General features: G+C 37.0%; 5 protein-coding genes and 1 long non-coding RNA gene across 6 annotated transcripts; 3 read left to right on the top strand and 3 right to left on the bottom strand.

Annotated features, from left to right (window-relative positions):
* Nucleotides 1-8,087: 8,087 nt before the first annotated feature.
* On the bottom strand, nucleotides 8,088-13,597 carry LOC116139644 (protein NEN1-like). Its single transcript, XM_031425321.1, has 7 exons — nucleotides 13,188-13,597; nucleotides 12,945-13,102; nucleotides 12,014-12,060; nucleotides 11,869-11,932; nucleotides 11,208-11,225; nucleotides 9,656-10,224; nucleotides 8,088-8,413 (listed from the first exon to the last, which is right to left on the bottom strand). Exons 1-7 carry the CDS (start codon nucleotides 13,465-13,467, stop codon nucleotides 8,179-8,181), a joined length of 1,371 nt encoding a protein of 456 aa, XP_031281181.1. The 5' UTR covers nucleotides 13,468-13,597; the 3' UTR covers nucleotides 8,088-8,178.
* Nucleotides 13,598-21,932: 8,335 nt separating this feature from the next.
* Nucleotides 21,933-23,696, bottom strand: LOC116139627 (pentatricopeptide repeat-containing protein At5g66520-like). The gene has a single exon (XM_031425304.1). The coding sequence runs from the start codon at nucleotides 23,601-23,603 to the stop codon at nucleotides 21,933-21,935; it is 1,671 nt and encodes a 556-aa protein (XP_031281164.1). The 5' UTR covers nucleotides 23,604-23,696.
* A 77-nt stretch (nucleotides 23,697-23,773) lies between these two features.
* LOC116139640 (pentatricopeptide repeat-containing protein At5g61400) lies at nucleotides 23,774-26,403 on the top strand. The gene has a single exon (XM_031425317.1). The coding sequence runs from the start codon at nucleotides 24,044-24,046 to the stop codon at nucleotides 26,000-26,002; it is 1,959 nt and encodes a 652-aa protein (XP_031281177.1). The 5' UTR covers nucleotides 23,774-24,043; the 3' UTR covers nucleotides 26,003-26,403.
* Nucleotides 26,404-26,807: 404 nt separating this feature from the next.
* On the top strand, nucleotides 26,808-29,575 carry LOC116139633 (NEP1-interacting protein-like 2). The gene is made up of 5 exons (XM_031425311.1): nucleotides 26,808-27,312; nucleotides 27,668-27,846; nucleotides 28,163-28,246; nucleotides 28,955-29,110; nucleotides 29,246-29,575. Exons 1-5 carry the CDS (start codon nucleotides 27,213-27,215, stop codon nucleotides 29,366-29,368), a joined length of 642 nt encoding a protein of 213 aa, XP_031281171.1. The 5' UTR covers nucleotides 26,808-27,212; the 3' UTR covers nucleotides 29,369-29,575.
* Nucleotides 29,576-38,580: 9,005 nt separating this feature from the next.
* On the top strand, nucleotides 38,581-39,212 carry LOC116139624. The gene is made up of 3 exons (XR_004129493.1): nucleotides 38,581-38,759; nucleotides 38,906-39,028; nucleotides 39,124-39,212. It is a non-coding gene; the product is annotated as an uncharacterized LOC116139624 (long non-coding RNA).
* A 9,543-nt stretch (nucleotides 39,213-48,755) lies between these two features.
* Nucleotides 48,756-54,646, bottom strand: LOC116139636 (ribulose-phosphate 3-epimerase, chloroplastic). Its single transcript, XM_031425314.1, has 10 exons — nucleotides 54,257-54,646; nucleotides 52,273-52,387; nucleotides 51,809-51,949; nucleotides 51,601-51,714; nucleotides 51,023-51,101; nucleotides 50,243-50,352; nucleotides 50,061-50,117; nucleotides 49,491-49,560; nucleotides 49,296-49,406; nucleotides 48,756-48,996 (listed from the first exon to the last, which is right to left on the bottom strand). Exons 1-9 carry the CDS (start codon nucleotides 54,364-54,366, stop codon nucleotides 49,357-49,359), a joined length of 846 nt encoding a protein of 281 aa, XP_031281174.1. The 5' UTR covers nucleotides 54,367-54,646; the 3' UTR covers nucleotides 48,756-48,996; nucleotides 49,296-49,356.
* Between the last annotated feature and the right edge of the window lie 6,302 nt (nucleotides 54,647-60,948).

The following is a 60,948-nucleotide window of genomic DNA, read 5'->3' as shown; positions in this document are numbered from 1 at the left end:
GAGACGTATATTATTTTGGATAACTCTGTCATAAAAGACAACTTCCACAATCAATTATACCTGTTACACTACCCTGCATGCACACATACATATGACAACTAGACATGAAATCTAGCGATATCGATAACCTCTAAAATAACTTCAAGTAACATTGACACACTAGAAACGTACACCCCAGTCAAAATTATGGTCAGTACTCTTTGCACTTCAAAGATAAATTTCCTTAATGAGCTATTATTTAGATGACAAAGAATTACAAAGACTCATGTAGAGAAATGTGGATCAGTGCCCTGCTCCATGCTAATATTGAACACAGCAAGTTCTTAGACTCCTGATAAATGACAAAGTTATTCACTAGACAATCAGCTAATTGTAGATTGCATGCTTAATGTAATTTCTTACTCATCATCCACAAGTAATATTAACAAAATTTAACAAATATAATAAAGAAAAGGACAATGGGTGCCATACAGGAGCAAGTTCATCTTCGTCCTCCCATGAATCTTTTACATCATTCTTTTCTACATTTCAATGGCCTCTGTAGCATCAACCCCGAGCCCTTCAAACAGATTAATACGTCTTATTTTTGTAGAAGGGCACCCAACTTTGGTCTTTCCTTCTGATGGGGCGCCTGTAGGTTCTTCAGTTAGTCTCGAAATGGTAGCTACAGTAGATTCACATGGTCAGACAGAAACTATTCTGGATAATCTCTATGCGCAAGGATTCTCCCCACACAGTGACCGTGGAAGGTTTACAGGAGGAGGGATATTCCTCAGTGTGTTACTCCATTTAAACTGAGGAAAATCACTCCAGGAGAATCTTCGAGCATTTTGTCATACTTTCTCTTCTGCCGGAGTCAAGATCTTTCTGAAATTGAGTAGTACTTTACTTTTTGAAGTCACTCGTAGACAGAGTTCGATCCATCAAGACTACTCTGACACACCCACTGACCAGGATTGTCTGATAACAACCTTGTTGGAATATAGCCCTCAGCTGGCCGATTGTCTCACGAATCATGACAGCCAAATCCAATATCAGAATAGATGGGCCTCTGTTGTAGATCAGATTATAGAGGTTAGGAGTGAAAGGACCTTATGGCCTAAAGTTATGCGCTGACTCACAGTATTGTGGTTTTTTTGTGGGACAGTAGCATCTGCACTGTTCATACCATATAGTATGCTCGGAAGGACGGACGACCTTTTACACAGTGAGTCACCAATTGATAAATTCCCGCTGCATTTGGGTGGGTTTGCTGACTTGCGTTTTAACTTCTATTGTGGTCTTGGAGCCGACGTTGCTGCAGGAATAATGCAGTCTATGGACTCTTGGTGATCATGAGTCGGGGATCGACCGTGGTTGGATTATGTGAACTGTTTGAATATGTATATTATGTTATGTGTAATCATGAGTTATTAATACATATGCAACAACATACTTTGTTTGAATTTGTATCACTTTTTTTTAATTGGGTTTGGATGTTCTTTCTCTTAGATTTAAACCATTATGTTATGTTATTACTCATGGGTTCAAGTCTCTGGTGAGAGTTATGGCTTTTTAATATAAAAGAATCTGGAGGAACATATACGAGAGTTATGTAGTAATAAAAAACATATACTGTCATTACAAAACAAATAGATCAAATTATAAGAAGAGGGGGATATAATATATATAAAGTTAGTAAATGAGATAACTACAAAACTACACAACACATCCCAAGCAATATTCCAACTATATAATCACAATTTTGACATGTCATTATCGTTAATATATTGCTTCTCATATCAGGTCATCATTTACAAATCACTTAAGAAAAGATTTGAGATACTACTTAGAAAGACATATCCCAAGTTATATCTCAGATTCCTAATCCCAAGTGATGTGTCCAACCAATATCACTAACCACATCAGCTCATCATTTACACATTACCTACCACATAAAACAACGCATCACTTGATTTAAAACAGGAAAAATGAGATAGTACTCAAAACCTATAGCATTATCCGAAATTCAGTATACCACTTCAGCCGTGTAACATTATTCAATAATTAAAGTACATATGATTGAACTGAACTCTTAAAAATGAACAAATAAATAAATTAAGACTATGTGAGATTACCTTAAGCAGATTTTGAATGTAGTGCTTCTCAGAAGATGAAAGTTTATCCCCACGCCCAGATTCCAAATGCACACACACGCCTAATAATCAAAATCACCATTGCACAAAATTCAAACTTATCTATAAGACCCAAGCACATAAAAGGGAAAAATCACGAAAATACCATTCCTTTGGAAATGGCGGGAAAGAATCGAGATGATCGTTTTGAGCATAAGCAGCTTTGATAAGTTGATCGATTGCCTTCTTCTTTTCCAGAATCTAAACACATTAAAATTAAATTACATCAGACAGTTTATAAAATATCAAATCAATCCCTCAAATTTTATCAAAACAGTCACTAATAGCTTTTACCTCTCGTCGTNTATAAAATGTATTAATATAATTAATTGATTTAACAAATAAAGAAATCCGAGGATTTTCTGGTAGGAGGAAGAGTATTTCATTCCCTTCCCGATGCCATCTGTCCCATCTCTGCTTCGAAAATCTGGGTTTAAGCCAGGGGAAGGATAAAGCAATATGCGAGCGGCGAGCCCGATCATTAAAAAAAAAATATTAAGGGAAAAATGTGAGAAATTTTTTATAAGAGAACAGTGTAAGAGCAGGGGAAATATACATCAGATTTTTTCACAATGACTCCTTCTCTAAAGGTTTCCCTCAACCTAAAGGTCTCATAATATTTTTTGATATGTTTAATTTTCACTAATCCTTTTACTGATGTTAAAAGATGTGTGAGTATAAGTATCTGTGGGATAAGAGGAGGGTTTTGACCATTATTCAAACTCGTACTACTAACAAAAATGTCATCACTCTCATGTTTCCTTATCAGATTCTATTTTAGAAATAACAGAAAATTTTAATGTCGTTAGTATATTATAACCTACACAATGAAAATTGATGTAGAACTCAATTTGACAATTTTTGTCTCAAAACCCTATCGTACAGTTCGTAATTATTAGCTCATAATTAGATAGACAAGACTCATAATAAGCAAATAAGACCTATTTACAAACTAATTAATTACAAACTGTTTTATTGAGATTATGAGAGAAAATTGTGTGATTGGATTGTCGATGTCTTTACCTCACTATTTATGTTGTTGGCCAATACACTCGGCATTCAACATTAAAGTTGACATTGTCAAACCTATTCACAATGTCTCATTCGACTATAATGCATAATGTTAATAGCATTATAACCCTTCTGTTGTAAAATATTTTTACGTACAAACCAGATAACATTCCTGCGACAGAAATTTAATATTTTGCAGTATTTCCTAAGCTGAAGCAATCATTCATTTCCTTGTCACTACAAAAAAATGAAGAAACCTATGAAGGGAAGACTTACCGTAATCTTGCGGTGGGATGGTTATATTTTTTGGTCACAACAGGCTGCCACTCAAGAATTCTACCAGAATCCATGCTCAATTTCCGTGCGCACTATCATGCATCAAGAACCTCACATAAAATTGGAGATACATCAACCACAAAACTCACCTGCCGACCACATGCCCAAACCCACTATATCCAAATCGTATTCTCAAACGAACAATAAGATGCAAATGACATCTCTGTGCAATATTTTAATTCTCTGACTTGACTACCATGAAACCCTAGGCCGAAACAGGCACTGATGTTAGAGTTGAAACTTATCAGCTCTATAAATGCATTATGACCACTTGAACCCTCAGAGACGGCAGCTGCTGAATTCATCTCGGGGACATCAATTCCGCTTTCTTTCCGTGGTGACATCTGGCTGAGTGGATTCATTTCCTCTGATTGCTAAGTTGGTCCTAACAAAGAACCTGTTCCCTCTGATTAGCTACAGCTGAATCAGAGACCTCCTCCCCTCTTCTGTGAGTCAGCAAAGATCTGTTGACAGTGAATATGTCTGGGAGGCTTGACTCCTGCAAATATGGCAAAGTTAGGTCAATTGATAGCTTGTTCAAAGTCATTATATGGTAAAAAAAAATAAGCCTAGATACACAATAAAAGGAAAAAAAAAAGCATTTGTGTGATCATATAAAAAATAGAATTGACACAACACTTCAACAAATGCTATATTTATAATCTACTGACTTTGATACTAAGGAATCAGTAAACGGTAGATTTGCAAGCTAATATGACATAAAATAGTTATGGTCAGAACAAAAGAAGACGTGCATGGTGACATTGTCCTTTTTTGCAGCATGAGGCTTAGCTTAAAGTAAAATTTGAGAACATTAAAGTTAGCATTGAAGTTCGTGGAGGATTTTCATCTTTCACCAAAGTTCTGAAAGCTATCTATCCATTGTCTGTATGCAATATTGCTCTGATCATCGTGACACAGTTGAACAAGATGAACTAGCAATAAAGCATGTCATACTCATCGGATGGCAAATAGAGCTGATCATACGATTAAAATTGAAGATACCATAACTGGCAATGGCTTATCAGCCAAGAAAAAGCAAGTCTACTGCTTTAGAAACTAAATAATTACCAAGAACAAGACTGTTGCGCAATGCTTGAGAACTTCAAGATTCATCCGAACATCATCTAAGCTCCTGAGAGAAAATAGCAAAAGTTATTATCTCAAGGAGAAGGGGAGAACTAATAAGATACTCCTGTAGGCAGTAAAAATACCTAGTGTCTGCTGCCCAAGCCAAAGTACTCGGCTAGAGTGGCCATCTGCAGGATATTAACATATCAACATCCAAAACTCAACAGTATAAAAAACCTAAAATATAATACCATTGAGTAACCCTGTAAACGAGTGCAAGTTAGCTTTCCATAAATTCATGCTTAGACATAATATATGAATATTAGGAACCTGATTGCAAGATATCAATAGGGCTAAATCAATAGCAATATCCAGAAGTTTCTCCAAAAACAAGGGCACTTTCTGGGTTCACAATTCGTGGATTACTTAGAAGAAATTTAATATGATTTAGAGAAAAAAAAATTTAATAAGAAGGATTGGAATTCAGAAGGCATAAATACTAAAAATAGTGATATGATAAAAGACAACAGACAAGAAAGTACATTAAGACTTAGTTGCAAATGAGCAAATAAAGGGGAACTGAGAAGTCAAAAGAGCAAAGAGGAGAAACCATTTCACCTATACACAACATTGTGAGAATTTAACCCTTCTTATATATAAGGGTACACATTTTTAAACATCTCCAAGGGAAACCAAACAATAAAAGTTATAACCTTCTTCCATCTCACTTTGTATCCCCCAAGCACGACCCCCTTCACTTCGCCTCTCTTTTCCTTCAATACACAACGTGTCTAATGAAAATAGTCCAATGACAACAAAAAAGAACCTATTCAGAAGATATAGAATAATATAAAAACAATGGAACGAAAAAAAAAAAAAAAGAGAGAGAAAGCTTGGTCTTAATGAAATTAAATCACAAATACCATGAAATGGTCCCAAAACACGCATTAATTCAGATATATGGTGAATTTATAATTTGAATAACACGAAAGGGAGGCCAGTAAATATTCCTCATTCATGTCACCAGCTCTGCTTCAAACCTCTGCGTCACACATGCCCAGGTGTCAATCGTCTCCTTGGCTCAGGATGGGCCCGACCAACCTCCACAAATGCCTCTCTTATTATCTCACAATCAAACTTCACTATGTTATACCTGCCCTTTCCCCTCACACACAAAACACATCAATTTCACATCAAAATCACAACTTTAAATAATTCAACAAAAAAGGCAAGAACTTAAATGGACCGTGGAGGATGTCAAAAACTGGATCGGCGATTTCTGCAAAGGTAGGGGCAGAGTCTGGCATCGGCGTGATGCCGTCTTGTGGCGAGAATGAGGAATGAGCGAGGGTCGTGGGTCGGATAGAGTGGAGTAGTGATCGAGCTCCTTGAGTTTTTTAGGACATACGAGGATGGCTCCAAATTCAAGAATGTGTGGGGCTGGTCGGGGTTGAGAAGGTGGTTTTGAGGTCAAAGAGGCATTTCGGATCTGTCTGCAGGTACCCATGGCTGCAATGGATGGCGCAATTGTGCGATGAGGTTAACGGCACAATTTGATTCGTATTTAAGATTGACTACTTTCGATTTTTTGTTAACTTAAAAAAATGAGGTTTTGCTTGCTGGATAAGTTTCATAAGCACACAAAGAAAACATCAAAAGTTAAAAAACAAAAGCAATTAAGAAAAAGAAAAGCTTGATCTTTATAGATACGTACAGATAACATGAAAGGGTCCCAAAAACGATATTCACATAAATGGTGAATTTATAATTACAGAAAACCTAAGCAAAAGAGAGGTCGTAAATATCACCTTCATGTCACTAGTTCTCCTCCCAACCCTGCGTCAACAATGCAAGTAGTCAATCGTCCCCTTTGGCTCGGGGAGCGCCCGACCCACCTCCGCAAATGCCTCTCTATTCTCGAACATAAATCTCACTAGTATGACCCCCATATTCTCCCTACGCATGCAACACAATCAAATTCACACCAAATCACAACTTTAAATACCTAAAAGATAGAAAATTTGAACAGACCGTGAAGGATATCAAAGACAGTATCAGCGATATCGGCCAAGGAAGGGCGCAGACGACGGCGTCGAGAGTAATGCCGTTGCAGCGGACTGGAGAGGAGAATAAGCGAGGGGTCGACGGGTCTGACAGGATAGCTATAGACCCTGAGTTTTTTAGGACATTAGGATGGCTCCAATTCCAAATGTGTAGTGCCGCCGGGTCGGTTGGGTCGGTGTTTTCGACATCGAAGAAGGCGATTGTATACCCATGACTGCAATGGATGGCTGAATATGAGCGAAGAGGTTAATGGAGGCGCCACTTTGACAGGGTTGGATACCCAAAAAAGCCCGTTACTATTCTGACGGGAATGCTCGAAAAGTTCCTTTTGGGGGCCTTTCTTCCTCGACGGAACCGGGGACGGGGTGGGAAAAGGTGGAAAACCTGCAAAACTCGACCTCGTCCCTGTCCCGCTAAAATGTTTAGATTTGTTATGTAATTGTGTAACCTAAAAAGTATCATTGTAAGTTCAGGGTTAATTTTCAGAATTTTGGACATTTGAGTGAAAGATTTAAGAAATTATTTTCAATTTGTTATAGATGAGAAGGGTAAAATAGACTCTTGAATTTAAAATTGGATGGAAACCTAACATATCATTAACATAGAGGTAACAAATCATTAACAACGTGAGTATGGAGAGCCCAACCATCCATATATACAACATAACAACCCACTAACTTGAAGATATACCCCCCAACCAACTGTCAACTAGCACCTCATTTGTTTGTCGTTAGACGACCCTTCACCTTCCCCCATCGTTGGCTGTCCTCTCCATCTCCTACGATGTCATGACGCTTCGCCTCCCTTAATGTTGACGATGATTCAACTTCCAACGATGTTTCCTCCATTTTTCAATGTCGCTTGCCCTTCCCCAGTGTAGATCGACCACCATAGCTTCATCTCCTCCTTCACCCAAGCTCTCCCACGTTGATTTGTTGAAGATTGGCCGTGACTATTCGCATTCCATCGATGACTGTTCAACTTCTTTGCCGAATTTTGCTCACTTTTTAGTGATGTTTGGGCTCTTTAGCTACTTATTTGGACTCCCCAACACCTGATCTACCTTCCCTCATTTTTTATCATCATTTTGCCACCAACAATGGTGGCTAACAGTCAACAGTGGTGGTCGACGATCGACTATGGTATTAATTTGAGGATGTAATATAATGAAAATACAAGGGTAATAATGTCTTAAAAAACTTGTGTATAAGGTTAAAATAGTCAATAAATATTGTTGTAAATTGTTTTTAGAAGAAAAGGGTATTAGTGTCCAAATTTCTTATTAATTATAAATAAAATTGTAACAAAATTAAGATTATTAAGTAATCTTAGAATATTTAAAAAAAATATGGTATTTAGATTATCATTTATATAACCTACAGTAATTACTATTGGTAATAAAGGATTATTAAAATCTTTTATTATTGGACAACCGAAAATGGTAATGTCAATAATATAAGATGACATTATTAGTAATGGGAGATTTACATACGTATCAATCTTCGAGACCTATTTTCTTCCATCACTCGAAAAGGATAATCAACTTCTTTGCCACTAATCGGATGCCTGCAGTCTGCTGATAATCATATTGATCAAAGGAGAGGAATGTATCCACAAAGGTACCTGGTTTGAACAAGCTATCGAGCTCTGCAGCATCAAATTTGACGAACGCAAACTTTTGTACAGTCCCAGATGGTTCTTTCTGGCATATCTCAGTGTCAGATTGGGTAACATCGCCACTTACAGTAGTAGGTATGCTGTTAAAAACATGGGGAAGACATATCTAATTAGGTGCATCCTCAGTACATGGAGAAGAAAGACTAATTTAACACTGAAGCAAAGCATCAATGTTTCATTAGCTATATTTTGTATGTCATAGTCATGCTATGTACAATGGCTATGATACTGCAATTCACATATTCATCTTCAAAAATATTACAAACTTTTGAACCACTTAGTTGTTGCATTAACCCAAATAAATCATGAAAATCATTGAAATGAATAACTACTTAAAGAAAACTAAACGTTAATGATTAATAAAAAATAAATTATGAATCAATGCACATGGAAAAATGAGTTTCTTGAAGATCTTGAGCCTGCGTTTTGTTTTCCTTTTCATTTGTAATTTTTGCACCTAAGACACTACTTAAGGAAAATTAACATATAGGGAACTATATCAGGTACTCTAAATTCCAGAAGCATGCAGTTCCATGAGGAAAAATTATAGGCGCCGTTTGGTTCACATATTGGAAAAACTAGAATAGTTTTCCCAAAAAAGTTTAACATTATTTCACCCACGTTCAAAAGTGTTTTCTAAATTATTCAATTTCCTTTAATCCCCCTAAATTTGTTAATTTAACTAAACAACCCCCAAAAAATATTTTAAAAATTGACAAAAACACCCCAATAACCAAATTTACCAGATTCCGATCACCACTGCCAAAAGCTTGCTGGAATCTAGTGTAATGGGCACTACCGACTGAATCTGGTCGGTAGTACGCCGATCTAGCCCTTTCTGGCCGATCTTTGATCGTCATTGATGACCAAATGCGGCCAGATCTGGCCATTGACGGCCAGATCCACGGTGGATCTGGCCGGAAAAGGCCACATCGACGCATGACCAGCAAGATCAAGCTGGTTATACGCCGATAAGGAAACTCCGGCCACCCTCTGGCGGTGGTGGCCGACTGTTCGTATTTTTGAATGCATTGGGAGTGTTTTCGTTAACTTTGAATATTTTATTATAGGGGTGTTTAGTAAATACATAAACATAGGGGTATTGATGTTAATTTTCAAAATTCTACACCGTAATACTTACCCAATTTAACTTTTTTCAAAAGATTATTTTAAAAATTACCCAATAATGAACCAAACGGAACCATATACATTCCTGGCGACAGAAATTTAATATTTTGCAATATTTCCTAAGCTGAAGCAATCATTCATTTCCTTGTCACATAAAAAAACAAATGAATGAAACCTATGAAGGGAAGACTTACCGTAATCTTGCGGTGGGATGGTTATATTTTCTGGTCACAACAGGCTGCCACTCAGAATTACTACCAGAATCCATGCTCAATTTCCGTGCAGCACTATCACATGCATCAAGAACCTCACATAAAATTGGAGATACATCAACCACAAAACTCAACCGTGGCCGACCAGCATGGCCAACAAACCTCCTACTTATTCCAAATCGTATTCTCAAACGAGCACAATAAAGATGCAAAATGACATCTCTGTGCAATATTTTAATTCTCTGACTTTGACTACCATGAAACCCTAGGCCGAAACAGGCACTGACGTTAGGAGTTGAAACTTTATCAGGCTCTATAAATGCATTATGACCACTTGAACCCTCAGAGATGGCAGCTGCTGAATTCATCTCGGGAGACATCAATTCCGTCTTTTCTTCCGTGGTGACATCTGGCTGAGTGGATTCAATTTCCATCTGATTGCTAAGTTGGTCCATAACAAAAGAACCTGTTCCCTCTTGATTAGCTACAGCTGAATCAGAGACCTCCTCCCCTCTTCTGTGAGTCAGCAAAGATCTGTTGACAGTGAATATGTCNGTTTTGTTTTCCTTTTCATTTGTAATTTTTGCACCTAAGACACTACTTAAGGAAAAAAACAGAGAGGGAAATATATCAGTTATTCTAAATTCCAGAACATGCTGTTCCATGTGTAAAAATATAATCCACTCTGGCCGACAGCAATTCAATATTTCATTGTATTTCCTAAGCTGAAGCAATCATTCATTTCCTCATCCCAATGAAAAAAATGAATGAAACCAATGAGGGGAAAGACTTACTGTAATCTTGCTGTAGGATAGCTGTAGAAGCCCTTTTTTCTGGTCACAACAGTTCTCCACTCAGAGCCACTACCAGAATCCATGCTTAATTTATGTGCAGCACTATCGCATGCTTCAAGAACCTCACATAAACGTGGAGACAAGTCAACCACAAAATTCAACCGTGGCCGACCAGCATGATCAACAAACTTTGTATTTATTCCAAATCGTATACTCAAACGAGCACAATGAAGCTGCAAAATGACATCTCTGTGCAATATTTTAATTCTCTGAACTTGACTACCATGAAACAGTGAGACAAGACAGGCACTGATGTTAGAAGTTGAAACTTTATCAGGCTCAATAAATGCATCATGGCCACTTGAACCCTCAGAGACAGCAGCTGCTGAATTCGTCTTGGGAGACATCAATTCCGTCTTTTCTTCCATGGGGACATCTGGCTGAAGGGATTCAGTTTCCATCTGATTGCTAAGTTGGCCCATATCAAAAGAATCTGTTCGCTCTGGATTAGCTACAGCTGAATCAGAGACCTCCTCCCCTCTTCTGTGAGTCACCAAAGATAATATAGGATGGTCTTCCCCTGTTCCTTGAACAGGGGAAGACAAATTTGGAGCATCTTCAGACTTAGGTCTTGAAGAGGAAGTACTAAGGTTTAGGCTTGTCTCCACTGGTGATGGTTTACCATTACTACGACTTCTTGTAGTAGCATTTGGGGAAACCCAGCTGTTGACAGTGAATATGTCTGGGAGGCTTGACTCCTGCAAATATGGCAAAGTTAGCTTAATTGTTACAAAAGCAATCTTATGAACCATGCAAGTCCATCAGCCACCCCATTGACAACTTGTTCAAAGTCATTATATGGTAAATTTAAAATAAGACTAGATACACAATAAAAGAAAAAAAAAAAAAAAAAAACACTTGTGCTATCATATAAAAAAAGAGAATCAAAACATGCCATAGTTAATAATCTTACCGACTTTGATACTAAAAAAAGGAAATTCGGATACCAGTAGATTTTGCAAGCTAATATGACATAAAATAGTTATGGTCAGAACAAAAGAAAATAGATGTGCATGGTGACATTGTCCTGTTTTGCAGAATGAGGCTTGGCTTAAAGTAAAATTTGAAGACATTAAAGATTAATGCATTGAAGTTCGTGGAGGATTTTCATCTTGCACCAAAGTCTGAAAGCTATCTATCCATTTGTCTGCATGCCATATTGCTCTGATCATTGTGAAAACACAGTTGAACAAGATGAACCAGCAATAGAGCATGTCATACTCATTGGATGGCAAGTAGAGCCGAGGCATAACTGATTCAAATTTGAGGATACCATAAACTGGCAATGGCTTATCAGCCAAGAAAAAGCAAGTCTCAATGCTTTAGAAACTAAATAATTACCAAGAACAAGACTGTTGCGCAATGCTTGAGAACTTCAAGATTCATCCGAACATCATCTAAGCTCCTGAGAGAAAATAGCAAAAGTTATTATCTCAAGGAGAAGGGGAGAAAAAATAAGATAACTCCTTGGAGGCAGTAAAAATACCTATGTGTCTGCTGCCCAAGCCCAAAGTAAGTGGCTAGAGTGGCCATCTGCACAGATTTTAACATATCAACATCCAAAAGTCAACAGTAATTAAAAACCTAAAATATAATACCATTGAGTAACCCTGTAAACAGAGTGCAAAATAGCTTTCCATCAATTCATGTTTAGACATAATATATGAGATATTAGGAACCTGATTGCAAGATATCAAATAAGGGCTAAAACATAATAGCAATATTCAGAAGTTTCTCAAAAACAAGGGCACTTTCTGGGTTCACAATTCTGTGGATTACATTAAGAAGGATTTAATATGATTTTGGAAAAAAATTTAATAAGAAGGATTTTGGAATTCAGAAGGCATAAAATAGTGATATGATAAAAGACAACAGACAAAAAAGTACATTAAGACTTAGTTGCACAAGAGCAAATAAAGGAGGGAACAGAGAGGTGAACAAGAGGAAAGAGGAGAAACCATTTCTCCTATACACAACATGTGAGAATTTAACCCTTCTTATATATAAGGGCGTAATGATGAAATCAACACATGTTTAACATCTCCGAGGGAAACCAGACAATTAAAAGTTATAACCTTCTTCCATCTCACTTTCTATCCCCCAAGCATGAACCCCTTCCCTTCGCCTCTCTTTTCCTTCATACCAAACACGTGTCTCATGAAAAGTATAGTCCAATGACAACAAAAACATGAACCTTAATTCAGAACAATATAGAATAATATAAAAACACACAGTGGAAACATTAAATGTTTTTTTTTTATTAAAAAAAAAAAAAGGAGAAAAGCTTAGTCTTTAATGGACACTAAATCACACAGATAAACATGAAATGGTCCCAAAACACGCATTAATTCAGATATAAATGGTGAATTTATAATAATATAAAGAACTTAAACGAAAGAGAGGTCAGTAAATATTACCTTCATGTCACCAGCTCTCCTACCAAACCTCTGCGTCAACAATGCCAAGGAGTCAATCGTTCCCTTTGGCTCGGGAGGGGCCCGGCCGACCTCCGCAAACGCCTCTCTTATTCTCGCACAATCAAACCTCACTATGTTATGACCCGCCCATATTCTCCCTACACAAGAAAACACAATCAATTTCACATCAAAATCACAACTTTAAATAACTTCAAAAAACAAAGGCAAGAACTTTAAACGGACCGTGAAGGATGTCGAAGACGGTATCGGCGATTTCTGCGAAGGTAGGGGCGGAGACGACGGCGTCGGGAGTGATGCCGTTACAGCGGACGGAGAGAGAAGAAATGAGCGAGGGGTCGGCGGGTCGGACGAGAGTGGAGTAGCTATGGAGCTCGTCGAGTTTCTTGGGACATACGAGGATGGCTCCGAATTCGAGAATGGAGAAGCCCTGGCCAGGTCGGGTGGGGACGGTGGTTTCGACGTCGAAGAAGGCGATTTCGGATCTGTCTCCAGGTAGAGCCATGTTGAAAAAGGATGGGTAGAAATTGAGTGAAGTTGTTAACGGAGGCGCCAATTTGATTGGTATTTAAGATTAAGTATTTTCGATTTTTTTATTAATTTAAAAAAAAAAAAAAATGAGGTTGCTTGCTGGGTGGGTTTCATGAATCCTTACACGTATGTAAAGTTTCGCGTGAAAAAGTAACACGGTGTTAAATTATTTTTTGAATTACAGTTCATTAAAAGAGAGGCTGTTTGTTTGTGGAAATGGGGTAGCTGAATTAGAAGAAAGAAAAAGGGAAAGGCAACAAGTAAAATAGAAGGGGTGGGGTGGGGTGGGGGATTAAACTAGGAATAATTCGTTGCGTTGATGTACAGTACAAGTAATGTAGTAACCATTAGGGTTTTGTTTTCTCTTAATTCCCAGACCCTATCTCTGCACGTCTCCTTCTCCCTAATCTAAACTTATCTTACTAATTGGTTTTCATCACAATGCCATGCCTTCCTTTTATCAAGTAATAGAATACATTAACAATAAACATAATTTGTCCATCTAGTTTATGCGTACCTTAACTAATCTCTCGGGATCCTAGCATTACCAACTAGATAAGAGCTATAGTAGCTATCCTTAGTAGCAACAGAGAGAGGACTCGACCTCAGAACCTTTTGAGCAATACACCCAAGAGTCTCTATCAAACCATTCGACTATGTGAAATCAGAAGAATTTTCTTAATATTGATTGTGAACAAAATACAACAATATATACACATTCAACAGTCCATATAAGGAAATGAAATAATCTAAACTAGGAAAGAGAATGATCTAATTTCCTATTTTAAAGATCCTATTCCTGAAACATTTGATCCTATTCCTAAAGCATTTGATTTGTACAACTCAACTGATTTGTACAACTCAACACTCACCCTCAAGCTGGGGTATATAAATCATATGCACCAAGCTTGTTACAAATAAAGTCAATACGAGGACCCCTAAGTGATTTAGTGAGGATATCTGCTAGCTGATCATTTGAGCTGACATGACCAGTGGTAATACAACCAGATAAGATTTTCTTTTTGATAAAATAACAGTCAATTTCTATATGCTTAGTCCTCTTGTGAAACACCGGGTTGGAGGCAATATGGAGAGCGGCTTGATTATCACAAAGCAACTTCATCTTCACTACTTCTGTAAACATCAATTCTTGGATTAGTTGCTTCAACCAAATGAGCTTAGAAGTTGCTAGAGCCATTGCATGGTATTCTGCCTTTGCACTCGATTTGGCAACGACATCTTGCTTCTTACTTTTCCAAGACACAAGGTTTCCTCTCACAAGAATACAAAAACTTGAAGTGGAATGTCTATCAGATGGAGAACCTACCCAGTCAACATCAGAATATCCGACAATATGTGTATGTCCCTTGTTTTCATATAATAAACCTTTGCCTGGTGTACCTTTGATATATTTTAAAATCCGAATAATTGCATCCCAATGACTGTCACAAGGAGACTGTAGAAACTGACTAACAACACTGACCGAGAAGGAAATATCAGGTCGTGTAATGGTGAGATAGTTAAGTTTACCAACCAGTCTTTGGTATTTCCAAGCATCTGCAAGAGGCTTCCCCTGTCCAGGTGAGAGCTTTGAATTAGGATCCATAGGAGAGTCTATCGGTCTACAGTCTAACATCCTTGTTTCTTCCAAAATATCTAGTGCATATTTCCTTTGAGAAATAACAATACATGAGCTAGATTGAGCCACTTCAATACCAAGGAAGTATATAAGTAATCCTAAATCTTTGGTCTGAAAGTGGTGGAATAAGTGTGTCTTCAACTGTTTAATGCCATCCTGATCACTTCCTATAATAACAATATCATCGACATAGACATAGACAACCAAATATATGCATTGCCCTGATGAGTTATGTTTATAGAAAATAGAATGATCAGACTCACGCCGAATCATCTCAAACTCTTGAATGACATTACTGAATCGTCCAAACCAGGCACAGGGGGACTGTTTTAAACCATACAGAGAGCAACAAAGTTTACATACCAAGGCAGATTCCTCATGAGCAACAAAGCCAGGCGGTTGCTCCATATAAATTTCTTCTTGAAGCTCACCATGAAGAAATGTATTCTTAATGTCTAATTGGTACAGAGGCCAGTGGCGGAGAGCAGTCATGGATAAAAACAAGCGGACAGAAGACATCTTAGGCATAAGAGAAAATGTCTCATAATAATCCAACCCATAAGTCTGAGTATACCCTTTTGCAACCAACCATGCCTTCAGTTGATCAACCTGACCATCTGGGCCAACCTTGACAGTATAAGTCCAACGACAACCAACAGACGATTGGCCGGGAGGCAAAGGAACTAATTCCCAAGTATTATTATGATGTAAAGCAGTCATCTCTTCAACAATAGCTTGACGCCAGCCGGGATCAGTCAATGCCTCACGAACATTAGAAGGAACAGAGACAGAAGAAATGGTTGACACAAAATCATAATATGATGGAGATAAACAGTGATAACTAAGAAAATTATAGATCGGATGAGGGTTGCTAGTGGACCGCATACCTTTACGAATTGTAATGGGAAATTGGTCTTCAAGAGGTAGGGCTGCAACAGGAGAGGAATCTGACGTAGGAGGATTAAGAACAAGAGCCTTAGGAACATCATCAAAAACAGTGTCAGTAGTCGTACTCGGAACAATAACATCACCTAGAGGAGGAGACTCGCCTATAGGGGTAGGACTTGGAGGAATAGTAACAGACTCCACAGGATGATCATAAGTAGACTCAATGTAGGGTATAGGAACGACAGCGGTGATAGAATCACTGTCTGATGTAGAAAAGAAAGAAGAAGACTCAAAAAAGGTAACGTCAACGGATAGAAAGTATTGATGAGTGGATGGAGAATAACATTTATAACCCTTTTGAATTCTTGAGTATCCTAGGAAAATACACTTGATAGATTTGGCAGCCAGTTTGTTGGTACCTAAGGAAAGGATATGGACAAAACATGTGCAACCAAAGATACGTGGAGGAAGAGAGTGTAACGGTTGATCAGGGAACAAAATAGAATGAGGGACCTGGTTTTGTAGGACAGAAGAAGGCATCATATTAATCAAGAAATAGGCAATTAACACAATGTCTGCCCAGAACCAAAAAGGAACTTGATTGTGTAAAAGCAGGGTTCGAGAAGTTTCAATCAAATGTCTATTCTTACACTCAATAACTCCATTTTGTTGTGGAGTATATACACAAGAGGATTGATGGAGAATTCCCTGAGATGACATGAATTTGGTAAAGGGAGCAGAAAAATATTCACGAGCATTATCACTCTGAAACACATGAATAACAGTATTAAATTGTGTCTTAATTTCAGCACAAAAGGATTCAAAGATAGAAAATAATTCGGAACGACTTTTCATTAAAAATAACAAAGTGCAATGAGAATAATCGTCAATAAACATAACAAAATACTGAAACCCTAAAATGGATGAGACTCGACAAGGACCCTAGACATCAGAATGAACTAACTCAAAAGGGGACATAGCCCATTTATTGACACGCTTTGGAAACATACTACGAGTATGTTTTCCAAGTTAATAGGACTCACAATTTAAAGACGATAAAGCAGATGGAACCTATCTTCTAAAACTTTGCTAAACTAGGATGACCCAAACAATTATGAAGGAGAAGAGGAGACTCGGAGACAGTGCATGCAATGCGAGCAGAAGGTAACTTGAGATGATAGAGACCCTGTGACTCATGTTCTGCGCCAATCATTTGTCCCATGTTGCGGTCCCATATAACAACAGAATCACTACTAAAAGTGATAGAACAATTTAAAGAGTGGTGAGTTTACTGACAGATAGAAGGTTAAAAGGGCAATGGCAAATATACAGACATAATCTAAAGTCACGGAGGAGAGTGGTTGTGCCCGACCTACTGCTTTAACAACTGCTTTGGTCTCATTGGCTAAGGTAACAGGAGACAAAGAGGTAGTATTAATAAGATGAGAAAGCAAACGGGGGTTACCAGAGATATGATTTGATGCACCAGAATCAAGAACCAAGACCCTAGAGGAGACGACTGAGTGAGGCATGCAACTGATTTACCCGATTGAGCGATGGAAGCAATAGATGAAGAAGACTGCTTATTTGCCTAGAACTTGAGATATTTGTCATAATCAACACCTATAAGAGTCAAGGATGGCAGACTTGATTCTTCAGAAGATTCAGAATGATGATCAAGAGATGCGACATTGGCAACTCGAGGAGGATGCCCATGTAATTTGTAGCATTTCTCTCGGATATGTCCCCACCTATGACAATAACTACACTTGGGTCAACCTCCCTTGCCACTACGATCCCCCTGTTCTCCTTTAACAAAAGTTTGAGATTGAGAGGCCAGGACAAAAGAATCAATTGGGGAAAATCCAACCACAACACCAGGGGAGGAGACTCGAAGTAATTGAGCAAAAACTTCATCAAGAGAAGGCACAATAGCACTTGCTAGAATCTAATCTCGTACTAGAGTGAGAGCAGGACTGATAGCGGTAAGAGTAAGAACCATAAAGAATTTGTCTCATTGTGTCAGATCTTCTACTGCAGACTTGCCAGCGGGTAATAACAAATTAAATTCTGCCTTGAGAGAGGCCATCCTGCCAATAAAGTCAGACATGCCTATATCTTGCTATTTGAGATTAACCAAATTGGACACAACATAATAGAGTCTCTGGATATCATTAGTATAAAGTAATTTGACTTGTCACCATACATCAAAACAGGTTCGATATATTTTATAAGTAGAATGAAGGTGAGGGTCAATAGACTGCCATAATAAACCACATACCAAGGCATCTGTCTTTACCTAGGTAGTTTTATCATCCATGACATCTTTAGCCTTAGTGGTCAAGTGATCCTCCAGACCATGTCCCATACACCATAGTTCATCAGAGGCAATCCATGAAGAATAATTGGAGCTGCCTATTAATTTTTCAGTTGTGATCGGAGGAAAAGATAAAAAAGAAATATAACCTGATTTGGTGTTGGATCCTTCAGGGAGCATGATTGTCTTGTGGGAGAGATTGAACCAATCTAGGCTGACAAACAAAACTGATTTTGGCCAGATCGAAAAAAAGAGAATATTTTGGCGGTTGTGGGCTATTTCCGGCACCAATGATGACAATGCAGGTCGGATGGTGGTGGGTGTGCTCGCCGATGGTGTCTGAGTGCACAAGTGCCGACGGTGAGACCTCACACTCATCGGAGAAGGAGATCGGAGAAGAAGCTGTCGAAAAGAAGACTGACGTGTGGAGACGCGTGCGACTGCGACTGGTGATGAAATTTTCAGGTTTTGCCAGCGAGGAGAAGACGAACAGGCTGGTGTGGTTAGAAGAGTGATTCAACATCAAAAGGAGATAGCCTGAACTTTGCCGGAAAAAGAAAATAAATTTTTTCCTAAGGTTTCTAATTTCTTAGCTCTAATACCATGTGAAATCAGAAGAATTTTCTTAGTATTGATTGTGAACAAAATACAATAATATATACACATTCAACTGTCCATATAAGGAAATGAAATAATCTAAACTAGGAAAGGGAATGATCTAATTTCCTATTCTAAAGATCCTATTCCTAAAACATTTGATCATATTCCTAAAACATTTGATTTGTACAACTCAACAGACTACCCCAGGACAGGACTTGCCTGCTCCTAGACATACATGCTTGTATAATTACAACAGTTGAAAAATGTTACAATTCATAATTTGGTTGACCACAATAATGTTATATTTTCATGGGTCCAACCTGTTCCCCATCTCTTTTTTAAAATAAAATAGAAAATAATATGAATAAGAACCTTCTTCTACAAAATCTATAATTATCCTATTGCTTCCATTAAAATACCAAAATTCTTTTTGTCTTAATTTTCTCACTTTTCCCGAATTGAAGATTCAATTCATAAATCTTCATATAGATTTTCTGGCGTGAGAGAAAACACACATTGAAAATAATAAAGTTTTCTATAAAGGGACGTTTGGATCATATAATGTTTTATTATAGGAGATATTATATTAACGGAAAAAAAATCATTTTGAAGATTACTGAGAGTGTTTAGAAAATATGTTTGGTTAGTTCGAATAAATTGGTGAATAATATGTTTGGTTGGGAGGATAAATAGATGGGTATGTTATATAAATTACTAAATTGCTCTCCTTTTAAAATATTACTATAATAATATTTTTTATTATTATTTTTTGAATAATTTTTGTTAACCCCCTACTTTTTAGATTTAGCAAAAACACCATAGCAACCCAAAATGTTTTAAACTTAACAAAAACACCCTTACCAACTCCAAGCCATTGCAGGTAGCCAACCACCACCGCTGGCGACCACTGACAGTGCCACAAATCTGGCCGTTTCACAGCCAAAGATGTGGCCATGAAACGGCCATAGATCTAACTATGAAATGGTTCATGGCCAGATCTTTGGCTCTAAAACAGCTAGATCTGGTCGTTTCTAGGCCTTATCAGTGCACGGTCAGCCATATTTGGTCGGTCGTACGCCATTATGGTGACTTTTGACAGTCAACGACGGCTGGCGATGGTGGTTGGTTCAGGGTACAACAACATTTCGTGGCATTTTTATAAATAATGACAATAACAAGGGCAATGTTGTCTGGAAAATTTAAAAAGTGAGGACAAAAGGGTCTGTATGAGTTGATTTGGTGTTTTGTAAATCTTAACAAATATAAGGCTAATTTGAATCAAATGCTTAACTGTTTAGGAGCAACATAGGACACAAAATTGGATTACCTCCCCCCACCCCCACAAAGGTATTAATATTCCTAGCAACTTACCCCCCAAATGCCATTGTTTGTTTTATTTGAATCTGGGAATAATTTTTTACAAATCAACCAAACATAGTCATCTGTTCCATTAAAAAATTATTGCCTCAGTTATCTAATATAACCACATCTGAATAATTTTTGACAAATCAATTAAACATAATCATCTGCTTAATTTAAAAAATATTATCTCAGTGATCTAATATTACCCCATCCAAACGGACCTTACGGTATCTATAATTTACGTGTTTCTTCCTAATTATATGGCAGTAGCACGCTTGCCTTAGCGAAAAGTTCTTACGTTTTGATATTGCCACCTCACTTAATTCCTCTACACCTTGTATCTCTTTTAAATTTAACATCCATGTTCCACTTCTCTTTGAATTTGGGCTTCACTTTGAGTTTGAGTTCTCTCCCAAATTACCTTAGCCCCCCAAATATTCAAACAAAATCTAACTCCTACACCAACGAACTAAATTTTTTTAATATAATCGTTTTTATTTTCCCATTGGCTATACTTTTAGTAAAATTATACCAATTTATTGAGAGTTTTTAATGGCTGTTTTAGGCTTAGTTTATGATAAATGTAGCTTTTCCTTGAATCACTTTTGAGTTAACGGCTTATAAATAATCTAGTTTAGATAAAATATATATGGTGTCTATGTTGAAATGTGTTTACAAAACACCTTTGGACTGTTAACCCCAACTAAGCACACCCTGAATATTGGATATGTGCACCCGTTGGACGTTAGTATTCATCTTTTGTGGTTGCAGGAAATAGTGCCGACTCATCTTGAAGAAAAAATCTATGCTCAAACACTATGCGAGAGGGATAAAAGAACATTTTGATAATCAACTGTATCATAAACAGCTTTATTTTTGACCAAATTATGTGTATTTCAATTAATCATCTGGGACTTTAGAATTACCGACCGAATAAGAGCTTCAGTGACCATTCTTATTAGCAACTAAAGAGAGATTTGAACTTAAAACATCTTGAATAATACACCCAAGAGTCTCTATCAAATTGCTCGGCTACTCAGGAGTTGATTTAAGCATTTCTGCCTATTAATTTAAATAAGTTTACATACTTTTGAAGATTTGGCAAAAAATGTTATGCTTGTGTTTGAACTATCTTATAAGAGCTGAATGTAACCACAAAAAACACGCATTATAGATGATTACATGATAAATCTCTGTGATAGCTAAAGAAAAAAGGGGCATCGAAATCTAGCTAGAGATTTTAAAACACTGATCCACAAGTCATTTTCCTTACGAGTAATGCTACCCTTACTCACTCCCTTTACTCATTTCTCTTACTCACTTTTATAAATATACAGCATAGTACGGGTACTATACGTACAATACGGGTACCATATACCATTTTAACAAAAGTGAATAAGAGAAGTGAGTAAAGGGAGTGAGTAAGGATAGCATTTTTCTTTCCCTACAGTGATGGATTCTCCTACTAACATGATGAAAAAACTTAACTAACAATGTCCGACAAAATTTTGAAAAGCTGTTCGGATGCTTTCAGCAGGAATGACCATATTCACAATTTGAGTACCTGCACATAGTTCAGACTTCAGAATGCAGATTTGAAAGAGAAGAAAACCACATTCTTTTGCTACCTGCCCTATTCTTCAACAACTGAAAATAACTCGGATACGTCTAGCTTGTAGCCTTCCCACATAGATTGCCTGGTGATCTCGTCTAGCATCTTATATATTAAGGAAGCATGCTTATGGGTCGAGTCACCTGCAACAAAATCATGAACAACTCCATTTATTTGCACACGACTTCGACCCGGAGGCTTTCTCACACCCATCTCAATCATCTTCTGTCTAACAGCAGCTACATCATGCCACCTTTTAGTAGTAGCATAAACATTAGCCAAGAGTACCAGATAACCTGCGGCGTGGTCAGGATCAAGTTCAATAGCCCATTTCTGTGCCACATCAGAGGCAAGCTCCGCATTGCAATGAATTCTGCAACCACCAAGGAGAGCACCCCACACAGCATCATTTGGTTTCATGGGCATACTATAAATAAGACTACATGCTTCACCCAGCAACCCTGCACGGCTCAAGAGGTCAATCATGCACCCATAATGCTCAATCCTTGGCTCAATCCCCCATCTTCGAGTCATACACTCAAAAATTTGGCGCCCCTTATCAACAGAACCAGCATGGCTACAAGCCCACAGAACCCCAAGCAAGGTTGTCCCGTCAGGTCTCACTTCATTTGCTCCCAAATTTTGCAGCCATTCAAATAAAAAAAGAGCTTCGTTAGCATAACCGTGCTTTGCAAATCCCATTATTATACTTGTCCAGGAAATAATACTTCTCCGCCGCATCTTTCTAAACACTTCATAAGCTTCGTGAATCTCACCACAACTAGCATACATATGTATAAGTGCATTGTTCAAAGAAACTAAAAGTGTCTCTCTTCCAACAAAAAAATTCTCCTCAATATAAACATGTATCCACCTTCCCAACTTCAAGTTCCCGAGTTCAGCACAAGCCGATAAAGCTGCAACCAAAGCCACCTGGTCTAGTCCCACACGGGCTCTCCCCATCTCATTAAACAAAGACAAAGCTTGCTTACACAAACCATTATGAGCACACCACGAAATCATAGTCGTCCATGAAACAACATTCCTCTGAGGCATCTCATCAAAAACTCTCCGCGCACCATCAATATCTCCGCACTTCAGATGCGCCTTAAGCAACGAATTCCAGGTCACAACATTTCTTTCGGACATTTCATCGAACATCTTACGTGCCTCTGCAACGCCGCTATCCCCTCCCTTCATTGCATACAAGTTCACCAAATTCGTCTTAACAAACACGTTTGAGCAATACCCATTTGCCAACACTCTCCCATGAACCTGTTCCCCCTCTCTAAACAAACTTTTCTTCGCACAAGCGCTTAAAAGAAACGAATAGGTGAACTCATCAGGCTCAGCCTCATTTTTTGCTACCATTTGCTTGTACAATTCAACTGATTTTTGAGGCGTTTCACTCCTAGCATGGCCTCTAATAATTTGGTTCCATACCGTTGTACTTGGGTTTTCGATGTTTTCAAAAACTTTGTGGGCAGTCAGGAGATGACTAGATGTTATGTACAAAGATAAGAGCTTTACAAGGATGAAGTTTTTATGGGAAAAGCTACAAATGACAATTTGTGTATGAATTTGGGTGAGGCTTTTAATGTTGTTGCAGCTTTGCAGTAGAGAGAAGAGGTGCTGTTGTAGAGCTCTGGAGCCTGTTGCTGTATTGGGGCGAACGGGTTCTTCAACAAACATTTTAGTGTCGTCAGTGAAAGACAAGTAATTAGCAAGACTTTAAAATGTTAAATTGAGAGATATATGATGACTATTTGTTCTTTTAAAATTTTCAGAAAAGCATTTTCTAAAGAATTAAAAATACTTTTCTATTTTCTTTTGGCCAACCCAACATTTTTTATAGTGTTTTTCTATTATAAAAATAAACTAACCCTTCAACACGCTCTTCTTTTTCCCGTCTTCTTGAAACATTTTCAGAACTATCACCCTTATTTTCTTCCTCATTTGGTGGTTAAAAAGTAGAATGAGATAAATAAAGGATAGTGTAAAGAGAAATTCCTCTTTATATGTGGCCTTCTGTGATTAAACGTTTCCCCTCCCTTTATGCTTATTATTGAAAAGCAGTTGAGGACGGGAATGTGAGGACTAGATGGGTCAAGAAACGCATCTCACTTATAGCAATGTTGAAGATTTTCCCGCCAAAACAAGCACTTGTCTACATCCATCACACTTTAAGATCAATCTCTTCATCATCAATATCGAAACTTTCATCATCACCATTTGAGTCGCCCTCAAATCTAACAAATGCTATACTGAATTCCAGAACTCCTTACCAAGCACTCAACCTTTTCAATTCCTCTTCAAAGAAGCTCAACCCAACCAAGTATCTTGCACCCTATGCGGCGATTATTCATGTCTTAACCAATGCTAAATTGTACTCAGAGGCTAGGTGTTTGATGAAATACCTCACTGAAAATCTCCTTAACTCTCGCAAACCCCACCGTGTCTGTTATGCGCTCTTTAATGCTCTTAACAGTTTACGGAGCCCGAAATGCACTCCCGATGTGTTCGGGACGTTGATTATTTCATTTTCCGAGATCGGTTTCATTGAAGAGTCTTTGTGGGTTTATCGCAAAATCAGAGTTTTGCCTGCTATTCAGGCGTGTAATGCATTGTTAAATGTGTTGGTTAAGAAGGGGAGGTTTGATGCCATGTGGGAACTTTACGAGGACATGCTGTCGCGTGGCTTTGTTGCTGGAGTTGTCACATATGGGGTATTGATTGATGGCTGCTGTGGTGAAGGTGATGTTTTGAAAGCGCGTTGTTTGTTTGATGAGATGGTTGAGAAGGGGATTAAACCCACAGTGGTAATTTACACGATTCTTATTCGTTGTTTGTGCAATGAGAGTAAGATGATGGAGGCTGAAAGTATTTTCAGGTCAATGAGAGAATCTGGCGTGCTTCCTAATTTGTACACTTACAATGCTCTAATGGATGGTTACTGCAAACAGGCCAACATGAAACGAGCACTTGACTTGTATAAAGACATGTTAGGACAAAATTTGCTGCCAAATGTTGTTACATTTGGTAGCCTAATAGATGGGCTGTGCAAAGTGGGTGAACTGAGAGCAGCAAGAAATTTTTTCATTTGGATGGCTAAGTTTGGTGTTGTTCCTAACATATTTGTGTATAATTGCTTGATTGATGGCCATTGTAAGGCAGGGAATATCTATGGAGCAATGGGTTTTTTGTCTGAGATGAAAAAGTTTCAAATCTTGCCAGATGTATTCACTTACAGTATACTTATTAAGGGTCTCTGTGGTGTGGGTCAAGTGGAAGAAGCAGATGGCTTATTTCAAGAAATGAATAAAGAGGGAGTTGTTATGAATGCTGTGACATACAATTCACTTATTGATGGATACTGTAAAGAAGGCAACATGAAGAAGGCTTTGGATGTGTGTTGTCAAATGACTGACAGGGGTGTCGAACCCAACCTCATAACCTTTTCCACTTTGATTGATGGTCATTGTAAGGTGGGAAACATGGAGGCTGCCATGGGTTTGTACTCAGAAATGCTAATTAAAAGCCTTGTGCCCGATGTTGTTGCTTATACAGCTTTGATTGATGGTTTTTGCAAACATGGTAACTTAAAAGGAGCTCTCCAGCTGCATAAGGAGATGTTAGAAGCCAGACTCACTCCCAATGTTTTCACAATTAGTTGCTTGATTGATGGTCTATGTAAAAGCGGAAGGATTTCTGATGCAATCAAGTTGCTTTTGGAGAACACTGATAAAAGAGAAGGCTGCTATAGTTCTCCTAATCGTGTGATGTATACATCACTTATTCAAGCTTTGTGCAAAGATGGGAGAATCTTAAGAGCCAGTAAGTTCTTCTCAGATATGAGAAAAGATGGTTTTAGCCCAGATGCGATTGCTTATACTGTCATGTTACGGGGTCATTTTCAGGCCAAGCATATGCTTGATGTAATGATGCTGCATGCAGATATGATAAAGATGGGTATCCTGCCCAATGCTGTCATTTACCGGATCATAGCTCAGGGTTACCAAGAGAATGGTTATCTGAATTCAGCTCTAAGCTGTTCCAAGGATTCAAAAGAACTAGCAATTTTGGTGTTTTGACCAAGATTCTTTCCTTCGTCATTTGAAGCAACAGTTACTGGTGAATGTGGACAAGATTTGGCATGATTTTGGTGTCTCTTATAGGACCCTTGGCAATTTCAAGTAGACGTGGAGCTGCTTCATTCTCTGCATTGGCCCTTAGAAGTGGGCAAGTTGTATTGCCAGGTTTTAAGTGGGGAAGAATGATTTGGGGAACAGTACACCAACAATCCTCCTCGTAAACAAGTTTTCCTCTTCAGTGTACAGTGCAATTATTCTTCTCATTCCTTGAGGAACAAAATCATGATATCAAGAGCATCCTTTATTCTTGAAGACCTTGTGAGTTGCCTAACAATAACTGTACATAATCTTGATAAGCTTCAATGGCAGCTTGTGAAGAGCAGAAATTATTGTAATAAAAGCAGGCGAAATTTGCTTTTGCAAACCTCATATCTCCCTCTTTTTATGAAGTTCTATACTGTCTGCTCTTGAATATATCCCCAAATTTAGGGTTTGTGCAGGCCTTCTGGATGGTGGTACATAAGCCATTAAAATAAAACTTAAAAGCAAAACAAGTTCTGACAACCTAGAAAAGGCATGAAAGGTATCTCTTCTCTTCTCTTCAGATTTTGACCATCATAGAATGCACATGTTGTTGCATAAATAATAAAAAATTATACACAAAGAAAACGACAAATTGGTTACTAGAAGATGGACATAAACACAAACACAAACAACAACCACCCTTGTGTTGTAAAGAATGATATTGATTCATTTTCTTCAAACGTGGATTGAAATTACGCGATCCAACAACTCACCTTCATCTTAGTTGGCAATTCTCACAAAATCCAACGGATTTTATTAAAATATAACTATAAAATCCTATGTAATCATATCAATCTTCCTTACTTAAGCCCTAACCTAAATTAAATCATCCTCCTTTCTCTTCGGCCACCTGTCGCCTTCTTCTTCCTTCCTTCCTTCCTTCCTTTCTTTCACTCTTTCTATAACAAAAGAAAAGGCAGAACCCCTTTTTCTCTTGACCGTCCTACTTTTTTCCTCATCCCGAAACTGACCCTAATATTCATCTAACGTCTATCCTCCTCTTTCGCTTTGATGCCCGACATGTTTTTTTAATGTCTTTATGGACGTGATCCCTCCCGACTTTGCCTGTCACCACCACTAATACGCGTCTTCCGCTTCTGTGCCGCCGTCTCCACCTCCGCCGCTCATGGAGGATGTCGAATTCCAAGCCTCCGCCCCTTTTCACTCTATTCCCAAATTCATCGCTGGCGCTATTTCTGGCACTCTCACAGGCCTCTTTGCTCTAGGTATCATTGATGAAATTATATCTTTATTTCTTGCAGTTACGTGTTACACTTTGCTTTTCAAATGATTCGTTGCAAATTTATCAGTCGTACAAAATCCGAGATTTTTAGGCTTGCTTTGTTTCTGGGTCGTAAAAGAAATAAAATGATTTTCGGGTTCAATTTTCAAACTTGAGTTAGATGACGGTTTTTATTTTTTGGGTTGGGGGGTGGGTGGGTAATGTTTCAGTTTCAGATACGGGAGTTTTGATGAATTTTGAGGGTTGCTATAGAATGGAACTTTGATGGGTTAGAAAGTTTCGATTCGGTGGGTGTATTTTGACGATATGCTGATATATGTTTGTGTATTTACTCGCAGCTGGAGCTTTTACAGGAGCAATTACGGGTGCTTTTGCTGGTAGGGCTTCTGATTGTGGTGTGCTACGAGGAGCTGGACTCGGTGCCATTGCTGGGGCTGTCCTATCTGTAGAGGTTTTGGAGGCTTCTCGTGCTTACTGGTGTTTGGAACGCTCTGGTTCTCGGGGCGAGTCATCTATGGTAAGTTACTAGATCAATTAATCAAAATTTTTGTGTTTGCATGGGTTAAATGTTGTTTGTGCACCAATCATAATTATATGCCATAAGGCCCATAACTGGACTTGTTTTTGTTTACGGGGAAAGGTAATTAAGCAGATCATGATTTGCCCGTCTGATGTTTTAGTTTCGATCGTGAGTAGAAAACTGCTGCATTTTTGTTGAAAACCACATAATAGACTTCCAAAATCTTTCCATTATTTTATCTTGTATCAGTCTGGGGAAGGAACTGTTGTCTTAATGTTTAGTGATGGACTAATCATATGCACGTTGGGTCTAGGCGGACTTTATAGAGGAGCTTCTTCGTGGGAGGTTTTTCGAGGAACAATTTACCCCAGCAATGTTAGCTGCTTACCACTGGCAGGTACATATTTATTTTATATTTTTTTGTGATGTGCATCTTAAAATTTTTAAGGTATTTTTCACTAATATTTGAATTTTAGTCGACAGTGTTGCTTTATATCTACCTATTGAGATTAGCCTTTAGGTATTTATGACAAATTGAAATAAAATTGATAACCACAGATTCTAGCAAGTTTATTTTCATTTTTAATTTCTTTCAGGAGTATTTATTTATCAATTTACATTATCTGACAAACATAAATCCTCAGTAGTATCAAATTTATGGAAAATCATAAGCATCTAAAATACTGCTGTGAAGAATTTTGTATGAATATGTGGAGGGATGTCCTTTGTCAAATGTTAGGAACAAGAGAAAGTCAACGCTGTTAACAGTGGTACACATTATTTGTATTACAAACCAATGCATACATGTTACTAAAAAATAAAATTAATTGCAAAGATTGATGAGAGAGAAAATTCAGGTTTGGCATAAAACCATTAACTTGTGGTATGGCTAATGTGATATCTATGTGGTATTTCCTAGAAATAATCGTTGATGCCTAAGATGGAACATAAATAAATATATGTTGTATGGCTGTTTTATGTCATTATACTCCTGATTTAAAAATTTTAAATTTTGTGCAGCAATTACCAGTCAAAGAATTTAATTATGAATTGATATTTATTTTGGAGATTTGTTTTATTAATCAATATGCATTGGAATGAGCAGGTAAGTATTGCTAGCATAAACTACGATGTAACTGATGCCTATGGCAAAGCTGTATCCAAAGGTTTGTCAGGAGAGTCATTGAAGAACTTACCTTGTCATGTGATCAAGGATGAAATCAAGGCAACACCGAATCTCTGCTGCTCTATATGCTTGCAGGTATTTTATTTTAACATTATATTCATTAATTTTAGTTGGAAAATCTGGTCCTCACTTAGTCATCAATTATTGTAGTAGTATTCTATTGGTCTCTGCTAGTGGCATGTTAATGATATTGATAACTTTTTGTGGCAGGATATCGTAACTGGGGAAGTTGCAAGAAGCTTGCCCCATTGCCACCACACATTTCACTTGGCATGTGTGGACAAGTGGCTCATCAGACATGGTTCATGCCCTGTATGCAGACGGGATGTGTAGGTTTATGTTAGTTCTTGTTTGTACAGAAAAGATGTTGAGGTTAAATAGCTAGCTCATGTACATGTAATGCGTTTGTGTTGATGAAAAAGATGGCATTTTTAAATTTAATCGTTATGTCCTTGAAGGGGACTTTCATAAGATGAGAGTGTTATTGTCCTAGCCGAGCATAGAGCATTGAAGTTGAAGAAGTCATCCCTTTTATATATATATATATATATATAGTGTATCAAATGTGTATTTACTTAATGGATAATTTCCCTCTTATGATTGAATTGATATTGATGAGTGAAATTTGTTATCTGAAAAAATGTTTCAGAAAACAATCTCTTTTTTTCAGTAGTACTTCTAGCAATCGTTTGCCTGGAACTTCCTGAGCTGAGAGCTGTTTGAATCGGAGATACGCAATGGCTTGATTTTATTTGAATTTAATGGTTTAATGATATTTGGCAATTAGACTTGGGAGGAATTTTGATACAGGAAGAATGATCAGTTATTGTTTGGACTGTAGTTTGTTCGATTATGCTTCTGGGATTGTCTTTTCGCCCCGTATACTATTTGTGTATTTGGTGCCAAGGGAAAGCATCTATAGACATTTAATATTGAACTTCACCTAATCTTTGTTCCAGGTAGGAAAATGGATTGTCGGTAACAATGGTGGAAAGTAAGCTCATGTTACTACTCTGCAGTGTTATTATATTGAATCGATCAACCTAAATGGTTGAACCAACTTTTCTGTGATCTGATTTACACTTATTCAATTAATTATTAATTATTGGTTTGAGCAACCCAAGTCCAGCGGTTCTTGTCTTTTATGCATTTTTCTCCACCTAAAAACTTTGTTTTCTAGTGCCATGGAAGTCCTAATGTACTGTTCTAGTTCGACTAATAACTTATTCTAAAGTCATAAAAAATAATTGGATTAAAAACATTTAATAATCGACTCTAAAGTCATAGTGTTTCTCTTTCTATCTTGCCCAAAGACGTAGTTAGTATATAAAATATGAGTTCAATTGAATCCACTCAAACTAAAAAAAAAAAAAAAAAAAATAATAATAATAACTTTATATTTTATAGTATTGATAATTTTGATCCCACAAAAATTTGTATTAATTAACAATTTTTCACCTTTCTCTTTTCTTCATTTCCTCTAATTTTCTCTCATACTTTCTTTGTCATTTAGTTGGATTACTTAAGAAATGATACTCATTTGGAGGTTACAAGGTAAGATGATGCTCATTTTTTTTCTTAAAAATATTTTCTTTTAATTTTCTTAGTTGATGAAAAATTATGAGTTATGAGTTTTTGTTGAGTTTAATAAATGAGTTTGGAATTGAAATATTAAATTCCTAAATTTTGATGTGAGTTTTGATTTAATGTTGTTTATGTTGAAGTATGGATTAATTAGTTGTTGTTTTAAGTTGAGTTTAATAAATTTTAATTAGTTATTGAGTTAATTTTGAATGAGTTTAAATAGTTGATAAAACCCTAAATTGTAAAGATTTAAGGATATTATTTAATTTTGATATATTGGTTAATTGCTTGATAGTTGGAGTTAGATTTGACAAATTCTCATGGGTTTATAAGTTGAATTTTATTAAGTTGAGTAGAAATTGTTTGAAAAGTTTAAATTATAAGATTTAAGACTTTGGTTTGTAGCTGATGTTTTGACCCAGTTACTACAAATTCTGACTATGTCCCTCATGAGAGTTTTATGATGTTTGATTTAAGTCTTATGTTTGTGGTTGTTATTTAAAGTTTGTAGAGAGAATCAAGCTACCAAGGGAAATGAGAAGTATTAAAGAAGCTATCTCCTCACAAAGTAAGTAAATCCAACCAAGTTGAGATTCAAGAATCTTTGAGTATAGATTTATGTATGTGTAAGTATGTTGTTGAGAAATTGAGATGAGATGAGTTATTTTTATACTTGTGTTGCATATACTTATATACGAAAAGTGTTGAGATTACTTGATGTTGGGTTAGTTTGATTGAATGGAATGAAGTTTTGAGCAATTATAGAAGTGTTTTCCTTTGATAGGGAAATTAGGAGTATAAGGAGCCTTTCTCCCATTGTATGATTAAAGAAAGAGAAAAGTTATAGTTTAATAGAGCTCTATATGCACTTGAGTTGTATGATAAATGTTCAAGAGAAGCATGAGTAAGAGTAAAAGCCTTAATTTTTGCTACATAGCATATTTGCATCTCATAAGTGCTTAATGAGCATGAGTCATCTATATGCATTAATCATGCATTAATTATGCATTAGAAAAAGTGAGTAAGAAATTAGTTTAAACTACTCTAGAGTAGAGAGATGAGAGAAGTAGTACTGAGAATAAAGAGAAAGTAGTGCTAGACAAAGAATGAGTAGGTTGTGCGATGGGGAACCCGTGAGTAATAGGTAGAGTATTCCCGCATGTACGTCGCATTAGAGAGCGGACATGAGTATAAGAGAAGTGGTGTAGCCCGTGAGAGTGCAGCGAAGAGGGCTATACCCGAGTTTACCCAGAGAAAGATTATGTACTCACATGGCCAGGGTTCCGATCCATGCATAACCGAGTCCGATCGGCTAGAATGGTAAAAGTCACGGAGAGTGGGGTGGGTCCCAGCGGTGCCTCCGTTAGATGGGGCCGTGCCTTGCTAGAGAGAGAGGGTTAATAGAAAAGAAGAAAACATAGAGAGAGAAACCGATAGAAAAAAAGAAAGAAAGTAAGAGTAAGAGAATTGTAAGGAGATTAGAGAAAGAGTTACGGGATAGATGGGTAAGGATTTATTTACTGAACATTAGTTGTGCTCACCCCGTTGTCTTCCATGTTTTGCAGGATCTAGGTGGACATGGTCGGATGTACGTCAGCAAGCAAGGGAAATGGCTACACTGTCCACCTGTTTTTTGATGCTTTTGTACATGAAAACTTTTTGTAGAAAGAATGTATATATTTAATAAAGAAAAAATTTGGGCCCAACTTTTTTTATACTATTTTACATGTATTTTACTATGCATATTTTAGAGAAATACAGTAGAAGTAGATAAAGTGCTACTATAATTGAGTTATCTTGTGTATTTCACTCTTCCATTATAGTTGTGTTACATCAATTTTATACAATAGTTTGTATAAAAAAATTGTAACACCCCACTTGAATACGTAGCCACTGTTTACGTATGGCCTAAAGGATTACTGAATTGCCCCTAAATGAGTTTATATAGGTTCATGTTGTTTGGTTGGTCTTTGATTGAGTTTATGTTTTGGGTTTGGTTGAGTGTGTACCCTGGAATTGATCAAGACTTAGCAATTTGGAGTTTTAGTCTTCACCGGGCGAGGGGAAGCTTCGCTGCGGCGACATTGTTTTCTGTGTTGGCGTGTTTGGTTCTGGAATGTTCGCCGGGGCGACAGGAAGTTCTTCGCCGTGGCGACGAGACGGCAGAAGTTTCTTGAGTTTTTTAGAGAATTCTTCTTTTGGGGCACAATGACCATTCTACCCCATTAGCAGGAAAAGTGGAGTAGAATGCAAGGAATTTCTGGAGAATAGTGTAAAATGGGGGTGAGTTTGTAAAGAATTAAAGGATAAGGTGGAAATTTCAAGAAAGAGTAAGGGCAAAATGGGAAGTAGATATTTATGAGCTATAAGGGTTGAGTTCTCTAAACCCATTCATTTTCCCATTTCCACCGCCTCTTCATCTCCCATTTTCTCTCAATTCTCACTCAATTTTCTAAGGGATTTTTGAAGTTTTGAGTTGGAATTTGACAAAGAGTGATCCTAAGCAAGAAGAGGTAAGAATCCTACTCTAGAGATGAGTTTTATTTATGTAAGGGTTAAATTCTTACTAAGTTTTGCTTAGGAAATAAGGAAAAGCTAAGATCCAACAAGAGTAGGAGCTTTAGTGGAGAAACTCAAGTATGAGGTAAGTAAATCCAACTCAAGCTAAAGTTTAAGAAATTCTTAAGTAGAGATTTATTTGTGCATGTATATATATGCTTGTTGAGAAAATTGAGTAAGATGTATGTCTATTTGTTGAGATTTGAGTTGAGAACAGATTTATGTTATGTTTGTTGGGTATTTCCTTTATGGGAAATGTTTATGAGTAATAGTTTGAGATGAAGTTGGAGGGATTGGTAGATACTTTGGGAGTGTTCTTCTATGATAGAACCATGCCCATAGAAGGGAGTTTCCTCCCATTTTTGATGGTTAAAAAGAGAAGGAGAGTTGTAGTTAGAGAAGAGTTTTTGTATGCACATAAGTTGTTTGATGAAATGCCTAAGTGAAATCTGTCCTGTCACTGCCGTACTTTCTAAGTAATTTTTGGACACTTACGGCACTGAACTGGGCTGAGACCAAAACATAGAAGTTATAGCCCTGTTTCTAAGATTTAAAACGAGACCAAAACCGTAGCAATCCGAGGTGTATAACGCAAGTTATGGTCTTTTTAGTGTGACTTGGGCAGAATGACTGTTTTGAGGAAATCTTGCATTTGGCATTTCAAAAGTGCATTAATGAGTATGAACCATCCATATGCATTAATTTGGCATTGAGAAGTAGCTTGAGAAAGAATATGAATGTTGAGTATGAGCTACCTTAGGATACTAGCTTAAGAGTGAGAATTTTGAGTATAAGCATACTATGAGTAATAGTTTGAGTGAGAAAAAGTGAGAATGTTGAGAATAGCAACTCTTAAGAGTAAAAGGAATGAGAATCTCTGAGTAAAGAGAAAATTAGAGAAAGAGTAGAGAATTACTCTAAGAGTTAAGCTACATTATGATAGTAGCTAGAGAAAGAGTAAGATCTTGTGCACAAGATTTAAGAAGAGAATAGGTAAGTTGTGCGATGGGAACCTGTGAGTGACGAGTAAGTCACGCAGAGTGGAACACGAGGTTCCAGCCGTGCCTCCGGTCAGATGCGCCGTGACCATCACTCAGAGTGGAACACGGTTCCAGCCGTGCCTCTGATAAGATGGGGCCGTGACATTCAGAGAGAGAGAGTTGTACACATCACATGGCCAAAGGTCCGAATCCATGCATGACTAAATCCTCGGTACGAATGAATAAGTCACGTAGTGGTAGCGCCCAGCCGTGCCTCCGGTCAGATAAGGTCGTGACTTCCAATGAGTAAGAATGAGAAAGACAGAAATAGAAAGAACAAGATGAGAAAAGCTAAGAGTTAAGCTATATTATGAGTACTACTTGAGAAAGAGATGAGCAACATGAGAAGAATAAGAGAGAGACAAGAGCATAGGGTAGGTTATGCGATGGGAACCCGTGATTAATGGGTACAGTATTCCCGCATGTACGCCGCATTGAGAGAGCGGCTGAGTATGAGATAGAGAAGTGGTGTAGCCCGTGAGAGAGTGCATGCGGATGAGGGCTATACCCAGTACCCAGGATAGATTATACACTCACATGGCAAAGGTTCCGAATCCTGCATAACCAAGTCTGATCGGCTAGAATGAGAAGAAGTCACTTAGAGCGGGAGCGAGTCCTGGCCGTGCCTCCGGTAAGATGAGGCCGTGACTACTAAGAGAGAGTTAACAGAAAGAGTTATGAGAAAGAGAAACAGAAATGAGATGAGATAATAGAAAGAATTAAAGAATGAGAAAGCTTGAGAAAGAATGAGATAGAAAGAGAGAGAAGTATGAGAAAGAATGCGAAAGTTTAAGCTAATAAAATAGAGAGTAGAAGAAAGAAACATGATTTCATGTAGAGCTTGTACCGGCGAGAACCATGATTTTCCTTCATGGTGAGTATGATGAGAAAGAAGAACCATGATTGTCCTTCATGGTGAGTAAGAATAAGAGAAAAAGACAGAAGAAAGAAAGAGTAAAGAGCAAAACAGGTTAAAGGAGATACAGTATATAAGAAAGAGAAAACATGAGTAAAAGAAATAGAAAGAACAGTAGAGTAAGGAGAGAACCAAAGAGTGAGTTGCGGGGACAGGTATTAGAGGATTTACTTACTGACCATTGTTTTGCTCACCCCGTTGTTCTTCTCTGTTTGGCAGGAAATAGAGCAGCGGTCGGATGGACGTCGAGCGAAGAGTATGGCACACTGTCACCAGCTATGATATTTTGTATTAATTAGAAAGTTTTTAATACTATATTTTTGTATTGTAAAGAAGTATATTTTAATGAGTAAAGAAAATTTGAGCCCACTATCTTTCATATTATATACATATCATATTTTACATAGTCGTATTATAAGAATAGTACTAAAAGGAGTTGTTACATTTTATCTAGCCTGATGGTACTCACCATGCTCCCCAATTGACTGTAGCCCTTGGTCTTGGGTTCGAGTGGGTGGGGGGCGAAGAAATCCCTTAAGGGGGGAGATAGTCCTAGTAGTGAGGCCGCCGGCAAGATTGGGAAAGCCCATGAGGAAAGAGCCCAAATTGGGATAGCCCATGACCGAATCCGGTCCTTACAATAAAAGCGCCTTTTTATGTAACAGACCGCCGTGCTGGCCTGATGGTACTCATTGTGCTTCCCATTTGTCTATACCCCCTTGGGCATGAGTTCGAGCCATGGGGGAGGCAAGAAATCCCTTAAGGGGGGGACAATACCTGCCGCTGTGTGATCATGGCCGGGCCAGTCAGGGTGTCAGAGCCAGGCGGTCTGTTACAAAAATTTAAGTGTGGTATTATTCTAAATAAAACAAGTTTCTGAGTTGTGTCCTGGTGTAGCTAATATTAATTCAGAGTCTTCTCTTCTTATGTTGTGTTTTTACAGGGGGATGTGGTTGATAAGCTAACGTTTCAAAATTCAGGGACCCTCATCATGAAATTGTCATTTTAAAATTGTCATTTTAACACTATGAGTTGGGTAATCCTTGTTGGGAGGCTGCTTTTTTTTTTTTTCTGCTGCAGTGGTGACATGTCCCATGGCTACTAGTAGTAGCTTGTTTGGCCTGTTTCCCTTCACTTTTCGTGAGCTACTGCTGAGTTTTTAGTGGCTGGATTGGGTTTTGCTTGTTGCAACTGTCGGAGGAGAGTACTGATACTGATCAAAAACCAGCTCATCACTTTATTTTCTTACTGTTATAATGTATGTTGTGTACACGTTTTTATAATATTGTTGTAATGTATGGAGTGTACAAGTTTTTATAATGCAACATTGAGGTTCTATTCTATTGGATGGATTTTTCTCTTGGATGTACTTTTTATTTTAAGTTTCATGACAAAAAAATCTAGCAAGTAATTGAAGTCTTATAGGGTGGAAATAAGAGATTATGAATGCATCGTTTAAAGTTTGTAACACTTGTTTTAAATCATCCTAACTCTCCTATGAATGATCACTTACTATCTTGAGTTAAAAACTGCAAAATTTACAATTACTAAGTGCTTTTGTTTTGCAAATCAACCACAAAACATAATATAGTACAATCAATAAATACATTTTTAATTCTCTGCTTAATAAAAGAAAACAAGGAGTTTTTACAATTCTCAACCATCTTCCTATACTCGTGCGCACGACCCTAAACAAGCAAGGGACACCGCCTAACAAAAGAAAGCAAAGGAGCCAGAATGTACACCTTTTACACACCCCTTAAACAGCCAAAAAAACCATCTAGGGATGGAAAACCAAAAATTCTTTACACAGCCAGAGAACAGCGTAGCCACAACACAAGACCCAAAAAACACCTGGAGCGGAGCATAAAACTGCCCTAAAACAGCAGCAAAAAATCAATTGAGAAGTGACAGCCATAGCCCCACACTACAAACCACAACAGCAACATCCAAGTAACAACATAACAGCAAGAATGGACAGCCAACACAAAAAGCATTAAGAATAGCCCCCTACTGTTAAATAAACTGCAGCATAGGGGAGAAAATGAGTCTATAGCAACGCACAAAGACCCCAGCGCTAGCTGCCTCAATGTAGCCCTCACCTCCTCCCACAAAGCCAACTTCCAAGCCAACCACACACACCCCCAAGAGATGGTCCGCACAGCCACAACACAGACCCCAAACCAAAAATTCAACCCACGCACCAGAGAAAAAAGAACTGAAACAATATCCCTTCCTCCAAAACATCTATGCCAAATGCACCACGCAACAAACCAGAAACAAGCCCTACACCCTCCCATTGCCCACCCACCATCCGCACCAATTGGGGCAACTTAAAATTTTATTAAGTTATTTGTCTTAGTGAAAACTAACTTTCCATTTCTGGGTTCTTATTTTTCTCTTCATCCAAACAGAAAATTAAAGTTAATAAGAAAAAAAAATTATATATCAGTGTTCTTACAATTAAGGTCATCAGTTCAGACTGCAATCTATTCATTCAAACATATAAAATAAACAATTAGAAAATCCCAAAAACTCCTAAAGGAACTTATAGAAATAAGCAATAAAATCAACTTAAAAACCCAATTAAAGAACTCAAAGATTCACCTTTGAAAAGGATAGCTGGTGGTGGTGGAAGATGATAGATAGTGTACTGGAGATAAGATTTATAATAGTTTCTTGTTTTAAGGCTGTTATCTATTTCATTAGCCAATTAGAGGCTCTCAAAACCAAAACAAAACAACAACAACAACAATGGCCTCAGCATCGGCTTCTCTTCTCAATCATCTCTGTTCTTGACAAGTCTAGTGGTGAAGGGCGAGACCATCATCCGTCAGCTCTCTATCTCATTGTTAGATGCCACCCCAACGCCCCTTCTGCTCTTACCATTCGTGCTGGTTCCTATTTGATGAGCTCGTCAAAACTGCGGCGCTGAGTTCAAGTTCCATTCTAGGTTTCAATGGATTTTGGGAGAGAAAATTTTTTTAGGAGGAGGAGTTGCGCATGACGTGGTGGAAGATTGAGTTAGGCAACTTTGAGAGAGATTTCTATTTAGGGGAAGAAGAGAGTTTGACGTTTTGATTTTGTTTTGGGAGGGAGATTAGATTTAGGGGAACTGAATTTTGAGTTTTTTTTTTTATAATTTGAGAGAAATTGCGTGTCATTTTGTTGATGTGTGAGAGTGATGTGAGATGGCGGTGTAAACCTAGTATTACTGATTTCCACATTATCTATTTTGATTTGCTAGTTTAGCTTATATTCTCTCTTACGTATCTTTCTGCCACTTTAGTCTGTATAGAGAATTTTTATTGGTTGTATAGTTTTAGTATTACAAGATTCATATCTAGGCTTGTGTCGGGGTTAATTTTTATAATGGCGGGTAGCATTTGCTTATTTCTTCCCATTTGTTGTTCTGTGGCCTAGATAGAACTATAGCTAATTTAGTTTTGTTTTATGAATTAGGTTGTGGTAGCAATGTGTTCAGACTATTGTCGCGAAGAGAGGTTTGTCCTCGAACAAAGCGTTTGTCTAAAAGACGATGGAGAGAAGCTTCAAAGCAGTGTTCTAGTTCCTTGGAGTCAAGGTTTGAAAAGGAGCCAAATTCAAGACGAGGTCTTGTCTCATGGTAAATCATGGGTTTTATTGTTTTGCTTATGTTGTCTTGATGCTTGGTAGGAAATGTTAGTAATAGTACTCAGTTTTGGATGGTTAAATTCATTATGATGTTTTGGTGTTTGACATTATTTTTCTAAATTTAAACTACTTCACTAGGTTCAGGGTAGAGTTAGAATCATTGCAGCGTCTATCAGCAGATTATTGCGTATTGTTGCCTCCCCCAAGGTCAACTATTGCAGAAGCATTCAACCTTGATGGGAAGGCGCTGGCTTCTACACAGTAAGTTGTAATTTCCTTGATGCTTACTGTAAGGAGTTATGTTTATGCCAAGAGATGTGTTTTATTGAAACTACATTTTGTTTTTGTTTATGCAGTGGGGACCATACGGTAAAGATTATTGATTGCCAAACTGCAAGATGCTTAAGAGTGTTGCGTGGACACCGGAGGACACCCTGGGTGGTAGGTCTCTGTTATGATTACTTTGACATGATTTTATCTTTCCAATCCACCTGTATTCGACATGTTCCAAGAAAATCTATTCATATGAAAGCTACAATGGATCACATTTTTGGTAGCTTGCAGTAAATTTATTGGTAATAATGAGCTACTTTCATTTATTCAATTCCCTGTGTGCACGGTAAGTAGATAAATATTTTTAAGCTGAGAAGGTAGCTATATACTTTGGATATCCTTTCAGTTTGTTCAAGTGACCAAAATCTTCTCTTTCTTAGTGCTTATTAATAGGTTATGCTATCTTAACATGTTCTATATATATAACAACTCACCTAACCTTTTTATTTAAATTAGATTACTTGATTCATCTGTCACTATAGCACTATTACGAGCTGTATTTTGACATCATGTCTCTTGAGACCTCAGCCCTTATTCACCTCAATTTTTCAGTTTATTTCTTTAGTTCACCTTGCTGAAATTGATCCTTTGTACTAACCATTCATTATTATTAATTCTGAATGCCTAAACATTTTGGATGAAATGTGCAGCTTTTCCTTGATTGGTACTTCACTTTACTTCTATCACACTTTCTATGTTCTTTCACTTTGCATATGAAGTATGGTTTAGAAATATGCAGTTGGTGTGGTTAGCGGTGGTCAATTTAAACATGATTTTTTAATTGTTCTTTTACTTTAAGTGGTATTTGTAACGCCCCACTTGAGGTACGTACTCAAGATTTGCTGTATTGCTTACATGTGTATTAATTCAGTTTGTATGTTGAGTTGGTTGAGTGTTTGCCCTGAAAATTATGAAGACTTAGCGAAATGTTGTGTTACAGGCCTCGCCGAGGCGAAGAAGAATCTTCGCTGCGGCGAAGAGGTGCCGCAGCCCACGGAGTCGCTACTGGAGTGTTTTGCCGCGGCGACGGGTCAGCTGAAAAGTTTTGTTAAGTTTTAGATATTTTTCCTTAAGGGCAATTTGACCATTCTACCCCTAATTAGCAGGAAAAGTGAGGAGTAAAATGTAAGGAAATTTCATGGAAAACATGGTTGTATAGGGGTGTGGTTGTAAGGAATCAAAGGATATGGATGGAATTTCTAAGAAAGAGTAAGGGCAAAATGGGAATGCTTGTGTATAAGTTGAGCTAAAAAGGGTTAAGTGTAGAGAACCCTTCATTTCATCCATTTTCCACCGCCTCTTCCATTCTCTACTTCTTCTCAAATTTCCTTCAATCTTCCAAGGATTTATAAGGACTTTTTGAGTAGTTTTTAGTAGAGTTTTAGTCTAAAGCATCCTAAGGTAAGGATTCTTACTTTAGATGAGAGTTTTATGATGTTGATTAAAGTCTTATGTTTGGTTTGTTATTTAAGTTGTAGAGAGAAATCAAGCTACCAAGGGAATGTAGAAGTATTAAGAAGCTATCCTCACAAAGTAAGTATCCAACCAATGTTAGATTCAAAATCTTTTGAGTATAGATTTATGTATGTGTAAGTATGTTGTTGAAAATTGAGATGAGATGGATGTTAGTTATACTTGTGTTGCATATACTTATATACGAAGTGTTGAGATTACTTGATTTGGGTTGAGTTTGATTGAAGTGGATGAAGTTTTGAGCATTTATAGAAGTGTTTTCCTTTGATAGGGAAATTAGAGAGTATAAGGGAGCCTTTCTCCATTTTGGATGATTAAAGAAAAGAGAAAAGTTATAGTTTAAATAGAGCTCTATCTCACTTGAGTTGTATGATGAATGTTCAAGAGAAGCATGAGTAAGAGTAGAAAGCCTTAATTTTGCTACATAGCATAATTGCATCTCATAAGTGCATTAATAGCAATAGTCATCTATATCATTAATCATGCATTAATTATGCATTAGAAAAAGTGAGTAGAGAATTTAGTTTAAACTACTCTAAGTAGAGAGAATGAGAGAATGAGTACTAGAAATAAAGAGAAAGTAGTGCTAGACAAGAGAATAGAGTAGGTTGTGCGATGGGGAACCCGTGAGTAATAGGTAGAGTATTCCCGCATGTACGTCGCATTAGAAGCGACATGAGTATAAGAGAGAAGTGGTGAGCCCGTAGAGTGCATGCGAATGAGGGCTATACCCGAGTTTACCCGAGAGAAAGATTATGTACTCACATGGCCAAGGGTTCCGAATCCATGCATAACCAGTCCGATCGGCTAGAATGAGTAAAAGTCCGGAGAGTGGGAGTGGGTCCCAGCGGTGCCTCCGTTAGATGGCCGTGACTTCTAAAGAGAGGGGTTAATAGAAAAGAAGAGAAACATAAGAGAGAAACCGATAGAGAAAGCAAAAGAGTAATGAGAATTGTAAGGAAGAAATTAGAGAAAGAGTTACGGGGATAGATGGGTAGAGGATTATTTACTGACACTTAGTTGTGCTCACCCCTGTCTTCCATGTTTTGCAGGATCTAGGTGAGGACATGGTCGGATGTACGTCAGCAAGAAGAAATGGCTACACTGTCCACCTTGTTTTGTGCTTTTGTCATGATATAACTTTTTGTAGAAAGTGTATATATTTAATAAAAGAAAAATGTGCCCAACTTTTTTTATACTATTTTACATGTATTTTACTATGCATATTTTATGAGAATACGAGTAGAAAGTAGATTAAAGTGCTACTTATTAATTGAGTTATCTTGTGTATTTCACTCTCCATATAGTTGTGTACATCAATTTTTATACATAGTTTGTATAAAAAATTGTAACACCCCACTGAAATACGTAGCCACTGTTTACGGTATGGCCTAAAGGATTACTGAATTCCCCTAAATGAGTTTATATTTGTTCATGTTGTTTGGTTGGTCTTTGATTGATTTTATGTTTTGGTTTGTTTGAGTGTGTACCCTGGAATTGATCAAGACTTAGCAAATTTTGGAGTTTTAGTCTTCACCGGGGCGAGGGAGACTTCGCTGCGGCGACATTGGTTCTGTGTTGCGGTGTTGGTTCTGAATGTTCGCGCCGGGCGACAGGAAGTTCTTCGCCGTGGCGACGAGACGGCAGAAAAGTTTCTTGAGTTTTTTAAGAGTTCTTCTTTTGGGGCACAATGACCATTCTACCCCTAATTACAGAAAAGTGGGGAGTAGAATGCAAGGAAATTCATGGAGAATAGTGTAAATGGGGTGTAGTTTTAAGAATTAAAGGATAAGGGAATTTCAAGAATATAGGGCAAAATGGGAAAGAGTGGATATTATATGGCTAATAGGTTGAGTTCTCAAACCCATTCATTTTACCCATTTCCACCGCCTCTTCATCTCCCATTTTCTCTCAATTTCTCACTCAATTTTCTAAGGGATTTTTGAGAGTTTTGAGTTGGAATTTGACAAAGAAGTGATCCTAAGCAAGAAAGAATCCCTACTCTAGAGATGAGTTTTTATTTGAAGGGTTAAATTCTTACTAAGTTATGCTTAGGAAATAAGGAAAAGCTAAGATCCACAAGAGTAGAGAGCTTTAGTGGAGACTACTCAAGTATGAGGTAAGTAAATCCAACTCAAGCTAAAGTTAAGAAATTCTTAAGTAGAGATTTATTTGTGCATGTATATATGATGCTTGTTGAGAAAATTGAGTAGAGATGTATGTCTATTTGTTGAAATTGAGTTGAGAACAGTATTTATGTTATGTTTGTTGGTATTTCCTTTATGGGAATGTTTATGAGTAATAGTTTGAGATGAAGTTGAGGAGATTGAGTAGAATCTTTGGGAGTGTTCTTCTATGATAGGAACCATGCCCATAGAAGGGGTTTCCTCCCATTTTTGGATGGTTAAAAAGAGAAGGAGAGTTTAGTTAGAGAAAGTTTTTGTATGCACATGTTGTTTGATGAAATGCCTAAGTGAAATCTGTCCTGTCACTGCCGTGACTTTCTAAGTAATTTTTGGACATCTTACGGACTGAACTGGGCTGAGACCAAAACATAGAAGTTATAGCCCTGTTTCTAAATTTAAAACGAACCAAAACCGTAGCACCCGAGGTGTATAACGCAGTTTATGGTCTTTTTAGTGTGACTTGTGCAGAATGACTGTTTTGAGGAAACTTGCATTTGGCATTTCAAAAGTGCATTAATGAGATGACCATCCATATGCATTAATTGTGCATTGAGAAGTAGCTTGAGAAAGAATATAGAATGTTGAGTATGAGCTACCTTATGAGTACTAGCTTAAGAGTAGAGAATTTTGATTATAAGCTATCTATGAGTAATAGTTGTGATAGAAAAAGTAAGAATGTTGAGAATAGCAACTCTTAAGAGTAAAGAGAATGAGAAACTCTGATTTAAAGAAAATTAGAGAAAGAGTAGAGAATTACTCTAAGAGTTAAGCTACATTATGATGAGTAGCTAGAGAAAGAGTAGAGATCTTGGCACGAGTTAAAGAAAGAATAGAGTAAGTTGTGCGATGGGGAACCTTGAGTGACGAGTAGATCACGCAGAGTGGAACACGAGGTTCCAGCCGTGCCTCCGGTCAGATGGGCCGTGACCATCACTCAGAGTGGAACACGAGTTTCCAGCCGTGCCTCTGATAAGATGGGGCCGTGACATTCGAGAGAGAGAGATTGTACACTCACATGGCCAAAGGTTCCGAATCCTCATGACTAAATCCGATCGGTAGCGAAATGAATGGAAGTCACGTAGAGTGGTAGCGCCCAGCCGTGCCTCCGGTCAATGAGTCGTGACATTCCAATGAGTAAGAATGAGAAAGAACAGAAATAGAAAGAACAGGATGAGAAAAGCTAAGAGTTAAGCTATATTATGAGTACTAGCTTGAGAAAGAGATGAGCAAACATGAGAAGAATAGAGAGAGACAAGAGCATAGGTAGGTTATGCGATGGGGAACCCGTGATTATGGGTACAGTATTCCCAATGTACGCCCATTGAGAGAGCCATGAGTAGGAGATAGAGAATTGGTGTAGCCGTGAGAGAGTGCATGCGATGAGGCTATACCCGAGTACCCGAGAGATAGATTATACACTCACATGGCCAAAGGTTCCGAATCCATGCATACCAAGTCTGATCGGCTAGAATAAAAGTCAGTAAGCGGGAGCGAGTCCTGGCCGTGCCTCCGTAAGATGAGGCCGTGACTACTAAAGAGAGAGTTAACAGAAAAGAGTTATGAGAAAAGAAACAGAAATAGAATGAGATAATAGAAAGAATTAAAGAATGAGAAAGCTTGAGAAAGAATGAGATAGAAGAGAGAGAGATTATGAGAAAGAATGCGAAAGTTAACTAATAAGAATAGAGGTAGAAGAAAGAAACATGATTTCATGTAGAGCTTGTACCGGCGAGAACCATGATTTTCCTTCATGGTGAGTATGATGAGATAAGAGAGAACCATGATTGTCCTTCATGGTGTGTAAAATAAGAGAAAAGAACAGAGAGAAAGAAAGAGTAAAGAGCAAAACAGAGTTAAAGGAGGATAACAGTATTAGAAAAGAGAAAACGTGAGAAATGAAAATAGAAGAACAGTAGAGTAAGGAGAGAACCAAAGAGTGATTTCGGACAGTGTAGTAGGATTTACTTACTGAGCATTGTTGTGCTCACCCGTTGTTCTTCTCTGTTTTGCAGAAATAGGAGCAGCGGTCGATGGACGTCGAGGAGCGAAGAGTATTGGCACCACTGTCCACCAGCTAGATATTTTGTATTAATTAGAAAGTTTTTAATACATAGTTTTTTTGTATTTGTAAAGAAGTATATTTTAATGAGTAAAAAAAATTTGAGCCACTATCTTTCATATTTATACATACTATATTTACATAGTACGTATTATAAGAATAGTACTAAAGGGAGTTGTTATTTTATCTAGCCTGATGGTACTCACCATGCTCCCCATTACTGTAGCCCCTGGTCTTGGGTTCGGTGGTGGGGGGAGGCGAAAGAATCCCTTAAGGGGGGGAGATAGTCCTAGTGAGTGAGGCCGCCGGCAAGATTGGGAAGCCCATAGGGAAAGAGCCACGATTGGGATAGCCCATGAGCCGAATCCGGGTCCTTACAATAAAAAGGCGCCTTTTTATGTAACAAACCGCCGTGCTGGCCTGATGGTACTCATTTGGCTTCCTTGTCTATAGCCCCTTGGGCATGAGTTCGAGCCATGGGGAGGCGAAGAAATCCCTTAAGGGGGACAATACTGCCATGCTGTGTGATCATGGCCGGGCCAGTCAGGGTGTCAGAGCCAGGCGGTCTGTTACAAAAATTTTAAGTGTGGTATTATTCTAAATAAAACAAGGTTCTGAGTTGTGTCCTGGTGTAGCTTAATATTATAATCAGAGTCTCTCTTCTTTGTTGTTTTTTTACAGGGGGATGTGTTTGATAACTAACGGTTTCAAATATTCAGGGACCCTCATCATAAATTGTCATTTTAAAATTGTCATTTTAACACTATGTTTGGGTAATCCTTGTTGGGAGGGCTTTCTTTTTTTTTTTTTCTGCTGCAGGGTGCATGTCCCATGGCTATATAGTAGCTTGGTTTGGCCTGTTTCCCTTCACTTTTCGTGAGCTACTGCTGAAGTTTTTAGTGGCTGGATTGGGTTTTTGCTTGTTGCAACTGATCGGAGGAGAGTACTGATTGATCAAAACACCTCTCATCACTTTATTTTCTTACTGTTTAATGTATGTTGTTGTACACGTTTTTATATATAGTTGTAATGTATGGAGTGTACAGTTTTTATAATGCAACATTGAGGTTCTTTCATTATTGGATGGATTTTTCTCTGGATGTACTTTTTATTTTAAGTTTCATGACAAAAAAATCTAGCAAGTAATTGAAGTCTTTTAGGGTGGAAATAGAGATTATGAATGCATCGTTTAAAGTTTGTAACACTTGTTTTAAATCATCTCTAACTCTCCTATGAATGACACTTACTATCTTGAGTTAAAAATCTGCATAAATTTATGACAAGTTACTAAGCTTTTGTTTATTGCAAATCAAACCACAAAACATAATATAGTACAATCAATAAAGATACATTTTTAATTCTCTGCTTAATAAAAGAAACAAAAGGAAGTTTTTTACAATTTCTCAACCATCTTCCTATACTCTGCGCACGACCCTAAACAGCCAAGGGCACCGCCTAACAAGAAAGCAAAGGAGCCAGAATGTACACCTTTTACACACCCCTTAAACAGCAAAAGAAACCATCTAGGGATGGAAAACCAAAAAATCTTTACACAGCCAGAGAACAGCGTAGCCACAACACAAGACCCCAAAAACACTGGACAGAGCATAAACTGCCCATAAAACAGCACAAAAAATCAATTGAGAAGTGAATCAGCCATAGCCCCACACTACAAACCACAGCAACTCCAAGTAACAACATAACAGCAAGAATGGACAGCCAAGCAAAAAAGCATGTAGAATAGCCCCCTACTGTTAAAATAAACTGCAGCAGAGGGGAGAAAATGAGTCTATAGCAACGCACAAAGACCCCAGCGCTAGCTGCCTCAATGTGCCCCTCACCTCCTCCCACAAGCCAACTTCCAAGCCAACCACACACAACCCCGAGATGGTCCGCAGCAACCACAACAGGACCCCAACCAAAAAGTCACCCCACGCACCAGGAGAGAAAAGAACTGAAACAATATCCCTTCCTCCAAACATCTATCCAAATGCACCACGCAACAAACCAGAAACAAGCCCTACACCCTCCCATTGCCCACCCACCACCGCACCAATGGGGGAGCAACTTAAATTTTAATTAGTTATTTGTCTTAGTGAAAACGTAACTTTCCATTTCTGGGTTCTTAATTTTCTCTTCATCCAAACAGAAAATTAGAAGTTAATAAGAAAAAGAAATTATATATCAGTGTTCTTACCATTAAGGTCATCAGTTCAGACTGCAATCTATTCATTCAAACTATAAAAATAAACATTAGAAAATCCCAAAAATCCTAAAGGAACTTATAGAAATAGCAATAAAATCAACTTAAAAACCCATAAAAGAACTCAAAGATTCACCTTTGAAAAGGATAGGCTGGTGTGGTGGAAGATGATAGATAGTGTACTGAGATAAGATTTATAAAATAGTTCTTGTTTTAGGCTGTTATCTATTTCCATTAGCCAATTAGAGCTCTCAAAACCAAAAACCAACACACAACAACAACAATGGCCTCAGCATCGGCTTCTCTTCTCAAGTCATCTCCTTTTCTTGACAAGTCTAAGTGGGTTAAGGGCGAGACCATCATCCGTCAGCTCTCTATCTCTATTGTTAGATGCCACCCCAACGCCCCTTCTGCTCTTACCATTCGTGCTGGTTCCTATGTTGATGAGCTCGTCAAAACTGCGGCGCTGAGTTCAAGTTCCATTCTAGGGTTTCAATTGGATTTTGGGAGAGAAATTTTTTTTAGGAGAGGAGTTGCGCATGACGGTGGTGGAAGATTGATGGTAGGGCAACTTTGAGAGAGATTTCTAATTTAGGGGAAGAAGAAGTTTGACGTTTTGATTTTGTTTTGGGAGGAATTAGATTTAGGGGAACTGAAATTTTGAGTTTTTTTTTTTATAATTTGAGAGAAATTGCGGTCATTTTGTTGTGTTTGAGAGTGATGTAGATGGCGGTGTAAACCTAGTATTACTGTCTCTCATATTTTCTTTGTCATTTAGTTGGATTACTTAAGAAATGAACTCATTTGGAGGTTACAAGGTAAGATGATGCTCATTTTTTTCTTAAAATATTTTCTTTTATTTTTTCTTATTGATGAAAAATATGAGTTATGAGTTTTTGTTGAGTTTAATAAATGAGTTTGGAATTGAAATATTAAATTCCTAAATTTTGATGTGAGTTTTGATTTAATTTGTTTATGTTGAAGTATGGTTAATTAGTTGTGTTTTAAGTTGAGTTTAATAATTTTAATTAGTTATTGAGTTAATTTTGAATGAGTTTAAATAGTTGATAAACCCTAATTGTAAAGATTTAAAGATATATTAATTTTGATATATTGTTAATTGCTTGATAGTTGGAGTTAGATTTGACAAATTCTCGTGGTTTATAAGTTGATTTATAAAGTTAGTAGAAATTGTTTAAAAAGTTTAAATTAAAGATTTGACTTTGTTTGTAGCTATTTTTGACCCTTACTACAAATTCTGACTATGTCCCTATCTTGCCACGATTAAAAATTAGATAATTGATGTTAAAGTCATAAAAGAAATAATTTAAGTGTTTTGTCTCTGTCTTATCTCGATTAAAGACATTAGATACTTGATTCTCAAATCGAAAAGAAAATTGAAGGATTTGTTTTAATTAAAAAAAAAAAAAAAAAAATAGCCACAACACAAGCCCCTTCAAACATTAATTTACTCTCCAAGGTCACTTCAATTTATATAGTATTGATTTATATTTCTTCCATCTTTGCTAGCTTCACCACTGATAAGAGGGGCTCCGGATATAATGGGCTTAAAACTCCATGTTCACTGCCTCGAGCAAAATGGTAGTGAATTTGCAACTAAACAACACAAGGTAAGATTTTGACAATTCAAGAACAAACCAAAACTGTTGGTGTAGTTTAGTTCCTTAAATCTATTAATTTGCTTCTCCAACATAAAGGGTTTGAAGAACTATGGAAAACTGAATGAAGTAAAAAATCAATTGGGCAATCAGTTTGTTACAAAAGTGCTTCAAGCAAACATAAATTATTCAATCCCTATAGGCGATATGTTACAAAGTATGCCTCACAGCGGGCGCTCTTACCGCAGGCTTCATTTCTTATTAATTTATCCGGATACTGGATACACTGACCAGGTGACCACAGATCTGACAACAACATGAACCTAGCAACACGCTGCTTATCTAATCGTGCATATCTGCAAAAATTAAGAATGCTTATGAGAAAACGAAGACAACGTCCCAACTAATATTTGACAATGATGAGCATCACACATTCAGAACAGAAATTCAACATGGCCAACGGTGAGAAGGACCTTGATGAAAAGATTGATCACTATTTCTTGTTCAAATGAATTTATAGACATCCTTTCTCATAATCTTTTCTGATGAATACTATTATGGGTGATCTGGCCTCAAGGCTAGAACACCCATCACTTTATGAATCATATTGTAACATGCAGTAGAGAAACTCTGAAGAAGTGAGAAGGTAACATACATGGGAATCAAAGAAACAGATATCACAACTGAATCAAATCAAATCTTTTGACGGTCATAAATCACACTGCAACCGCTTCTGGCCTTTTGCTGGTCTTGATTCCCCTTATGGCTGTCAAAATTAATTTTAAGTTACAAAAAGTTGCTATGTATATGAGTATCATGAAAAATTTAAGAAGGTTATGTGCATAAATACCTTCAGCATAATCTTTAGCTCCAAAAACAGCTGAACCAGCAACCAAAGCATTTGCTCCAGCCTCAATAACCTGCCCGTACAGAGATTCCCATATGGATTTAGTTAAATCACATCAAACTGGATCTTGCAAATTGTGTTATATAAATATAGCAGAGGTATAAAATGAGTTTTTTGTTTAACAAAATGATAATAGCATTCCTGAAGTGATAGCTGCAAACTTTAGATTTTATCTCCAAACCCCCAGTTTGGTTGTTTTCAATGTAACTTAAAATGTGTACCGATCTTAAATGCTGAAGATGGTGGTGTCTATAAGAAACTTTCAATTACCAACTCGGAAATCTTACTTAAAAAATGGTGCTTTATGAAACATTAGTCGACAGAAAACATTCAATATGTTTAAGGTTTGTAATTAAAATTCAATAAGGTTTTTGAAGAACCATTTGAATAACAATCATATTTCAACAGCAAAAGAAACCATGGGCTTCAAAAGTATAGGAACACTGAATGACAAATTATCATAAATACATAGATATGTTCAACACTAAACGAGGATGGAAAGAACTTATATACCTTGTATGCATTTTTTGGACCTACTCCACCATCTACTTCAATCCATGGGTTTACTCCCTGCGTTAAAGAAAGCAAGATCACTGGCTCTTCAGTACAATGAGAAAAAGATATATAAACATGTAACTGGAAGTATCAATGGAAAACAAAAACACGCAGACTCACAACAAGAGCAGAGATTATACCTTCTCTACACACATTCTTCTCAAGTCTGAGATTTTCTTTACTTGGCTCTCAATAAAGCTTTGCCCACCAAAGCCCGGGTTTACGGACATAATCAATACGAGATCAATCACTGTCAACATGGTAGGCATACCAAATTGTCAAATAAAACCAAAACATGTGGTATTGAATCAATTTCTAGAGGAAACGTAAAACCAATCTCATCCTTTCAGCTTGCACTCTCTTCTTTCTGTTAATAAATCCTTTTTGGAAAAGTCTTGAAATCAAAAGAAAAGGTTGAACTTGGTCAATGTTATATTATCGTTTTTAAAACCTCACTTAATTAAGTAGCCAACATAACCCTGTTGCACTAAATAACTGCTATGTAGAATACTGGCTGTCAATCTAAAGGAACAGACACACAGGAGAGAAACACAGAGAGAGTTAAAGTCCAATTTAACATGCTCTAATTATGCTATGCTTTCTGTTTTACCAAAAGGAAACATCGGTTCAAGCCCCTTGTTCAACCCATATAAAAACTTCCATGTGACAAGATTATAACTGTTATTGCAAGGTATCTATGAAGATTTATTTATTTATTATTAATTGCAATTCAGATCCTGCCAACAGATTGGTTCAATATGCATCTACACCTGATATCTGAGGGCAATATACTGTCTATGAAAATAAGCATTGACAAACGACCCTCCCCAACAATCATCTCTAGAAGAATCAGAAACAGTATCAACCAAAAAGAACAGGAATACAAAAGTTTTTTCTTGGAAGGGAACAGAATAACTCACCATCAAGGACATATTCAATTGCACTCAGTGGGGTAGCAGGGTTTAGCACAACTCCAGCTTTAGCTCCCAAACTCTTTATCTGAATCATAAGAAAGCAACAGAGTACTCAATGAATGAACACTAGTAGCTCAGGGGAAAAGAATCTCCAAATAAGTCATACGGATGAATGTCACTGAAAGTAGAAACAGACAGCTGAACAAGCAAGTCACCAAGGTCTTTGTTTGAGCCAATAAATAAGCACCAAAGACCAGACCAAAAAAAAAAAAAAAATTCTGTTTGGGTCAGGTATTGAGTATGAGTTATGTGGCCAATTTATATGGTTCAGATCAAACATTCTCAAATTATTTAATTATTTATACAAGTGCATCCCGTCAGGAATAATGAGTTAAGTTCCAAAAGTTGAATGAACACTGACATATTGTATGTATGCCACCAAAATGGAGATTTATCTCATTACTTATATGTTTTAATTTATCAGGTAGTTTTCATACAGCAAGCACACTTTCCAAGAATATACCAGAAAATAAACCCATAGTCCAGAGTGGAAAAAGAAGGTAAGAATTCTATGGTAACCTTACTTGGTTAACTGTACGATGCAAATGAATGGTGGAAGATTGCTCACAGTGGACACTGACGATGTCAGCTCCAGCCTTGATAAAATCAGGAACTCGTTGATCAGGTTCAACAATCATCTGCAATACTTCAACTTCTTATTAGAAGGAATATTTTTCTTTCTATTACTATTATTTCAATACGATCTAGCCAGTTGAAAGGAAAATAAATTACCAAATGCACATCCAAAGGAAGATCTGTGACAGGGCGCAGGGCATCAACCACTAGAGGTCCAATTGTAATGTTAGGAACAAACTGACCATCCATCACATCAACATGAATCCAATCACAACCTGCCACCTCCACTGCTTTAACCTATAATAAAATTAAAGTCAAATTCTGACACCAATGAAAGTTCAGTATAATATGGCAAGGAGATCATGTAAAAACTACCAAGAGTAGCAAACTCAACCTTGACTACCTTGCTAAAAAAGTTGATAGAAAAGTGAATTGAAAATACTAGGATGCAACAAACTTGGGCAATACTAAGGTTCACAGTCCATATTGGATGTTCAAACAGATATAATACCTATTTTGCTGTAAGGCATGATGGAATCTAACCCATTTGCCTCTATAGCATAATCACTGTAAATTTTGAAATAGCAATATGGTAGCAGAGATCAAAAGCAAAACTCAACCTGTTCACCCAACTTTGAAAAATTAGCAGAGAGAATTGATGGAGAAACAATAATGTCACTTTTTGAGAACTTATCAACCCGAGATGATGCCTTCACTACAGTTTGAATTTTTCTCCTGTGTTCATATAACAAAATGTGACATAAGCATATTAGAAATTTAGATATGAAATCTAGAACAGATCAACACAAATATGTCAGAGTTAAAGAAGAAATCTCTGCCATATGGCAAGTATAATAGTGATTAATGCAATAGGATTTGTATTCATGGGAAGAGAGAGGCATAGGTCACTGCCTAGAGGTCACATGGTTTGCGAGCATCAGATGTCAATCTTTAACTCTAAAAAGAAAGAAGCTTAGAAACATTTCTTCTTTTATCATTAAAAAAAAAAAGACACATAATTACAAGACAATAATTCTCTCAGAGCATTGTGTCTTAGCCAAAGCTCAATGACTAAAGAACACAATCAAGGTTGCCATGGTTCTAGGCCTGTTCTCATAAGGAATTGAGCCAATAAACAGATATAAGAAGACTGAAGGTGCAAGATAAATAGGAAGCCAAAATTAGCTTAAATTATTGAGGATCAAACATCTGCGGACAGCAACTTTCATACTTTGTGAATATAAAGTTCCAATGCTTCTTGGGTTTTGGCACGGTTTCTTGTATCGCAGAAACTTAATTTCTCAAAGAATGACATCCTTAAGGACAAAATAATCTGAATATCTTCATGATTACTCAGCCTTACACAGTTGGTAAACTTTCTAGCGCCCCCCTCCCCCCGCCCAAAAAAAAAAAAGAATTAGGAGGCATATTCCAGTGGCAGAATGAACAAGGATAACATTGAAGAAAAGAAATCTTAGAACAGGCATTAACACCAAAATATCATTTAATACATCAAAGGCGTTCCTGTTCATGTTGAAAAGAGGATTGATTTCAGAGGATATCATAAATAAATTAAAACTTAAAAGTATCTCAGTGAAATGGCAAAAAGATAGTGTGGGGCATGCACGAAGACATATACTTTATGGAATATATTGGCTCTCTTGCAAGTTAAATGCTTCATCACTATGCTACACAGGGAACAGGAACAAGTACTCTAGAACAGGAACAAGTACTCTACAGGGGGAAAAAGTTCTCAAAAGGATAAACTACTTATAGTGATTTGCCTTCAGCAATAACAATAGGAATCATTCCTCTAACATCTATAGATATTGCCTTTAGTTTTCCCTAATTAGGATTAATCTGAACAATTTTGCGCCTTTGGAAATTCTTGCACAAGTAGTTATATAATGGGTGCAGGAATGCTTCCACCCTTATGGACTGGTTTTACAAGGAGGCTAGTACAAGCATGAATATTTTGCTTTTCAACAAATTTTATGAAAATAAATATATAAATATAATGTAAATGAGCAGGATAAAGAGATTCAGATGCCACTCTACTCAATAAAAGTTCATCCATATCTTCATTAAGATTCATAGTTACAATATCATTGGTTTAGAGTTCATGAAAGCATAACCACAAACATACAAACACATAATGGATAATAATGAATTAAACCAAGGCTAGAAAACTTCACGAAATAAAATTTTGCATCTTGGGCACATATCAATTAAAGCAACTCATCCTTATCAGTTTCTTATATCCGCAGAGGTAAAAGAAAATGTAAATAAAAAAAAAAAAAAAAATTCAAGCACGACTCCTAGGACTACTTTATTTACAAACACTGATTCAATTCCTTGATCACACTAAAACGATAACCTACCCCAATTACAACTAAGCCTCATGTCGATCCACAATAATAACATATGGATTCAAAATGTTTCAAATATACCACAAACAAATCAAAGCGAAAACGGGTAAAAGTTAATGAAAGGATATCACATCTTTCCTGAACTGGGTTTCATCCCAAGCACATAATTCTCCATTCTAACATAAAAAATGGCAAGAAAAAACAAACTCAGTAAAATTCAACCAAAAAACTAAACCTTGTAAAAGTGAATGAGGCAGGTTGATAAAGATTGGTCTTTTGGAGCTTGAGGCCTCCTCCAAAGCCATTGATCTGAGTAGTGGATGAACAGAGTGAAGCTGTAGACATCTTCGTTCAAACTCCGTCTATGCGATTGTGACAATTGGTTCTGATAACGGTTGGTCAGTAATAAAAATGTGTACTCTAACAAAAATTTCAGCGGCAAGTCTAAGGTAAGACCAGGAAATGTTTTCGGAGATAATGATAAAGATTTAGGTGGATGGCACGTGTGTGATGGGATTTGAAGATAGTTTGCTTATCTGCAATGGTTGGCGCTCTTTGTTTGCTGACTTGTGAATGACACAAACACACTCAGAAAAAGACTGCTTGGCCTTTGTCTGCGTGTGAATTTACTCGCTCTGCTCTTTTTGAGACCATAATTCTGTTATAAACCAGCCAAACTGGTAGCAGTGATGGCTACGATTTGTGGGTTTTTTTTTTTTTTTTTAAATGCATTTTTCTGTCAGAAATTCGAATACTTGTTTGTTTTTAAATGCATTTTTCTGTCAGAAATTCGAATACTTGTTTGTGTGAATGAAAATTTAGTGGGCTAGAAGATTGAGGCCCGAGTAAAAGCCCATTTTAGTAGATCCTTAGGTTCGACTGGTACGGTTTAAAATCGAGTAGAGTTTATAAAAAGAATAGCTTATTGGGATAGAATCATAGAACCTATGAAAATCTTAGGTTCATTATTAATTTCCCCATTCTGAACCGGATTATTAGAATACCGTTTAGTTCATTTTTTACAAAACTCTATCCCCAAAACACAATTTTGAATTCTTCACTGCGAAAAGTGCATCTTCACAGCTTTCTCAGCTCTTTCTCAGTCTCCATCTTTTACCGTTACAATTTTTTATTTTTCTTCACTTTTCGTGTCACCGCTTCACCATTTTTTGCAATTTTCGTTCACTGCATTCTTCACCATTTTTCTTCACTTTTCATCACTGATTCATCATTTTCTGCACTGCATTTGACTGAGGCATGAACCATTTTCTTCACTGCATTCTTCACCATTTTTCTTCACTTTTCGTCACTGCTTCACCATTTTCTGCATTGCATCTGACTGAGGCGTGAACCATTTTTGCACTGCATTCTTTACCATTTTTCTTCACTTCTCATCACTGCTTCACCTCCACCGTTGAGGCCTTGTAATTCAAATACAATGTCTGATATTATTACAGGGAAATACTATTTGGTTGATGCGGGTTATCCAAATAGAGATTGGTTCCTCGCCCCTCATAGGCGAGTGGCTTACCATATTTCTGATCACCACCGTAACCGAAGGGGGCCACAAGAGTTGTTTAACTACAGACATGCTTCACTCCGCAATGTTATCGAGAGAACCTTTAGTGTTTTGAAAAGACGGTTCCATATTCTAAATTGAATGAACAATTACCCGTTTGACAAACAAGGAAAGATTGTTATGGCATGTTGTGTACTTCATAATTTTATAAGAATGTACAATATGGACGACCGTATCTTCGAACAAACCAATAATAGTACGAGTAATGAGCAAGTATATGGTGATCGCGGGACAGAATATGGGCGAAATGGAGAATGACCGAGTCAACCGCAACAAGGTATTGTAGACAACATGACAACTGTACGTGATAACATAACGAATATACTGTGGGGAGCACAATGGATCATATCGTAGTTGTTAATGAAGTATACGTGTAATAATGATTGTAAGGGTTGATAGTTAGTACTTTTGTGATATATGTATTAATGTGATGTTTTTAAACAGTTGGATTAGTACTTGAAATTAATATGGGTTTTTGTTTTTTAATATCTACGGGTGACAAAATTACCAATAAAATATTTAGTATTATTAAAATGTAACTTGATAAGTTATATATATAATAATACATTATTTTAACAAAATTCAACAAAATATTATATTAATCAAATATTCAACACAATATCAAGGTCAAAATACTCAATCAAACACTATTCTGCAATCCTATTCTCGTAATCATAACCTTATCCAACTATCCAATCCTATCCCCAAAATCGAGTCAGTTTATAAAAGAATAGCTTATTGGGATAGAACCTAAAAAGTTGTTAAAAGTATGTAAAAGTTTTTTTTTTTTTTAATATTAATTTACCAATAATGGTTTTAATATACATGAATAATCAAGTCAAATTTATGCAATAAAATAGGGATAATTTTGAAATTTCAACACTTTTAAATAAGCTCAAAAAGAGCTTATGGATTTTGAGCTTTTTCCATAAGCCATAAAATACCTTATTTTAAATCATATAAGTGCTTTTGATATACAATCAAACAACTAAAAAAAATATTCAAAAGTACTTATAGTTTATAAGTTCTTTTGGCTAGTAGATCAGTTTAATCAAACAAGTTCTTAAGTTTCTCCAATAAGCAGTAAAATAACTTATTTTAAATCATATAAATACTTTTAAAATGCAACTAAAAAAATTTCAAAAGTACTTATAGTTTTAAATATTCTTTTAGCCTGTAAATAGACCCAACCAAACAGGTTAGTGAAGTTATTTCAAATGACATATTATTTAAATCCTGAGGTTTGGTTAAAACTAGGAAAACCCCCTTCTATCTGCTTAAAGGTGATAAGACAAAAAAACCAAAAATAAATTAAAAATATAAGGGTGTGTTTGGTTTATAAAATATAGTATTACTGGGAATGTTATATTGATGTAAATATAGATTACCTTAAAAATTAATAGAATGTTTTGGGAAATATGTTTGATTGGTTGGAATAAATTGGTGGGTATGTTATATTAATATGTTTGGTTGGAAGGAAAAAATCGATGGGTATGTTACGTAATTTATTAAATTGCCCTCCTTTTTTAATTTAATATAATATTATTTTTTGAATAATTCTTTTAACCCCCTACGTTTGAGATATTGCTAAAATACCCTAGCAACCAAAAAACTAAAAAAGTTTAAAACTTAACAAGAACATCCCCACCCACCCCAAGCCATTGTCGTTGCCTGCCACCACCGCCGACGGTGGCGGTAATGGCTGTAACTGCACACGATTGGCCGAAGCTTGCTGGCCGTGTGCCGATATGTCCATTTTTGGCCATATCCATGATAAATCTGGTCGGAAATGGCTAGATTTACGGCCAGAAATGGTATCATTAACGGCCAATGTTCTGGCCGTTGTTAAAGGTTAGAGTTCTGGCCGTTGACGGCCAGGTTTATCTAGCCGTTTGGCCGTCGTTAACGGCAAGAAGCCATAGATTTGGTCTTTTCCAGCCAGATCGGTTCCACGGCCAACCAGATCCGGCTGTTCATGCCCCATTTCGACATCGACAGAAGGCCACCGGTGGCTTGTGGTGGTGGTAAGATCCGGACACCACCCTTGGGTAATTTTTTGAAAGTGTAGGGGTATTTATGTCCTAAAAATTTTGTATACAAGGATAAAATAGTCCTTGAATAATTTTTTTTCAAAACAAAGTTATTATTGTAAAAACTTTTAATAGTTAAGGGTAAAATTATAATAAAAATAAGATTACCAAGTAATTTTAAAATACCTACGAAAATGGAGGTAATCAGATTATCTCCTATATTATCAACAGTAATTATTATTAGTTTTGGAAAATTACTGAAATCTTATATTACTTTACAACTAAATGTGATAATTGAATAATATAAGATGACATTATCTTAATATTGAGAGATTAGTCCCAAGTTATGGTGGTCACCAATTTCTCATCATTCTCTCCATTATCATCTTCAGCAACTTGTTCATCCATCTCTGGCCCTTTGCAATTTTATTTGGTTTGCTTGAGCAATCATCCCTAAAAAAAATAATGTAGTACGCCTTCGGTTCTTGTGTAGTATTATGCTTTCTGGTTTCTATAAATGTAGCCATATTCTCTTGTTTTCTTTGGCTCTCTCCCATAAAAAAACGACCCTCTTTCTCACAGTTAGTTTCTTGAGAACTCCAAATATTCTTAACATTATCATTTGTATCCAATAAACTAGTTATATACAGGAAACGCTTCAGCTTATGTTTCCTTAAATGAAACAAATTGCTTAGCATTGTACCACATTTAAGTTGGGTTCTTTAACAACAAAACCCAATTCATCATTGCTTCTAGTTTTCGTAAATTCACCACGATTCTTTGGTGCTCTCTTGGATAACAAACTCTTCACCATTTTTAGAAACAGAATCTCCAAAACAGTCACTTGTGTTCAATACATATAGAGCTCGCAAACCAACTTCCAATTTCAGGTGGCTCTAACAAATGACAATTACAAACCAAAAGAAATTAACAGCAGATTTTATATTGTATATTAAAGGTCAAGGGTAAAAACAGTATTTAAATTCTACAGCTGTGTCAGTTATCAATTTTAATTATTAACGTGTTATTGATTGGTATCTGACAGGTTTTCTTAGTTGTGACTAAACATTGGCGTTTAAATAGGAGGTTTTGCGTTAAAAACTTGTTTTTTTAGATTTAGTAAAAGAGGATGAGTAATTATTATATCAGAATAAGTCTTCAAGGATATATTGGACTCCATTCATCTTCCTAAAAGGACACCCGTGTAGCATGTTATATTTGCCACCACGAGAAGAAGGGTAAAACTTGACCGGCCGGCTTGGGCAATTGTATGCATCATTGTTGTCGATCATATTCGTGAAAATTGAAATTCATGAAAACCAAACTGTATATTTCAAAAGGAAAGAGTTCATACTTGACAAGGCATTTGGTATTTGAAGCTTAGTCCAATTCCTTCAATCCTATTAACTTGCTGTGCCATGCCTTTCTTCTCTTCCTTACTCCTACAAGCCCTAAGAAAAAACGAGTGAAGGTTTGCATTGTGTTTGTGAAATTTGATGGTGAGGGAGGTGGTTTTTATTAGCTAACAACTTCAGTAGTAGCTCACTAACATAAGGTTGAAAAAATGTGGGAGTTGAGAAACGGGTTTGTAATGATTTTATTATCAAACTTGAATAAAGGAGGGTAGTAACTGACAACGTGAAAAAGTGGCTCACCAACATATGAAATAAAAAAACAATGAGAAAGTTGAGAAACAAGCTTGCACTGATCTAACTTAAAAACGAGCAACATTAATATTGAAAATATAATAATAACAGAAGAGAAAACGCCACCAACCACATTGAAGGAAGAACAGATATTCCCGCAACCACTATGAAAAATTTTCTTCCACCCATATGCAGGCCTCTTAATTGTAAGTTCACATTTGGAAACAGTTTGCTCAAATTGTTCCCCTCTAATATTAAAAGGGCTGTTGGGACTATAAACAATTAAGCATATGACAATTCTCCCTTTATTACCGAATGCACGGGAACCAATATCCGAAAAATTCTTCGATGCCTCGTGCATTTGATAATAAAGGGAGAAGAGAATAGTCGTATCCTTGTTCATACACGTTGAATAGTATTGATGTGTGATTTTGACACCAACGACCCGCACGTGTAAAGTGTTAAACTATTCTTAGAAATTACACATGAATGATTGTGAGAGCTAATCAATATAACTGAATGCACAGATTGGATAATAAAAAAGAAATGATTTTTAAAATGGTTTGAATGCTTAAAGCGATTCCTACGTCCACTGTTCATTTTCTATATAAGAGTTTACAAGAGGTCACGTATAGAGAACAACGAGCAGAGATACAATAACTGAATATTCAGAGAGAATATCAAGTCAGTCTCTTTCTCGTAGGTTATCTTTGCTCTGAAAATAAATATTACAATCAGAATCAGAATCCTGAAAATAAGAGGGGGAGTCCTCTATTTATAGTAGCTAAATTCCAGGTAATGATTGCAAATCTGCAAGTGGGTAGGTGTCATGCAAGTCATTCCTTGCCTCCCATTGGCTGATAACTTAGGAAATATCCTCAAATTATCTGGGGCTTGGACATGTGTGCAATCCTCAATCACTTATAGACAAAATCTGAATCTGCTGAGTTGGTGACAGCTGTATTCTTTCTGTCTTAGGGGGACATGACAGCTCTCGGACGACACAAAGCCTTCCTAAATTCTAATTGGTGCTTGTTGATGTAAGCTTAGTCAACCCCAATTTTTTAGGCATAACAGAAGCTCCCTAGTTCTTAAGGTTCTAGAATTGAATCTTGAGAACTTTATGATTATGTCGCGATTTGATTTGTCTTTAAGAATGCATGCTCGCGCTAACAGCTGAGAACATCCACATTGTTACAAACGACATGAGGCTGATGGCTTGATCTGAACAACGAACTAAGTGTAGAACGTGACATGGATTTCAAGAATTTCACAAGTGACCTGACATGATCGTTCACAAAGGTCTATCGACCTAAGCCAGATCCTGTTCAGTGCTGTGAAAATGTGTTTCAAACTTTATCTGTCATTCACGACCTGAAAACACTTAGAACCTTTTGCTATCGAAAACTGAGAATCATCTCGTTCAGTGTTCGAGTTTGACACACGGAAAAAATGTCTTATTCGAATGACTTCTTCAAATGTTATTTGTTACACTTGACAACAATCTTGATCAATAAAATAACCTTTATTTGACAGACGTGTCTTTGAGCAATAAGTGTTAGCCATGACCATTAAATGCAAGCCATGCTGAAACGACATGCCCTTTTTAAACATTAAATGCGGATGAGGGCGCATTTAATGTGGAGGAGATAATCACACCGGCGCTTGGCAA

The sequence above is a fragment of the Pistacia vera genome, unplaced genomic scaffold, assembly GCF_008641045.1.
Source record: "Pistacia vera cultivar Batoury unplaced genomic scaffold, PisVer_v2 Contig356, whole genome shotgun sequence".
NCBI classification, from domain to species: domain Eukaryota; kingdom Viridiplantae; phylum Streptophyta; class Magnoliopsida; order Sapindales; family Anacardiaceae; genus Pistacia; species Pistacia vera.
The sequence above is the reverse complement of the archived record's forward strand: the minus strand, read 5'-3'. Positions and strand labels throughout refer to the sequence as shown.

Excerpts from the sequence above, each read along its gene's own strand:
- LOC116139640 (XM_031425317.1), top strand. The coding sequence starts at position 24,044 with ATGTTGAAGATTTTCCCGCCAAAACAAGCACTTGTCTACATCCATCAC.
- LOC116139636 (XM_031425314.1), bottom strand. The coding sequence starts at position 54,366 with ATGTCTACAGCTTCACTCTGTTCATCCACTACTCAGATCAATGGCTTT. Across the intron at positions 52,388-54,256 it reads GCCTCATTCACTTTTACAAG|GAGAAAAATTCAAACTGTAG; the intron begins GTTTAGTTTTTT and ends ATATGAACACAG. Across the intron at positions 51,715-51,808 it reads TTCCTTTGGATGTGCATTTG|ATGATTGTTGAACCTGATCA; the intron begins GTAATTTATTTT and ends GAAGTATTGCAG.
- LOC116139644 (XM_031425321.1), bottom strand. The coding sequence starts at position 13,467 with ATGGCTCTACCTGGAGACAGATCCGAAATCGCCTTCTTCGACGTCGAA. Across the intron at positions 13,103-13,187 it reads CGTCTTCGACATCCTTCACG|GGAGAATATGGGCGGGTCAT; the intron begins GTCCGTTTAAAG and ends TTTCTTGTGTAG. Across the intron at positions 11,933-12,013 it reads CTTGGGCAGCAGACACATAG|GAGCTTAGATGATGTTCGGA; the intron begins GTATTTTTACTG and ends ATTTTCTCTCAG.
- LOC116139627 (XM_031425304.1), bottom strand. The coding sequence starts at position 23,603 with ATGTTTGTTGAAGAACCCGTTCGCCCCAATACAGCAACAGGCTCCAGA.
- LOC116139633 (XM_031425311.1), top strand. The coding sequence starts at position 27,213 with ATGGAGGATGTCGAATTCCAAGCCTCCGCCCCTTTTCACTCTATTCCC. Across the intron at positions 27,313-27,667 it reads CACAGGCCTCTTTGCTCTAG|CTGGAGCTTTTACAGGAGCA; the intron begins GTATCATTGATG and ends ATTTACTCGCAG. Across the intron at positions 27,847-28,162 it reads CTCGGGGCGAGTCATCTATG|GCGGACTTTATAGAGGAGCT; the intron begins GTAAGTTACTAG and ends CGTTGGGTCTAG.